The 72,089-nt window shown below is 35.7% G+C and overlaps 6 protein-coding genes across 6 annotated transcripts; 3 read left to right on the top strand and 3 right to left on the bottom strand.

Annotated features, from left to right (window-relative positions):
- Window positions 1–6,867: 6,867 nt before the first annotated feature.
- Window positions 6,868–19,266, top strand: LOC125075323 (zinc finger protein 287-like). The gene is made up of 15 exons (XM_047687052.1): window positions 6,868–7,054; window positions 10,186–10,299; window positions 10,840–11,055; window positions 11,606–11,765; window positions 12,799–12,935; window positions 13,840–13,968; window positions 14,113–14,201; window positions 14,575–14,697; window positions 14,919–15,026; window positions 15,368–15,488; window positions 16,148–16,230; window positions 17,450–17,567; window positions 17,682–17,786; window positions 18,125–18,259; window positions 19,135–19,266. The coding sequence occupies exons 1-15, from the start codon at window positions 6,956–6,958 to the stop codon at window positions 19,210–19,212; spliced, it is 1,815 nt and encodes a 604-aa protein (XP_047543008.1). The 5' UTR covers window positions 6,868–6,955; the 3' UTR covers window positions 19,213–19,266.
- A 780-nt stretch (window positions 19,267–20,046) lies between these two features.
- On the top strand, window positions 20,047–24,782 carry LOC125075213 (mitochondrial ribosome-associated GTPase 2). Its single transcript, XM_047686903.1, has 6 exons — window positions 20,047–20,389; window positions 20,723–20,849; window positions 21,815–21,942; window positions 22,785–22,971; window positions 24,084–24,170; window positions 24,428–24,782. Exons 1-6 carry the CDS (start codon window positions 20,120–20,122, stop codon window positions 24,736–24,738), a joined length of 1,110 nt encoding a protein of 369 aa, XP_047542859.1. The 5' UTR covers window positions 20,047–20,119; the 3' UTR covers window positions 24,739–24,782.
- A 544-nt stretch (window positions 24,783–25,326) lies between these two features.
- On the bottom strand, window positions 25,327–31,623 carry LOC125075238 (zinc finger protein 709-like). Its single transcript, XM_047686935.1, has 11 exons — window positions 31,394–31,623; window positions 30,967–31,086; window positions 30,044–30,262; window positions 29,505–29,735; window positions 27,990–28,108; window positions 27,774–27,870; window positions 27,219–27,334; window positions 26,599–26,710; window positions 26,185–26,286; window positions 25,635–25,766; window positions 25,327–25,435 (listed from the first exon to the last, which is right to left on the bottom strand). The coding sequence occupies exons 1-11, from the start codon at window positions 31,496–31,498 to the stop codon at window positions 25,361–25,363; spliced, it is 1,428 nt and encodes a 475-aa protein (XP_047542891.1). The 5' UTR covers window positions 31,499–31,623; the 3' UTR covers window positions 25,327–25,360.
- Window positions 31,624–32,843: 1,220 nt separating this feature from the next.
- LOC125075223 (RNA pseudouridylate synthase domain-containing protein 1-like) lies at window positions 32,844–36,829 on the top strand. Its single transcript, XM_047686916.1, has 5 exons — window positions 32,844–33,217; window positions 34,387–34,624; window positions 35,708–35,866; window positions 36,381–36,498; window positions 36,610–36,829. Exons 1-5 carry the CDS (start codon window positions 33,125–33,127, stop codon window positions 36,812–36,814), a joined length of 813 nt encoding a protein of 270 aa, XP_047542872.1. The 5' UTR covers window positions 32,844–33,124; the 3' UTR covers window positions 36,815–36,829.
- A 1,203-nt stretch (window positions 36,830–38,032) lies between these two features.
- LOC125075356 (U1 small nuclear ribonucleoprotein 70 kDa) lies at window positions 38,033–48,584 on the bottom strand. Its single transcript, XM_047687088.1, has 9 exons — window positions 48,230–48,584; window positions 47,730–47,912; window positions 46,394–46,456; window positions 46,048–46,129; window positions 41,737–41,838; window positions 40,994–41,134; window positions 40,587–40,686; window positions 39,992–40,179; window positions 38,033–39,759 (listed from the first exon to the last, which is right to left on the bottom strand). The coding sequence occupies exons 1-9, from the start codon at window positions 48,371–48,373 to the stop codon at window positions 39,647–39,649; spliced, it is 1,116 nt and encodes a 371-aa protein (XP_047543044.1). The 5' UTR covers window positions 48,374–48,584; the 3' UTR covers window positions 38,033–39,646.
- Window positions 48,585–57,602: 9,018 nt separating this feature from the next.
- On the bottom strand, window positions 57,603–66,780 carry LOC125075355 (serine/threonine-protein kinase ULK3-like). The gene is made up of 13 exons (XM_047687087.1): window positions 66,613–66,780; window positions 65,240–65,397; window positions 64,361–64,445; window positions 63,681–63,735; window positions 62,288–62,375; window positions 61,622–61,737; window positions 61,328–61,425; window positions 60,610–60,762; window positions 60,108–60,265; window positions 59,343–59,488; window positions 58,864–58,964; window positions 58,593–58,691; window positions 57,603–57,810 (listed from the first exon to the last, which is right to left on the bottom strand). Exons 1-13 carry the CDS (start codon window positions 66,697–66,699, stop codon window positions 57,751–57,753), a joined length of 1,404 nt encoding a protein of 467 aa, XP_047543043.1. The 5' UTR covers window positions 66,700–66,780; the 3' UTR covers window positions 57,603–57,750.
- Window positions 66,781–72,089: the final 5,309 nt, after the last annotated feature.

Here is a 72,089-nt window from a genome sequence, read left to right as displayed (position 1 = left end):
CAATAAACTTATAACCCCGGCTTTCCGTTTGCATACGGTACAGATAACGTTTTTGGTCAATGGTATACGCATATATAATAAGATACCGGGAAATGTAATCAATTTACCATTAACTAGATTTAAAAAGTTTATTAAGACTAAATAAATAAATAAATCTTATTATTCATTAAAAGATTAGTTTTTAGGAAGAAACGCCTGAATTTAGACTCGGGTTTAGAGACATAACATCTTAGTTCCCAAGGTTGGTGGCGCATTGGTGATGTAAGACCACTTACCATCATGGCCCATATGCTAGCCCGCCACCAATAGTCATAAAAAAATATTACTTTTTTTTTAAAAGTTGATGTAATTAGCCAGTTTGTTCTTAAAATACAACAAATGAGTTTACATTGTGCTCCTTCTAAATAAACACATTTAGATCAATGTGGCCTTTTACAGCATGGAGTTTAAATGAAAATTTTCAAAGATATTACAGATTTAAAACGCAGTTACATTGCGGTTTGTATTGTCTAATGACTGAAAAACTGTGAACGTTGTAAGACATTCTGTAATATATTTAGTATACGCATTGCACCCGTGCGAAGCCAAGGCGGATCGCTAGTTTAGTAATAAAGAAAAAAACTGCTCTTGATATAATTCTGCTATCCGACTGTGTCACTAAGCTCCTTTGCAACTGGACCGATTTTGATGCAGTTATTGTGTGCACGAGTGGGAGGATTAGATCGGACCGGGTACGTCATGCTGCGATCGAAATCCAAAATCTCATTTCACCCGTTCGAAGTCGTGACAGCTGAAACAAAATACAATATTATTTGTTAAGTTAACTAACTTAGAAAAAAATATTCCTTTAAAAATAATTGGTCGAGTCTGAAATTTTTCGCAAGCAAGAAAACATTCGCATTATATTCGACCTAGTTTTGATTGCATTAGAATTATCAATGTCCAAAAATTTGAAATTACTAACAAAACCCAAGGCCGTGCCAGCATGGAATACACTTTTAAAAATCCCGTAGATTCCTTAGAGGGGGTCATTTTTCTATAACTTTATATCAGCCCAAACAATAATCATTTTCCAAATCGATCCATAAATGACGGAGATAAGGGATAACCAAGGTGTCATATCGAACGAAGAATATAACCACACGCATGCGCGTTATGAGGCGTGCAGTACAACCTTATTGAAAACCGCCTTCTTAATTTGAATCTGGTTAAAAAAGTATCATCTGTCAAGTAATCGACAATTATATCTTTAACAAACGTTTTGTAAATTCCAGGTGCGCAGGCGCAGAAACGAGAAGGGGGTTTATCAAATTCCTACGGAGAGCCTTTGCCCCCGGATGCGTATGGACCACCATTGAACATACCTAGTGGTGGGTAGTTAAATAATTCCTTACATTTTGTTAAATAAATAATTATGATAATTAGTATTGTTGTGTTCCGGTTTCAACGATTAGTGACCCAGTGTAATTATAGGCACACAGTACGCACATCTTAGGCACAACGGACGTAACATCTTAGTTCCCCTATCATTTCTTAAAGCGTCCACGTCTATGAACGATCTGGACCATTGACCACCAAATGGGGCAAATTGTGCCCGTACAGGTGTACACTTAACTGTAATTAAAAATATAAAGAAACTACTTCCTAATTATATCTATAAGTTTGGCATACCCGGTAGTATTTCCTTTGAACTGTTGTTACAAACCTACCGGATGTGTACTGTCGGTGACATGTCTTCGTTATTCTCACTAGACGCGAGTACCAAACCAAAGTAATACCAAACAATAGCGCGATTCAGGATACAACTATCGCCATCTAGTAAAGAAAAATAACAGTCGATATAATAATGAGAGTTGTATGAAAGTTAATAACATATATATTTTTCAGATTTACCGCATCCTGCTCCCGTTTATGGAGTACCAGATACACCATCATTTTTAGAAACACCTCCAGGTGCATACGGCCCACCATCTCCAGTCGTATTCCCGAACCAGAACTATGAAGGGCCTCCACCACCTATCGGTAAACCCAAGCCAGTTTACGGGCCACCAAAATACCATTCAAACAAACCAAAACAAACATATGGGCCACCGAAACCGATTTATGGCCCACCTAAGAAGAACTATGGTCCTCCAAAGCAAACCCTTCCAAAACCAACATATGGGGTACCTTTTAAGCCACCGAAGCTATCTTTCCCGAAGCCTGTGTACGGAGTACCAAAACCAGTATACGGAGCACCTAAACCTGTGTATGGACCACCAAAGGTCAGCTATGGGCCGCCCTTACTAAATGTGCAAAGTTTCCCTGAATTACCAGTGTCTTTACCGCAAAATCTAGGCACAGTTACTGCAAGTATTGGTAACATTGGAACGGGTGTGGGAAGTATAAGCACAATTGGAACCAACTTTGGAAGTCTAGAAACAAGTGTTGGAACAAGCATTGGAACCAATTATGATGTAGGATTAAATCTTCCAGCTCCAATATACGGGACTCCAATCACTAGCTTACCAGGAAACTTAAAACCTAATTTCCCCATACCAGCAGACACTTATGGACCTCCAGGACACCCTCTTGGCCCTATTGGACCCAATGACCAATTAGTGGTACAAGACTTTGGTAGCATCGGCCATTATGGACCACCACAGCCAGACCCCAACCCAAGACCACCCCATCCAGGTATACCAGCACCACCAACACCTCCCCACGTCCTATACGACGGATGGAAACCAATTCCTGGTATCTCAAAACCATTGTTCGATAATGTTCAAAATGTACACACGATACAATCAATTCAAAATATTGGACACAGCAATGGACATATTGAAATTTTAGACCAATACGGACCCCCACCACCATTAGTCCAAGAAGTGAGCATCAACTTAGACGGACATTCCCTACCGGATATCAACCAAGACGCACACTTTTCCGGTGCACAAATATCATCTGGCTATTCGACGGTACATCAAGATGCTTTAGCAAACATCGATTTGAATGCAATCGTCGGTGGAGACTCTAATCACATTGACCAATCGAAGACGGTCTTCGAAGCACATTACACTGAAAATAATAACCCACAATCCGATTTCACATTCATACAATCCTCTATACCTGAAAAGGCAATTGTTGACTCATACGGTGCTCCACCTCTAGACTCACTGTCCAATGGTCCCTATCCTCCATCACATAGACAACAAGGAGCCAAAGGCCTCATACCACCATCAGGTATATATGGAGTTCCACCAGGTAACCAATACGGCGCTCCACCGAAACCGTTACCAGCTAATCTACCTATACCCTATGGATCATTTTCAGGTGGTGGTCACGCTATTCATACCGGTGGTCATTCACCAAGACATCCTATTAAGTTCAGAGATTCAGTACCCGAAGGTTTAATTCAGCAGATCGGCCAAATATCCCACCATAAAGACTCTCATGGAATCGATCATGTGAAACAGGGCCCCGCGTATTTACCACCACCTATTCGTGAGGTTAAAGATTCAAATCATCACTCTGGAAACCATGGATTTAATGGCGTCTCATTTTCTATCGAACCATCGAATCTGTACAGTCTACCACACTCAGAGCAACCGATAAATTTCCAATCCCAGCAACCGAGTAACTTGTATGGTTCACCAATTGATTCTTATTCAGCGCCACTTTTGACCGTCGGAGATCATACAGCTTCTGGGTCTACCAGCAACGCTGTAGCAGCGACAATCGATGGTACTCTATTGGCTAATTTATCTAACTTAGAAGCGGCTGCTATTTTAAAGCACTGCCCCTACCACGAAGCTATTTTAAAAGCCGCTAAATATGGTGAGAAAATACCTTCAGAATTAGCATCAAGCTATGTCGCAAGCTTGAGCTCACTGGGCTCTGCATTCCACAAGCACCATCAAGAATTATTGTCTTCCCAAAATGTTTTCAACACTCCAGCTGAAGGTAGTGAATCCGTATCTTACAACACGAAAGATTTATCGACAGCGTCCCATACATTAGTCCAAACGATCTTACCGAATCAAATCGATGACGGAAAAACAGCGAAAACAACTCAAAAAGGAAAATCCATAAAAGATGGCAACAAAAATATTTACAAGCAAAATTCTCTATCAGACCAAATTTATCACACATCGGAAAAGATCAAGAATTTGAGCGAAGAAACGAAGCAATTACAACAGAAGATCGTGTCGTCGAGTCAACATTTACATCAAGTAAATGAGCAAATTGGTCAATCAGAAATACCAATTAAAGACAATCAGGCAACGTATTCTGTTCAAATTCAATCCGCTGATGACGGCCGGGGCAAAGGAACATCACCGTCGATACCTCACGAACAGCTTCTATCAGAAGGATTACTTCAGAGCATATTACAAGCTATAGAACAACCGTCTCAAGTTAAAAACGAACACCAAAGCCAAACAAAGAATGTTTTTAAGCAATCAACAAATCATCATCAATCAAATCAGAACTCATATCAAACAAATGTAAATTTCGATAGCCTCAACCAAGGATTGGTCCTTCCAGCCGGATATGAACCAATAGACAGGTCTAAACAACAAAAAGATCAAGAAATACAAAGTACTAACGATATAAAGCATTTATTGCAAAAGGAATCTCATCACCACTTCAACGACTTCAGTCACGGTGACTGCGACCAGCGAGCAGACAATTCCGTCACTCACACGATAGTTGTCCCACCACCGAACGTTGAAAACGTCCAACCTGTACAAGAAGTCGAAGATAATGATGTAGCTATTTACTTCGGAGAATCAGCAAAAGATAATAGTGAGGAGAAAAATCAAGAACCGATTACGGAAATATCGGTAGCGACAAGTATAAGTGAGAACGTAGAAAAATATGCCAAAACGCCGGAGTTTGGAGAGAAGATTAAAAAGACGTGAAATTCGTTATTTATGTTTTAATCTAGTCTTTATTGAACCAGTGAGCTGACAGTTTAAAAACGGAACAAAATTAAAGCCAAGTCATATTTTTTGTCAACTTTGTTTCTTTGCGTCCGATTTCATCCGAATCATTCTTTCAACGTGGCTGATAAATATGTAAAAAAATCAATAAGTGACAAATTAATAAAAAAGCAAGTCCGCTTTTCGAATTATATTCAAAGTTTAACATGACTCTTTTAAATGTCAAAAGTAATGTTGCTAGTTGAACTAACTAAATTGTAAATAATAATATGACTCTTACGACTGTTTGATAAATATCGGTAATATTATTTTCATGCAAATGACGCCACAAAAGAAATGCACTCATTGTTATTTACTGTTACTATGAACTAAACAGCCTTGCCTTACAATTGATATTTTTTTTCTTTTCAGTTAGAAATTCATGTCAATATAATATAGTTTAAAGCTAGTAGGTATATTATTGACATATATGAGCTCACTGGGGCCATTTAAAATAATTAATAGAGGCTCTTATTTAAATTATTTCATTAAGTTATTATTTAACAGCGCCATCTGTCGACAATTTAAAACTCGTCCCAGTTTTATCGATCTGTTTAATTATAAATCTTTCGAAACTACGGACGCGTTTTAAATGTATTAATTTTAATTATATTTATACAAATAATCTTAGTTTTAAGAATATTTTTTGGGTATTCTTTCGGTAATTTATTATTAAATTATTTTTGTAACTAGTAATTACTAGTGTGAATCGATTTATTTATTTATAATCGTATTGACTGTCATTTTATTTAATTCGTTTTTAAGCATGTGAAAGCGATTAATAAAAAATACATTTATAAACATTTTTTTAATTTCTGTCTTTACTCGTGGAATGATTTGATGACGCTCGCGCCTTTCTAAACAAAGGTATATTTTAGTAAAAATTAATTAAAACAGTAAAGTTTTACATTAGATTAAAATAAATAGAAATTTCAATTTTTTACATAATTATCTGTGTCTTGGGATAATTTATTTAATTGACAACGTGTCAACAGTTATTGTTTTTGTTTCTTTTTTTATATTCAAGAGATAGTCAAATTTGGAGCTATGAATTTATTACCTCTTTTTGGGTGAAATAACTAAAACCCCGAAATATTTTTTTGTTTGTTCGAAATGAAGGTACTCAATAGTCATAATTAATTGATGCTGTTTGACCCCTTGTCAACCCCTTGCCAACCACTCAATTCATAACTAAATGGTGGATGAAAATTTCAGTCTCAGACGTCAGTCACGATACGTAATTATTTAAATATAACCAGTCTTCCTGTACTACCTGAACCTAATGTAAAATCCTTACAAATTTAAATTTTTAATGGAGATGGAAAACATTGAGTTACCTAATTATGAGATTTATTTACATCATTTAAGTCAAACCTCATTAGGCACGTCAAGAAAAAAACATAGGAGTATTTTTTTTTATAATGCGCTTGCACATGAACTTTGCACGACGAAGTTAGTCACTGAGCAGCCAATTTAGTGTGTCTGTGTAGCCACTCAACTTTATACCATATATTTCCATCTCACTTACTCATGAAAATAAAAACTTTATAAGCCATATGGGCTAAATATTATTGTAATAAATAATTTACATGCAAAAACGTAAATAAGTGCACTAACTTTTTTTTATTATATTCGTATCTGAACTCGAACTTTGAGATGCCACAGATAAACACAGTCACACATAAAATAAGTAAATCGATGAAGTTAGTAGTTATATAGTATCCATATTCCATAGTTGTCAAGCAAAGTGGATAGTCTTGTATTCATCTCGCAATTTAAGCAAATATGTGGAGTTCGCTTTATGAATAGTATTTTATTATACCCATAATGCAAATTGCAAAGTTGACATTTGAAATTATGGCAACTTTGAAAGGATTGAATTTTCATCTGTCATAAAATTTTATTGATGCAATTGAAAATAAACAAAAAAAATTAAGTGATATTTGAAATATTATTTAACTAAAACTTAATAGAAATAAGTATATAAATTTATAATGAATTTCAACGTCTGTGAGGGTTGCTTAAGCAAAAATAGAAACTTGAAGACAGTGGATGAGAGCGACAGAAAATTATTTTACAGTTTTATCAATATTGTAAGTAAATTAAAGTTTTTTTTAACTTAAACTATAATATCGACATTCATTTGTAAATATAATACTTTACTATACAGCATCGTAGAACGAAGAAAGGACGACAAAATTGTTTTCTTAGCGCTAAATAAAAAAAAAAGATTGTATTAATTTAATATATTATGCTTCTAGTGATTCTAACTTGGTCAAAATATCGCTTTTAATAATATAAGGCAATAGCGAGAGCAATTTACTTATAAGTTAGGATATATAATATTATTCAGATTATAACTTGTACTTATTTATTGAATTTTAATGTCATCAAATTATTTACGTTAAGTTTAGTAAGAGCATGTGTTAATCGTTCAGAAATTAATTCTTTTAATTCCAAAAAGTATTTATTATATAAATATTACTAAAATAAAAGTAATTGGAATATATTAAGAACTTATTTATAATAAAATAATAGAACTGCTTTGTATAATTTATTAAAGAGTTTATAATATTTCGAATCATAAATCTATCCAAGTGTAAAAAGCTTGTAGTTTAAATCAATCAATAATAATTGCTACTAAATCTATTAGATCAAACTTTGTACCTCTTTTTGAGTATATTCCATGCACATATGGCATATTTAAAGTATCTATAGTATATACAAACTCAAGAGGACAAAAGCAAAATAAACAATATTTAATATCAAATTGACGATATATAATGACAACATTGACGGAGATGCTATCAGAACTTTCTTAAATGGAATAAACATAATAAGGATTAAATGGAATAGTGTTGTATTATAACTAATGACAAATTAATCAAGAACTATTAACATAGCATATATAAGCAGATTGCATGAAATAAATCTAAGTTTTGTTCATCTTTATTCCTCCTTCGATTGACCCTGACTTTGCTTGGGTGTAATGCTGATATTAAATTAATGTTTTTTATGTTCAAAGGTTTTTTGTCATTAGACAATACAAACCGCTATATCCCTGTATTTTAAATCTGTAATATATTCAAAAATATTTATTAAAATTACATGCTGTAAATGGCTATATTGATCTATATTAGATCTGGGTATATTGATATAGACAAGGATTATTGCTGTATTGCTTAAAATCGCCTCAAAAATAAGCCCTTATTTCTCATAAAAAATAAAGGAAAAAAAATGGTTATTGTGGGTTATCCCTAAGAGACAGACATATACCATTAAAAACTTTTTGTAAATCTTTTTAAAGTGTACAATACTGTCGTACATTATTTTGTTCTGTCTCGTAGGGTTCAGCCAGCATTTGCAATGTAAGCGCAAAAAATGTGTTTATTGATGACATCACTTCAGAAACCTCTAAAATGATTAGTGATTCTCTGCTATATTGTGCATTTATTATACATATAAACCTTCCTCTTGAATCAATCTATCTATTGATGAAACCGCATCAAAATCTGTTGTGTAATTTTATTTTGTTACGCATTATCCTCTTAACTACTCAATCATTCATCAGAAAAAACGGTCACCTCACCAAGCTAGGGAGGAAACTTATAAACTTTGTGGTCATCTTGAGTATTAAGTACTAAATATTAGAAAATGTTATTAGTGCAATGAGTTTTGTTATCATACTTATATTTATATGTAATAATTACAAATATTTTAACTTTAAATATAAACATCAGGCCAAAAGTTATAAGTAGCCTTACGAATACAGGACGTATAAAATTGTTTTTTAACTATCAATAATTGCATAAAAAATTTGAATAAATGTGTACAGAACCAGACAACAAAATATAGTAACGCTCCTCTATAAAGAGAACAATGCAGACCAACTAGAACACATGTATGCTAAATTTCAAGAACACATGATGGACAAAATGGTGTATTGAATGTGTGTTACCGATTAGTCACTTGGAACACCAACAATGTCAAGAAATCAAAACATTTTAAAATTTTATAAGAAAATAGACATAGCACGTGTTTCTGAAACAAGATTTACTGCCAAATCTTACATTACTTTCAAAAATTACACAATGGGCGGCGGTAATTGTTATAAATAACATAAAACACTATACTCTTAAGGGATATAAAGTTGCTATGCCACAAGCAACTTTAAAGCATGCTCAAATACAAAATTGAGACAACCGTACCTACAGTGCACCTAAGCACACAATAGGCTATTCGTCAATGCGAAAAATAAAGTGTCAATTATTGTAATCAGTATATACTGTGAGTTTAAAAATGGTTATTTATTAATGAAGGTTGAATATAATAATTAATTTATTCAAAAATAAAATGCATTTTTTAAACGTTTGTCACGTGACACAAAACGCTCCCGATTGGTCGGGCTTATGATGACGTCTCTTGCTTGTAAACCTTGTTTGACTAGTGTACGTGGATTATATGTGCCACGGATTACAATACAGGCAAGTGACGTCACCGACTCCATTGCAGCGTCATATTGTCAAAGTAGCGTTTTCGCGTGCCATTTAAATATTCAATTCTTAATTTGATATTTTTCAACAAATATGTACTAGAATTTAAAAACACAACTTTCACTGAGTTCCTTAACCTCTACTAATTAATATAAAATGGATTTTAAAAACAAATACCAGTCAAATAGCCCATTGCTGAAGACCATACTACCGCTTACTTTGCATCATTTCGGCCAAGATTCATAAGTGGTGGCGATTAGCATGCACGAGACACATTACTACACACGAACCAACGCTTTGTCCAACAGAGAAATAAGATTCCTGACTACCTCTCTAGATACAATATTGATAGGACGATATTTCACCATTAAGTGATGTCGAAAATAAACACATTTTTTGCGCTTACATTGCAAACGCTGGCTGAACCCTACGAGATCGATCAAAATAACGTACTACAGTATTGTACACCTTAAAAAGGTCTTCAAAAAAGTCCGCGATGGTATATGTCTATCTCTACAACAACCTTTTTTTTTATCCTTTACTTTTTACGAGAAATAATGGCTTATTTTCGAATCGATTTTAAGCAATACAGCATTAATCCTTATCCAATTAACTACTTTAAATACATTGTGCATTTAATATAGATCGATATGGCCATTTACATCATGTAATTTAAATAAATATTGTCGAAGAAGATATTACAGATGATTTTGGAAATGATTGATTTTCAGAATTATAGCAAAAATCAATTGGAGCTGTGCTGGGAGTGTAGGGCACTCTTGAAGAAGTTTACGAGGTTCAAGACTCAAATCAGAAACGCGCACGACATTCTCGTGAGTTACATGGTGAGTATCAACTTTGACTAAATTTTTAATCTATAGATTGAGAAATAAACCAAAGAAACGTTGGATAGATTGTGTGAAAGACGATATTGGACAATTAATTGGACAAAATCACATACATTACTCTGATCCCAATGTAAGTAGCTAAAGCACATGTGTTATGGAAAATCATAAGAAACGACGGTGCCACAAACATCCAGACCCAAGACAACATAGAAAACTAATGAACATTTTCTATGTCGACTTGCCCGGGATTCGAACCCAGGACCTCGGAGTAGCGTACCCATGAAAATCGGTGCACATACTACTTGACCACGGAGGTCGTCTAGTTTGTAATGTGGTTAGGAAGAATGTTACTTGTGAGTTGACGTCCGATAGAGAAGTATGGAAGAAGAAGACATGCTGCGCCGAGAATATAAATGTCTCTAATCGTAAGTTTCACTGTTTGGCGGTATAAAATCTGATGAGTGGTTTGTACTGAGACGGGCTGGCACGACGCCCTACCGCCAAATGGTCACCTAATAAATACAATTTTAATTTAAGCTCCATCATTCAACAATATCGTCGCTGTCCAGTCTCTCGACGAGTGTGTGTAACAATGAAATTATATACAATACGAACTGCGCTCGTAGTTCAGAAACACCATCGCTGACCTTCGTGAAAATCGAAGACGACGGTAATGATTATCACAGTAACGTGACCGAGGAAGTCGGTGACGTCAATGACGACGACGACGATGACAAGGAAGGCGCTTTGATGGTAAGTCTTGCAGCCTGAAGTACGCTCCGTGTACGAATTTCACTGTAATCGTTTGAAAATAATTGTGAAAACATTTTATTATAAATTGAATTTAAAGTTCTTGTCAAAAAAACATTAATAAATAAGACATATCACTCAATACAAGATGATATTCATGATAAAAAAGCGTGAAGCTGGTATTTATTGATTTCTAGACAGGATAATCTTGTCTTAAAAGGATCTTGTACTATAACTAGTGGCCATTTATTTAAAGATAAATTCTTTTTTCAAAACGCCACCTTAAAATTAAATGTGGCTAACCCCATAGAGTCTTGTCGGGTAACTAAAACAGAGACCACGAAACGAGCTCCCAAAGGAAAGTAACTCTCTCAGTACTATCGATATTGTCGTGTTGTTACAGTAAACGAAACAAAAAAAATGATTTAATTGTGTAATTACTGTGAAGTTATTTGAAAAATAAACCGTCTGGCAGTAGATATAGGGCTTAAATTGTAATAGCAACTCACGGAAAACGTAAATTTACAATATGAATGCATAAATTAAATTTCAGATCGATCTTAAATTCGATCCAATTGAACACGATTCGTCGCACGAGTCGAGAACTACGAAATCCGGTGTAAACGACGAAAAGTTTAATGATTCGGACGACGAACCGCTGCAGATCGTCAAAGAGGAGAAGAATAAGGAAATGAGGAAGTTCTTTACCAACGGTGAGCTTTTGATATTGATTTCAGTTTCGATCGACCCACCTAAGGTACACCCGATACATTAGCAGCCTGTAAATTTCCCACTGCTGGGCTAAGACCTCCTCTCCCTTTGAGGAGAAGGTTTGGCGCGAATTCCACCACGCTGCTCCAGTGCGGGTTGGTGGAATACAAATGTGGCAGAATTAGGTTGAAAATAGACACATGCAGGTCTCCTCACGATGTTTTCTTTCACCGCCGAGCACGAGATGAATTATAAACACAAATTAAACACATGAAAAGTCAGTGGTGGCTGCCTGGGTTTGAACCCGAGACACACACACACACGCGCGCGCGTTAGTAGTAACGCTACGCTTAATGCTACCATTAAGTATTATTGTAATTCTTAGCTTGTTTCACCTTATAACTTTGAATTAAAGTATGAGTGTGTTAAGGAAGAGCTACTTCTTCTGGCACGGAAGCTCATGGCACTCAAAAGAAGAAGTCAACCTTTGTGATGTTATTATTATTATTACTTTTATGATTCTACTTGAATAGAGAATATTTTGAATTTTGGTTTACGTGACATGAAAATTCAGTGGTGTCTGCCTGGGTTTGAATCCGAAATCTTCGGTTAAGACGCACGCGTTCTAACCACTGAGCCATCTCGTTTCATAAACTACTGCTGTTGACTTCTTCGTTGGTCTAGGAGCTGGATAAAATACCACAGATCCTGAGGTTCTGGGTACTAACTCCCGATTAAATATTATTGGGTTTTTCCGTCGAAATATTCTCAGTACCCTGGTGCCGGTATACTTACTGGCTCACTCACGCTTTATATTGAATTTGACGACACTAAGTTTTGCTGTTTGGAGGTAGAACACATGCTGAGTGGGCGGTACCTAACCGGATGGGTTTGGTCATGGGCATAAGTTGAAAGAGTCTGATAATTCTTTATCAAAACTTTGTTAAGGTTCCTTTTGCTCGAGAACTGTCGTATTCGATACTTTGACAAGGTTGCCGTCCCTCCATTTATAGCATTCGGTGATTTTGGCCACAGATAAACTAAACCCAACAAAGGATCCGAAACGCGAGACTTCCCCCGGCGTGGTGCGGAACGCGCGGGTCAGCAAGAAGTTGCAGCAGTTGAACGTCAGTAGCGACCAGCTGGAAATGGTGGTGCTGACTTGGGAGGAGGTGAGCTGTCGTCTGTTGATTTAAGGCTCATATCAATTAATTACTATTGACTAATGGGGGATACTAGTAGTAATGAATTATTCTGATGTTTTCCTGAACGATTTAGGTCATGGTCATACTCAACGTAGACTTTGTGCGTACGCTGATTTTCCATTTTGCAGCTAGCCCAGAACTTTTGCAGTATTTTAAGCTAGCTGCTAGAGAAACTTGGCATCTAATTTCAATATAGATAAAATATCTACTATTGCAGAATGCCAATTACAAATATCATGTACTATGTGCCGTGTGGTGATGACGACGAATATTAACACTCTATCTTAATCCGTGAGGCATAGGTTGGCTCGAGGGTATATCTACGAGAGAAGGGGGTCGGCATGTAGTGAGTACTAAGAACAGCTCATTGCGATCGCCAACTGGTCTGCCAAGCGTGACCTTTATGGCAAATTTAGGCAGACCGAAAAACGACGGTCTGTAGTCCTTGGCAAGCCTGCTATTCCCAACCTTGGTTATAGCTGTGTTAATTATGGGACAAAAAGTATTACTAAACTACATTGCCAGTGGAAAGGGCACATCTTCCTTAGAATCGATGGTTGCTATGGCAGAAAACCACAACCCGGAGGATGTAGCGTAAGCAGGCCCCTGCAAGATGGAAAAATCTTATAAGGGTTTGAAGCCGCTCGTTTCGGAGATCTTAAGAAGAGCCATGATGGAGATCCTTAGAGGAAACGGTTGTCTGTAAACAGCAAGAAGGTCTTAGATATCGCTATGGTTTCTGGCAGTTCTTCTCGTTTTTCCAAACTGTCACGTCGGTAATTTTAAATACAATTTACATTTAGTGCAATTTAGGGCTTACTCGACTGAAGTGTATATACTTATATACTTACTAAAGTAATACCCCCCGCAGGTGGAGGCGGAACGTCAGCGCGCATTGCAGAGCGAGTCGTTCACACGTCACGAGTACCGCTGCTACGACTGCGCGCTCGGGTTCAACCATCGCTGCAAGCTGGAGGACCACATGAAGAAACACGATCCGGTGCGTGACACAACAGCCATATATATATAAAGTCAGGCGAGAAAATGTCCCGCTGCTCGGCAATGAAAGTTTCTACCCACTTACCAGCCCACTTCGCCTACGTTCTGTAAGTAAATAAAAAATGTCATTGTTCCATGTCGGCAGTCGTCCGGCAGCGCCGAGTGCTCCGTGTGCCGCGTGCGGTGCCGCGACAAGCACGCGCTGGCCGCGCACCGCCGCCGCCACCGCGTGCGGTGAGTCCGGCGCACAGCCGCGCGCTCTGCGTGTGCGCGCGCACAGCTGGCTGTGGGCGTGCACTCTGTGACCAGTTTGTGTGCGCGCGCTCAGCCGGCTGCGTGTGTGCACTCTGACCGGTTCGCGTGGGCGCGCAAAGCCGGCTGCGTGTGTACACCGTGAGACCGGCGCGGGCGCGCGTGTACAGCTGGCTCCGTGTGTGCACCCTGTGACCAGTCCTTGTGCGCGTGTACAGCTGGCTGTGTGTGTGCGCTCTGTGACCAGTTTGTGTGCGCGCGCATAGCTGGCTGCGTGTGTGCACTCTGACCCCTGTCTGTTTCCGCGCCCAGCCGACTACGCGTTGGTACTCCCCGTGACCGAGTGTGTGCACAGGTGGCGCTGCTCGTGGTGCGGCTGCGACTGGTCGCGCGCGGCGGTGTGCGCCGACCACGTGGCGCGCGAGCACGGAGGGGAGACGCCCACGCACACCTGCTCCGTGTGCGGCCGGGTCGAGACGTGAGTCGGCGTCCTGCCCTATACACAGCTATGCCACAGTACACTAAGCTACACTAAACACAACTATGCCACAGTGCACTACACTACATTAGACACAATTGTGCCACAGTGTACTACACTACACTAGACACAACTATACCAAAGTACACTTTACTATACTATACCATACAATAGTATGTCTGCCAGTGTAAATATTGTTTAATATATCGATCTCTCGACAGATCTCTAGGAAAATTACGCAATCACATTAAGAATCACTCGGAGCGACAGAAGTGCGAGCTGTGCGGGAAGACGTTCCGCGACCGGACGTCCCTGAGGACGCACCTGTTGTGAGTATTACTTATGTGATACCCATCTCGGTCTGTCGATGGTAGGGCTGTGTGGTATAGGGACTGCATTAATTTTATTTTTAATATTGAGGTTGATTTATTCGGCCACCTCGTAGTGTGTAGTCACCACCGCCCATAGACAAGGACTTTGTAAGAAATGGTAACCATTCCTTGCAACACCAATGCCCTGCTAACCTTGGGAACTAACATGTTATGACCCTTGTGCCTGTAGTTACACTGGCTCACTCAAACTTCAACTTGAAACAGAAAAATATTAAAGTTTGTTTTATGATCGAATTATTGTTATGTATATTACTTTAAAGAAAAAAATGTTTTTTTAGCATTCACAAAGGTGAGAAGGAATACGAATGTCCTCGGTGTGGAAAGAAGTTCCTCTTCAAGAAGGCGATGGAGATTCATCTCGTGACGCATGACGAGTCCGCGCACCTGTACTGTCATCAGGTGAGTACATTCGTTATGTTCGGTGACCCCTTCTTCATCACTATTCATGATCTCCTGGTACATGAGACACTCGCTTCATAACCAAGATTGGTGTCACCCACGTTTGGTGAGACCTTCTCATTCACTATTCATGATCTCCTGGTACATGAGATTCGCTATAAAACCAAGATTAGTGTCACCCACATTGCCTGAGACCTACTCACTGTGTCTCAGTAGAGTATCTGGTGTATGGCAGTAGAATATCTGGTGTGCTTTTAGCATTAAGCCACTGAATTATTAACACATACAAATTTACTGTAAAATTGCCTTTTTTTTTAGCATTAGCAGCCCGTAAATGTCCCACTGCTGGGAGAAAGGCCTCCTCTCCCTTTGAGGAGAAGGTTTGGAGCATATTCCACCACGCTGCTCCAATGCGGGTTGGCGGAATACACATGTGGCAGAATTTCGTTGAAATTAGACACATCCAGGTTTCCTCACGATGTTTTCCTTCACCGCCGACCACGAGATGAATTATAAACACAAATTAAGCACATGAAATTTCAGTGGTGCCTGCCTGGGTTTGAACCCGAAATCATCGGTTAAGATGCACGCGTTCTAGCCACTGGACCATCTCGGCTCATAAAAAAAATTGCCTTGCCTTTCAATAACTTTTGTTTCAGTGTGACATGAACTTCAAGAACCGCATGTCGTACAACCAACACTTGAAGTACAATCTCAAACACATCGACCCGGCGAAACTCAAGTACGTAACAATTCTCCCTCTCACTCTATCTATCATTCCATCTCCTTCTCTCGTATGCTTTAAATTTTTTTTCAGTCGAAAGTTGGATTCTACCCACTAGTTATTCAGCCACAGATTTAAAAAACTTAATTTTACACGTTTTCAACTTAAAAACTGACTGACTCTCATAAAAACTTTCAACCCTTATTTCACCCCCTTAGTGGTAGATTATCTAGAAACGCTTAAATACGTATCAATTCTGTTCTAGAATGTTCATAAATGTTACTGTACTTTAGTATATTCTAATGGCAGGAGGGGTAAAGATAAATAAATTACTTTGACGTTGAATATTAATTTGGGTTCACTTTTGAAAGCAATATTAAAGTGTATATAAGTAGTTAAGTGGAATAGTGTTTTATTATAAACTAGCTGTGCCCGCGACTTCGTGCGCGTTGGTTGAATTTAAGTTATTTGGATATTGTAGCGTGATTTTATTTTTATTCTATATATAATTCTAAATAAAAGTATTATGCCTAAGTTACTACTTATTACATTCGCTATCTGCCAGTGAAAGTCCCGTCGAAATCGGTTCAGCCGTTCCAGAGATTAGCCGGAACAAACAGACAGACAGACAAAAATTCTAATAAATGTTATTTTGGTATATGTACCGTGTATACATATGCATTTAGTAAAAATGGGTATATTTTAATATTACAAACAGACACTCCAATTTTATTATATGTATAGATAAAGATATATTAATCCAGGACAGTTTCCAAAATCAAAAGTTTACCCCACCTAACAGCATACTATGGTTACTTAAATAATGTTGCCAGTCTTTTTGGTATGGAGTTAATAACATTTATTCCAGAGTCTTGTAAAAATACTATAAGAAGCCGCTGAATGTTTTTTTTTTTGAGATAAATAGGAAGACAGACCTAATATTAAGTGGTCACCATTTCCCATAGATATTAACACTGTTTGTGACACAATCCATGTTTACATCGCTAATGACAAGGTCTTTATGACTAACATCTCACTTACCAAAGATAGTGCGTGGTCGTGGAAATGGAGACCTTGTGCCTTTAGTTCGCTTTGCTTAAGCAAACCGGGAGACAACAATGCTAAGTATTGCTATTTGGTGGTAAAATATGGTGAGTGGGGGGTACCCACAGGGGGCTTGCAGAGTCCTACCATCACGTATTATTATAATCTTGTGTTTGTCTGTGTTCGTATGTAGATACGCTTGTCAGTTGTGTGACAAGAAGTTCGTGAAGGCGACTCGCCTGGAGGAGCACAAGCTCGCCGTGCATCTGAAGGTCACTCCCATCACCTGCTCCGTTGCCGGCTGTCACTTCGTGAGTACACTGGGGGGGGGGGGTTGTTCGTAAAATAAGAAATTCAATACTTACATTTTGAAATATTTGGACATCAATCTGAGATATTTGTTAATATCGCTACATGCCCGTCAGAGCTGCTCGTCACGTCCTGTGCTGCGGACACACATGCGAATGTTGCACCGCAACGCACGCCTCACGCGTAACCACGTGTGTGACGTCTGTGGGAAGACTTATACCGTGAGTACACACCACACGCCACCACACACCACACACCACACGCCACCACACACCACTCGCCACTACACACCACACGCCACCACACACCACACGCCAACACACACCACACGCCAACACACACCACACGCCACCACACACTACACGCCACCACACACCACACGCCACCACACCCCACACCAAGTTCAATCACGAGAATTAGACGTATCTCGATGAGATTGCTCAGTTAATCTTAACTGACATACAGACAATTACTCGAGTTTCATGTGTTAATGTGCAATCATCTGGTTTGGTGATGGATAAAAATCTAAATCTTACATGCGTATCATTTATATGGACAGACCAAGAAGAGCCTGGAGGGGCACCTGCGCACACACACAGGCGAGCGTCCGTTCCGCTGCGACAAGTGCCCGGCCGCCTTCGGCTACGAGGCCGCGCTCTACAACCACAACAAGCTCGTGCACTTGAAGCCCAAGGTGAGTTCTGTTCAGCTCGTGGTCACCAATGGTGATCATATCTTTTAACTAGTTTAACTACACATGTATACTAGCTGCCCGTCCCGACTATGCCCAGGTATGCCAAGAAACATATATAAGAATTATATATGTTTCTTGAACCCAGCGCCATCTGCCAGGTCAAATCTAAATCATCCAGGAACCAACTCAAATATACTCAGAACATTTAATAGAAAACGATCCAATCATTCGGGAGTTCCGTTACGTACTAAATACTAATACATGAATACCTTGTCGCGTTTTACATTAAAAAAAAAAAACGCGCGCGATCATCTGTCATCTGTGACTAAGGCGAAGTTTTGAGTGCTTCGGACATATTTTTGCTGAATCATCGAACATTGGACGTTTTATTTGTTTTTTTTTTTATTAATTTAAAGTAATTAATACTATTGTTGATTGTTTTTCGTTATTATAAAGTTCGATAATTTTCACTTTTGATCGATAAGAATATATATATAATGTTTTTTTTTCTTGATGCGTCAATTACCTGAATACTTTAACACTATCTATAGACCAATATAAATCCTCCTTATATGTAGTATGTATGTAGGCCTTATTTTTTTCCGTTGGCCCCATTTTTAATACCCAACGACGCTTGGTTCAAGCCTGGGTAGATTACATACTTTCCATATTCTAATTCCGCCAAACAGCATTGGTATTATTGTGTTCCGCTTTGAAAGGTGAGTGAGTCAGTGTAACTGCATTGATATGAGGAATCAATGCAGAGGTGACTTACCATCAGATGTCAATTTTCCAATCCGCCTACGTTAAATCATCGTTGAGAAAAGATCTGTGTTCGAATACAGTACGATACAATGTGTTTTTGATTTATCTAGTGTGGCCGCAGCCGTATGGCAATGGACTGGACCATCAACGTGCCCGTCCCGCCGCAGACTTCCAACGAACTGACTTAATAATATATTATTTTATTTGATGTTGTGTTTCATTTAAATATAATATTAATAACATACCTAGTTTTATTTCAAATATAAAAAAAAAATTGTTTATTAATAATACATTGTTAGTAGTTGTCTATGATTTTATTTGGTGAATAAAATTGTCTCAAGAGTAGTTTTTATAGTATAGTCTATTCATAAAAATCGTTTACTAACTATCAGAATGCAGAGAGTAAAAAAAGGATCGCAAAGAATGTCACACGTGTGTCTAAGATCATCAATCAAGAATCGCTTTAGGCTAGCGGTTGTAATTGATAAAAAAACAAATGTTTAGTACTGAGTGAAAAAGGTATCTAGGTAAACGGTGTGTACAAATGTTTATACAAAATAAAAACGGCAACATTTAAATAAAAAATAGTACCATATATTCACAAAATCAAATTTATTGGAAGAAATTAGTCTTTAATAACTTTTCTATGGATAAATAAATTTATTAACATAAGAATTAATAACATTAAGTGCTTAAATATATACAAATATGAATTAAAAATAGTTACTGTATAAATTTTAACCGCGTGGAATAGTGGTAAGAATCCTAGCAGCAATTTCCCATTGAATCGCAATTCCGATCCTCTGGGCTAAAAACGAACGCCTGACTACAGTGGAGGCAATAAGGCGAGGTGTTATACTTTTGATGAAGCTTTTTGCACCACTACTCCAAGCGCTAAGTGTTTTAACAGCAAATGGGACAAAACATATGTAGTTGACAATATTGTAATTATTCGAATGTAGTTTCCGAACAATATATTAAAATTTTCTACGTCAGTGTCAATGTCAACCTAAAATCTTTCAATCGATGAATGTCAAATAGAAATTATAGAAAAACAATACACAATAACCTAAATTTATAAATGTATATCCAAATATGAGGCTTGCCATATTGTATCGCGGCCCTAAATTAGCATTTTCACAAATAGCTCGTAACCTATCGAATGATAACGTACCCAAAGCGTTGCGTAGTCTCAAGTCAAAATCTACTCGTAATAACCCACAATATTATGTAGATTCTTGTAGAGTTCGAACTGTTGGAGGTAATGGGGGTGATGGATGTGTGTCATTCCTCAGCGCTTGGTGCAAGGAACACGCCGGGCCAGATGGAGGCGATGGAGGACATGGCGGTCACGTTATTTTTCAGGTATCGTTTGGTTTTTATTTATTTATTTAGAGCTGATAAGCTTAACATTCAAGGGTTTTGAATCAAAATAAAAATATTCTTTATCCAAGTACGCTCATACAAGCACTTTTGAATCGTCATGTTGTAGTGTAGAATTAAAAAAAAAAACTCAACATAGAGGAACTGGCAAGAAACTCAGTAGTTACCCCTTTAAAGAATTAAAAAAAAAAAAAAATTATGTGCTTAAAAATCACCTCAACACCCCCATACAAGATGAGCTTGCACAAAACTTACCACCAGGAACCAAGATTATATGTATTTGAAACTAATGTAGATATCATATTATCTTTCCAGGCTACGCACTCGAAAAAGAGTTTAAACCATTGCAATTCAGTGATTCAAGCAAAACACGGCGACAAAGGCACACGAAAGGACTGCAATGGAAAAAATGCTCAGCACATTGTTGTACAAGTGCCACTAGGTATGTTTATACATCTGCCTATGTAGCTAGGTTGTATGGCAGATCCAGGTGACCAGTTCAAATCCTGACACGGAAGATTTCTTAGTAGCAATTAAAATAATTTATTAGTATTTGTGATTTCATGTCTCAATGTGTACATACAGCAGTTAACCTGTGCCAGTACTCTCAAGTACTGTTAGATGATAATGAGTGCATCTATGTTTTTGCACACACTCAATTTTTTTTTTATGTTATGGGTAGACAAATTGATAATTTGGCCACATGATGGTAACGTAAACACTGCCATTGCTATTGACACTGTAAAGAATATTAACCATTCCTTAAATCGTCAATGCTCCACCAATCTTGGGAACTAAGATGAAAACATTTAATTAGTTGCCCTTGGTTCATTCACCCTTCAAAACTGTTGGTGTTGTTTGACAGTAGAATATTTGATGAGTATGTGGTATCTACCCAGCAAGCTTGCACAAAACCCTAACATCAAGTGGTAATTCTCTGTGACCAAAATTGGTCAAAAAGTAATCATTGTATCTTTAAATTCTATATGGCTGTGTATAAATATCATATATGTGAGCCCTTAAACTCTAGCTCTATAAGAAATTTAAACTACTTTATTTATAGTTAATGCAACACTAAGTATGTGGAACTGTTGGTCAATTTTAGTTACTCAACATTTAAAAATGATTTGAACCGCTCCTCTAGTATATTTTGGTTATTTAAACAGTTTTATGTCAAAATCAAATAAAAGAGAGTCTCTAGCTCCAAGATTATAAATGGACCGGATTGGATTGACCCAAAGTTATAACTTTGGGGTAATGTTGCCAATAATGAATCTGCTTTTATATTACAAAAGAGAGCAATCCGGTCTATTTATAATCTTGGAGCTAGAGACTCTCCTTTATTTCGATTTTGAATCGAACTGGCTTAAATGAAATTCTTTCACTATGTTGCATAATGTTTTTCAGGTACTATAATCAAGGATAGTACCGGCCGTGTTGTTGGAGACTTAGAGGAGGAAGGCACAATGTTTGTGGCAGCGAGGGGGGGAGCTGGAGGGCGGGGGAATAAATTCTTCCTAACAGATACAGAACAGGTATGTTTTTATTACTGATATATATACATATATTAAGTCAGTCAATTGTTTTATATCAATACAAATAAATAAAAGTACAAATGGACCGTTTTTTTAAATTATTGAAGATCAAGCAGATCAAGAAGATCGCTCACACCATTTTGTATTGTTTAAACTCGAAACCGAGAGACAAAGCTACTTTCCCATTTATAATATTCCTAGCTGATAATATCTATAATAGCCGCTATGGCTACTAATTTAGAACCTACGGCTTAACCAGCGCGAAATTTATAAAACTTTACCTATACCACATAAACCGGCACCCCCATTTTACCTCTTCCAAGAGTGAACTAAAAAAGTAGGCTACTTTTTGTGACCAAACCAAATTTAATCTAAATCTGTTCAGTTGCTTGGCCGTGAAAAAGAAAAAGACAGACAGAGTTACTATCACATTTATATAGTATAATATATATCAGCACAGATAGTATACTTTATATGAGTTAACATTCCTCTATGTATAAACTTGCAATTTTCATGTTTATAAATTTTCAAAAATAAAAGAGGAGATAAGAGCCGAGATGGTACAGTGGTTAGAACGCATGCATCTTAACATATGATTGCGGGTTCAAACCCAGGCAAACCACTGAATTTTCATGTGCTTAATTTGTATTTATAATTCATCTCGTGCTCGGCGGTAAAGGAAAACATCGTGAGGAAACCTGCATGTGTCTAAATTCGAGGAAATTCTGCCACATGTGTATCCACCAACCCACATTGAAGCAGCGGGGTGTAACATACCTTAGCCCAGCAGTGGGAAATTTACAGGCTGTTAATGTTATGTTAATGTTGGAGGAATATCCCAGGCTCCGATGGTGGCAGAGTTCGGTGCGATAGGGGAGACCTATCAGTACACATTGGAAGTGCGGTCCATGGCCCACCTCGGTCTAATCGGGTTCCCCAACGCTGGGAAGAGCACCCTTCTGCGGGCGATCACTCGCGCCAGGCCGACCGTCGCCCCTTACCCCTTCACCACGCTCCGACCACACATCGGTATAAACGACCTACCTAAACATACATATTGTTTTAAATATATATGTATATATTAAATTATATTCTTTATTGCACTAAAATATGTTACAATGATGGTACAGTAATATATGTACAGGCAAAGGTGGACTTATCTCTAAAAGAGATTTCTTCCAGTCAACCTATGGAGGTGAGTGACAGGGTGATGTAGCGGGCAAAATAGTGTAGACTGTAGTATAAAAAATATGAAAATATAAATACTTACATAAATAAAAATATAATACATAAAAATACAATACACAAAATACATATACTACGTATATTATTTATATATACTATATAAATACATATACATACATATTTACAGTACAGTATATTACAGTAGTACATAATTATTTAAATATTTAAATGGATGTCACGGCAGTTGAACAGTGTAGATATCAATGTCCTGCAGCGACATCTAGCAACATCAAATCAAAAATATATATGTTAAAGCTTACAGATTAACATCTACGTATATGATCTATTCAACAGTTGTGTATATTTCAACGGAAGGAGGAGTAAAGATAAACAAATCTTAGATTTACGTAGTCCATGTTATTTGCTAATAGTTCCGCAATATTATGCCCAAACAGTTCCCATTTCATATATCTTGCTATTCTACTTTACTTATATGAACTTAAAATTACTAGTTCCAATAATAACTTCGCTTAACTATTTTTTTATGAATACACAGTTATTATGATATCGGTATATCGGACGAGCAAATGGGCCACCTGATGGTAAGTGGTCACCACCGCCGATAGACAATGGCGTTGTAAGAAATATTAAGCAATCCTTACATCACCAATGCGCCACCAACCTCGGGAACTAAGATGTTACGTTCCTTGTGCCTGTAGTTACACTGGCTCACTCACCCTTCACGCCGGAACACAACAATACTGTGGACTGCTGTTTGGCGGTAGAATATCTGATGAGTGGGTGGTACCTACCCAGACGGGCTTGCACAAAGCCCTACCAACAAGTAATTAACAATTAACACCACAGATTATAGATCTTGGTCTATAACGGCATGTATTTTCTCTCTTTCACTCTCTATGACGTAACGACTGTGTATCACAATGTTCTGTCGGTAGGGATGGTGCCGTACGATGATTACGAACAAGTGGCGATAGCTGACTTGCCCGGTTTGATTCCTGGGTCGCACAAGAATTACGGATTGGGTGAGAATTGCACTTACAACAGATGTTATTGTTTTGGGTATTTTTTTATTTGTAACGTCAAATGTTAGTTAAGAATATTTTGTAAGGGTTTAAAAAGCACCTGGGATTTTCCGTGAAAATACCATTACCATTATTCTGTAACTTACAGAAAGTTTGGGCCTCGAATGGCCTTTTTCTCAATATACACGTAACAGAGTATCAGATTTCGTTTCCTCGCGATGAATCATAACTTTGCGTGACCGCGCTGTCCGCCGCAGGGATCCAGTTCCTGCAGCACGTGGAGCGCTGCCGCGGGCTGGTGTTCCTGCTGGACGGCAGCGCGCAGCCGGCGGAGCAGTACGCGACGCTGACGCGCGAGCTGGCGCTCTACAGCAGCGCACTGGCCGCCCGCCCGCGCGCCGTCGTCGTCAACAAGGTGGACCTGCCGGGGGGGAGGGGGGCGTTCGAGCGCATGAGCAGGCAGGGCGAGCCGGTCATCGGCATCTCCGCCAAGACCGGCGCCAACCTGGAGGAGTTCCTGAGGGTCGTACGACGCATGTACGACGCGGACGCGGACGCAAATCACTAGATTAAATATTTATAAATAGTTTATTGATTAAATATTTTAATTGACAGACTTTTTCCTTATTTACCCCCCTTGCTGTGAGTATTGCTTTATCCTTACGAGCTTGCGCAAAGCGCTACCGACAAGAACTCTAGGATTTTTTATCTTTACTGTTCCATCCCGAACTACTGAAATTACACTGAGTAGTAATAAATTTGATAAATTTAGTGTTTTTACTATTTAACACTAAAACTAATGTACTATTTCCGAGAGCATTGTTTACGTCGTGAGATATAGCTTGACTAAATATTGTGAGAAAAAAAAATTCTATGTCAAGTCATTTAAAAGGTAGGTCATTTGTATAAACGAGGAAGAGAAATGGACCAAGAATTGATTCTCGAGGGACACTCCGATGCGAAACTAGAAGATTGAGTTCAGCCTCTCTAATATTTATAAAAATTCTATACTAATATTATAAATGAGAACGCTGTCTGTCTGTTACGCTTTCTCGGCCAAATCACTGATCCGTTTTTGATGAAATTCGGTACGGAAATAGTACTAAAACCCTTTATCAGGTAGGAAGACTGACTGGTATTAGTGAAACGACCAAAACATTATAGTATATTATTTATTATAAAGCGCTGCGCTAGACGGGCCCCGGGGACGGCAGCTCGGCCGACGTCTTCTTGTTCTTCTTGGTCTTCTTCGGTTGAATTTTCATCTGAAAAACATAAATAACAATTTTCAAGCACTTCCTCATAATCCAAACCAAATATACGTTATTAGATAAAGTATAAATTAAAATACAATTATACTAATATTTTTATTTTATCTATTCTATAGTATTTTGGATTTCTTGCATAATGTAGACGTTATGTGTGTATATTGGGAGGGGGGGGGGGTGTTTGTTGTCTAGTTACCTTGTAGTGCACCTCCCGCACGTGTCGGTAGAGCGAGGAGTACCAGCCGAAGGCGGCGCTGCACTGCTCGCACGAGTACGGCGTCTCGCTCGTGTGCATCGCCACTATGTGGTACTTTAGCTTAGCTGCGTTCTGCGTACAGACATATTTACACGCTTAGCATATATATACATCGTATTGGGTGTAGTAACTTAGCGATGATTGTCCGCACCGTTTTAATTGTGCAAGTCCGTTTGGGTAGGTACCACCTTTAATCACGTATTCTACCACCAAACGGCAATACTTAGCTTAGTATTATTGTGTTCCGGTTTGAAAGGGTTATCTTTAGTTATCTTAGTCCCCAAGGTTGGTGGCGCATTGGTGACGTAAGAAATGATAAATATATTTCTTACAGCGCCATTGTCTATGGGCGGCGGTGACCACTTACCATCAGGTGGCCCATTTGCTCGTGCGGGTACCCATATCATAAAAAAAGAAACAAAAAGCTTTAGACTTGATTGAAAACCAACAACGAGGACGTCATTATTATATTGAGAAAATGATTACTCACCTGATAGGACTTCCCGCAGACGTGGCACAGGTTGTCTTTCTTCTCCTTGTTCCTGTGAACGTTCTGCATGTGCACGTACAGCGACGTGTGGCACTTGAACGGCTGCAACGGACACGCAAAGGAGACGTCAACTCATTTCAAATTCGTGAATGTGTTAGACTATATTTTTCTTGGGCAGGTACCAATTATTCATCAGATATTCTACCGTCAAACAGAAACACTTCGTATAGTCCAGTGTTCCAGTTTGATGTGTGTTAGACAATGTAACAACAGGCAAAAGGGACATGACATCTTAGCTCCTAAAGTTGGCGGCACATAGGCAATACTAGGAACGGCTAAGGTTTCTTACAACCCTCAATAGGCGGTGGTTCCGAATTGCATCATACCTCCCTACCTCGCAACGCCCCCCCTCACCTTGTCGCAGAGCTGACAGCGGAACTTGATCTTGTTGAGATGTTCCCAGTCGACGTGGTCGCGCAGGCGGGTCTTGTTCACGAACCGCTTGCCGCACTCGTTGCACATGAAACTGAACGCGACGATCATAAATGGGGGGTCCAAATCGAAACGTACGTAAACGTTTATGTATTAATATTATTGTTTACATTTATTAAATGTAAACAACGACCTCCGTGGTCGAGTACTGTGTACACCGGTTTTCATGGGTACGCCACTCCGAGGTCCCGGGTTCGATCCCCGGCCGAGTCGATGTAGAAAAAGTTCATTAGTTTTCTATGTTGTCTTGGGTCTGGGTGTACCGTCGTTACTTCTGATTTCCATAACACAAGTGCTTTAGCTACTTACATTGGGGTCAGAGTAATGTATGTGATGTTGTCCAATATTTATTTATTTATTTACTATGTTTATTATATAGTAGTAAGTCTTACGGACGTTAAGAAAGAGGAGGGGGAAGGTCGTACAAAACAACATAATTGGAATTTGATGGATATTCATTATTTGACCATCAAGATGCGTTCTAGTCACTTGGACATTAAGCTCTGTGCTCCTGCACAGGGGAGGTGTGTGTGTGCACTCACGTGAAGTCGGTCTCGGCCACGTGTCGGCGCGACACTCGCAGGTGCTGGCGGTAGGTGGCGACGGACGCGAAGCGCTTGTCGCACGTGCGGCAGTGCAGCTCGCCCGAGTCGCGCGCCTGCGTCAGGGATCAGAGATATGGGTCACGTATGTGTCTGTCTGAGCGCGATAAACCCATAAACTATCCAAGGGATTTCCATACAGTTTACACCAATGGATGGATTAATTCACAAAGAAGGTTTAGGTGTATAATTAATTAAAGTTTTGTGTAAATTAGTTGAACTATGACGAGAATTGTTGAAGATGTCCAAAAAATCAAGTAGACTGTGAGTTTTTCTGGTGCCGAGAAAACCATTAGAGTTATATGTACTATATAATCGTTGTATGTGCCAAGCGAAGCTTTGAAGCTACAGCATAAATTGTTTTTTTAACAATATTTGACATGTCTCATACCCCCCACTCGAAGAGAGGTGACCACGCGCCCCCAAGTTGACAATTCCCTCATTCATTAAAATATCCCATAGCTGAGTAAACTCCTATTAAAGTTCCACATTTACCTTATGACTCCTCATATGCCGTCCCAGGTTCGATTTCCACTGGTAAACTTTCCCGCACCTCGGACACGGATAACGGTTCTGTCCTTTGTGAAGTACACTGTAACAAAAAAACGTTTATCAGTGACCGAGTGTAGCGACTGTTGTTGCAAAAGGTCGTATGTGAGTGCACTAGTATTTGCACAAATCAGTCAGGTGATCATAATAAACCGGACTTACTTGAGATGATATCTATAAGTCTTTCTGGAGCTGAAGATTTTCCCACACTCGACGCACTGCGGCTTGTCCGGCAGCTGTTCCTTACTGCGCGGCCTCACGCCGTTCTTCTGAACGGCTTCCTGAACATCGGAAATATTATATACAGAGAACCCGACCCAAGCATTGGCACCAAATTATTTAAACTTGGCCTGTTTTTCTATGGAGTAGTTTGTCTTAGGGCAAATTTAAAGAATCGAATCGAAAACAGAAGCAATACCGAACCTCTATGACAGTGTTTATAATCTCGACGGTGAAGGAAAATTTTGTGTGGAAACACACATAAGTCTATTTTAATTAAATTCTGTCACATGTGTATCAATTATGCATGGGCGATATCCGATTTTTGTGACATCGGTTGTGTAACGGATATTTGGATTGAATATCGGTGATGACATCCGATTTCAGATGTCGCCCTGTCTCTGTTTGACTTAAATTATTCTTCGTGTAGTTTTCATGTCACCCGAGCGCGCGGATCATAAACACACATATTTTTTTTAGCATTAGCAGCCTGTAAATTTTCCCACTGCTGGGCTAAAGGCCTCCTCTCCCTTTGAGGAGAAGGTTACATAAACATACACTCTCATCATTTTATCATAAAGCGCGAAAAAACGAAAAACCGCGTGCAAAATACTTCTTAATTTGATAAATATCAAAACAATGATGTTATCAAACCAATTACTGACACTAGCGTTGAGTTCAAATTATTCTTATATCGCCTGTGAAGACACAAAGTATTCTAGTGATATTTTGTGACTTATCTAAGCCTTTTGATTGTAATTAACATGAATCACTGGTAACAAATTTTATCAAGGCAAAATCTTCCCATTTCGTAGTCGAAAAATCGAATTAATTGGAATAAATGTATTATTAAGACACTACCCGGGGCTCCAGTACATATGAGAGTCCCACAGGGACCTATTATTGGTCTATATTTTTTCCTCGTTTACATTAACGACTTGCCTTATCCGGTAATTAAGCACGGAATAATACCGTTCTGTGGATCAGATTTCTTATATTATAGAAATACTTGTTAAATGTTATATGTAACGACTTATGACGATGCAATCAATGCAACGAAATTACATAAATTAACGACCTCGCTTTCTGCACCACGCGGCTCTAATTACTTATTATTACAAGTTATAGCAATACTTAGTACTGCTGTGTTTCAGTTTGAAGGGTGAGTGAGCCAGTATTACAGGTACAAGTTCCCAATGTTAGTACCGTATCAGTCACTTAAAGAAAGTTTAATATATCTTACAGTACAAATGTCTATGAGCAGCGATGACCTGTGATGACCAGTGATGACCTTTGCTATTTTAATACCTATTACAAAAAAACAGATTACCTCACAATGATTTCCTTCACTGAACATATAATTAATTATGAACCATTAATCTTTGGATGATATATACATCAACTAGTTGTCACCTTAGCTTATAAACACAGTTTAGTATTAAACAGTAGGGTTCCTACCTCAACAGCATGTTCACTATCAATATGACTCTGTAACTCCATCTCATCTTTGAACACCGTCCCACAGTCCTTACACTTAAATGCATCAGTCTCATTATCAAACCACTTCTTGTTTTCCGTCTCACTCTCAAGGCACTCCGGTTCAACGTCACTCGCTACTTTTATTATCTTCTTCACTTCTATTTTCTTCTTTTTTAACTTGACTTTTTGTTTTGTTTTCTTTTTTGTTATCTATAAAGATAAATCTATTTTTAAGCAAGTTACAAATTGGAATTTTTTGTTACAAATTTGATGTAACACTAAGGATTTTGCTGTTCTTTGCCGATGTAATATTTAGTATTGATCAGAGAAATAATTTTCCAAATTGAACCAGTAGTTCCTGATATCAGTGCGTGCAAACCAACTCATCAGCTTTACAATATTACTATAGACTATGTACTAAAACCTTCTCCGAAACACGCTACATCTTCTTGTACAAGTTTAATGCATATTGGTCTAAGAATTTTACTAATTACGCATTACAAAAATCAACGACTTACCTTTTTTACTTTCTTATCTTTGATGTCATCATCAACGACTAAATCGTTAACAAATGTCTCCGGCTCATAGTGAGTGTCGTCATCATCTGTTACCTCGTCTTTCACATTAAGATCTTCAATTTCAACTTTAACTTCAAACTCTGGATAACTAATATTGTGTACGGAATGTATTTGTATCTTCGGAGCCGTTTTTAGTACATGTTTGAGGTCTGTTGTGTTCTGAAATTATTAATTATTACATATTTAATGACCTAGCATACTGAGTTATTTTTCAACCGGATGAGGAAAATAGTCAAATAAATAACAAAAGTATAACACCTCGCGTTATTACCTCCACTGGTGGTTCGTTTTTAGCCCAGAGGATCAGAATTGTGATTCAACCGGGAAATGCTGCTAGCATTCTTGCCAACATTCCATGCGGTCAAGATTTATACAGTAACTATTTTTTATTCATATTTGTATATAACATTTGTACATTTCATTGATTTCATTAGATCAATTACGCAAATTTACTGGTCGAGAGCTTGAATAATCTATGACAACTTAATGGTATTTCGAAATAATGGCATTTTAAATGTTGATGAAGTTGTTATCAAAACATTGGAAGAAAAACTAAAGTGTATATAAGTAGTAGAGTGGAATATTATCATATTATAAATAGAGATATATTAATTAAGAACTTTCAGTATATAGCTTAGCTTTTAGCAAATTGCATGGACTATGTATATTAAGGTGCTTTAGCTAAATTATATTATGTATTAAATTAAAAACTACTGAGTTCAAATGATTTTTTATTAAGGCAAATAAATAGAAAGAGAAAGAGCGGGAATGGTCCTATGGAGGGGGATAGCGCTTTTTCCTTTCGACAATTTCTGCCAGTTCACACTGTAACTTTTTTCCAATAAAAAAAATATAAGACTCACATAATCCAGTAGTTCTTTGTAGCAGTATTGTGCTTGCCTCTTGAATTTTATGTAGCGATGTAGCATTGCTTTACACTCCCAACAGAGTCGGATGCAAAAGGACAACATGTCTTCTGAAATCTATTACATAAAACCTTAATAAAAACTCTTAACGTGCAATATGATATACGCAAAAAATTGTGACATTTAGAAAAAAAACTAAAATATTTAGACGAAATGTGTTGTTAAATTAATCATAGATGTTTTTATTATTTGGAGGATTAATTCATTAATAAAAAATTAAATATTATAAACCGCTCAAATATTACAAACAATCTACAAAGAGCTTAAAACTTACACAATCATTAAAATGTAATAAATAACAAATGAAGTTATTCAAATACATATTCTTAATACATCATTTTAGTTAACTTGAAAATTTACTTACAGAAATTTCGTTTAATATTTGGATATAAGCCTGTTGTAAATCTGTTCCTGCGATGTAAGACAAATATCGCCCTGAACATAAACAAGCCGTACACAATTCCTCCATTTTTATGTTTTAATATCTTCCTAAATGTTCTCGAAGTGTCATTTATTCATTTTTAAAAAAATATTGATTGTATTGTTTTTTTCTGAAATAGTTTAGCGTCCTCTTGCATTCAAGAATTCCCTTTGTCATAAACTTGACATTTGGCGTTTGTTAAATGTTGCCAACAGGCAACGTCGCTTTGTTTTTTAATTGTTATTAATACAATACGTTTATAGATCACTACATACTATAAAAAAGTCGCTTCCCGCTATCTGCCCCTGTGGATGCTTAGATCTTTAAAAATACTCAACGGATTTTGACGCAGTTTTTTTTTATAGATAGAGTGATTCAAGAGGAAGGTTTATATGTATTATTCATGCATAATATAGTAAAGAAACACTGATCATTTCAGAGGTTTCTAATGTGATGACCTAAATAAACACATTTTTTTGTGCTTACGTGGCAAACGTTGGCTGAACCTTACGAGTTAGATCAAAATAATGTCCTACAGTATTATACACCTTATAATTCTTTTTTTCTTAGCATTAGCAGCCTGTAAATTTTTCCACTGCTGGGCTAAAGGCCTCCTCTCCCTTTGAGAAGAAGGTTTGGAGCATATTCCACCACGCTGCTCCAATGCGGGTTGGCGGAATACACATGTGGCAGAATTTCATTGAAATTAGACACATGCAGGTTTCCTCACGATGTTTTCTTTCACCGCCGAGCACGAGATGAATTATAAACACAAATTAAGCACATGAAAATTCAGTGGTGCCTGCCTGGGCTTGAACCCGAAATCATCGGTTAAGATGCACGCGTTCTAACCACTGGGCTATCTCGTAACTCACACCTTATAAACATCTACAAAAAAGTCCTTAATAGTATACATATGTCTATCTCATTGGAATAACCCACAACCATTTTTTATCCTTTACTTTTTACGAAATAATGGCTTATATACGAAGCGATTTTAAGCAGTACAGCATTAATCCTTATTAAGTACCTTAAGCAAATTCATGAATAATTAAAAATAATAAGAAGTGGCTAGTCTTATTACAATTTGACTTCAATAATATTTCCAGACGTTAGAAAGACGAGCATTTTTAATTTTTTTGTCAGTTAACCTTAAATTGGGTATTAACTAAATTGAAGACATGATAATAATATTTTTTAATGGTTTATATACCATGCTCATATGATATGTTTTTTTTCGTTTTCATTTAAAATACAATAAATTACAAAATAATTTGAATACTTAACTAACGAAGGCTACCGAAATTTTAATTTTAGTTACTATATTGACGTTTGACGTTCAAAAATATATAACAACTATTTGAAACAATTTACTTGTTATTAAAAAAAAGAAAACGTCTCTCAACAATTTTTAAAGAATTGCGAGAAGAAAAATCTATTCAAATGTGAAATCTTAAAAAAATATTATTATAAGCCCAGGACAAAATGCATTTGGAGGAACTACTGAACGCCACTCTTGATAGAGCTATCCAGACGGCGTTTCAAACTCTCCTTTTGCATTTATGTCCGAGGGTATCACACTTTGTAACAAGCATAAAAATTGAACAGCTAAATCCCAAGAGTTCGACATTTTTACATTTTTAACTTTTTTCTTTGGATTTGTGAGTAATCAATATGGCCGTCACAAAGATACACGAAGATGACGATTATGTTATTGTCAATAAACCATTTGATATGTTCATTAACGCAAACGATGAGAATGAAAAGGTAAGCAAACTAAATTTCTAAACAGGTACATAAACATAAATTCAATTTGTATAAAAAGCAAACAAGTAAATTTGAGGTTATATTTTTGTTGTTATTGCTTGCAGTTTGACGTTGACAATGTTTTTTTTACATATCTTGATAAAAGTCTTATTGTCTATATAAACAATAAGGTATTTTCGGTAGTGAAAAATAAATTATGAATTTTGGTAAACATTAAAATATATAGAAATATACTTAAATAGTTTAATATTGACTCATAAAAACGCATTATTAATTTATATTGAAATGAAAAGTTGTAATTTTTAGTCTGTATATCACGTGACCTAAAGGCTAAAGCACGAGCCGCCATGGTGTGGCGTCAGATAGGCAGAAAACTGTCATTTCAATATCATCTGACATTTTGATAAACAACTTTTCTGGAGTTCTAATGCTAGTATTTGTACATTACACTTCAACGATAGCGATTGTAATCTATTAAATCTATTTCCCCAAAAAACACTAAATATTTATAGCTGTTAACGTTGAATGAGTACCGGTCGTATATACCTGACTGTTGTTTTTAACCATTTGACATCATCAAAATGACTGACAGCGTTTTAGCGGGGATAAAAAAGTTTTAAAATTTAATTTAATTTTATGGCAAGAATGCGTGCTTATTTTGGCGAAAAATATTGTTTTGTGGCTTTTTATTAGAAAAATCAACGTTTTGAAGTACTTTTTCAAACATAGTACAATACCCTATTATTAAATTACTTTAGGTCAGACTATGATTAAATCACTTTAGGTCAGTTTATGCCAAACACGATCAAGTGATCGAATTGAGTTTATCGTTCAATAAAATAGTTTTTATGTAAACCCTATGTGCGAAGACGAGACGAGTAGCTAGTTATAACATTTATAATTATTACATGGTAGTAACGCTTCGTGCATACCCTTCTGGGTAGAAGCCACCATTACGTATTCCACCGTCATTTGTCAAACAGCAATACTTGATATTATTGTGTTCCGGTACATCATACATCTTAGTTCCCAAGCTCGGTGTGGATTGGCACTGTAAGGGATTGCCATTATTTCTTACAAAGCCAATAACTATGGTAGGTGGTGACTAATGATCTGTTTATCAATCTGCGAAACTCTATGAAATAAAATAAAGTATTTTGTATTTCCAGAACACAGTAGCTTGCCACATCGCATCACACGACTCCCATCTCTCAACATCATTGAATCCTTTACATTTCGTCCAACGTCTTGATTACTCAACCAGCGGTGTTCTATGTATAGCCAAGAATAAAAAGGCTGCTGCCAGAGTTGGCAGACTGTTTGAGAAGAGGCTGACGAGGAAATATTACATGGCTGTCTTACGACGGCACCTTCAGTTTGATGTGGCGGATATTAAATACGCAATCGGTGAGTGGTAGTTGGAGCCACTAAGGCGTGGATTTTAAATTACATTAAATTTTGTCGGAATTGTCTCCTCTCTTATGAGTAAAAGATGTGAAAATAATAAAAAGATGTATGGTAACCTCTGATTATAATAATAATACAAAACCAAGAGAGCCTTGGGCTCATTTTAACAGTATGTATTTTTTTTTTAGTGTATTAATTTGCGTAAGTTTTGAACAGACCTGTGACACTTGTCTCCCCAAACACAGAGCACAGTAATGCCCAATCGAACAAGGTCGACGAAATAATATATCTACTTCTCAAAGTAAACGCGGAAGTTTAGACTTTTCACTTTGTTCTACGAAATTTAGCAATAAATGCGTTGTGACGTCACGATAGCGTAACTTAAGAGATCATGACGTGAATATCTGACTATCCAAGCTATCCTGGGCTCGGGGCCGCATCATAGATAGTAATCTATAGATTTACGGTATGGCTAATTTAAGAATCAATTCAAAATATACTTTATTTATTATTATATTAAATCTATAGCTATCATTTATGGATGTTTGTTGACACGTCACGTATGACGTCGTGATGTTTTCGTGTGTGGCAACCCTAAAACCTATACTACGGCTTGTAATGCACAGCACAATATAAAATGTCACTTCTTACTGACATTTCATAAAATAATGTTGCCACATTATCTCTAGGAGTTGTGGTTGAAACATAGTTTTAGGTTTTAATCAAACGATATTTGCATTGATCGGATTTTTTTGTAGTTTTATTCACAATCACACATACATTCACATATATATCAAAACATGAAATTTCCAACTTAACTTAATCATTAAAAATTATGAAGGCAGTTAGATTTTTTTATCGTTTTCCTTGTCGTACTAGATTTTTTCAAAAATTTACTCACATAAATCATGTCAAAGTAAAAGCAATGAATGGCATGTATTTAAGACTGACCCCCCAACCAATGCGAGTTGAACCCTATCGAACCATACCGAGCTGATTGGTTATATACGTTTATAGGATTATTTGCAAAATATCACAAATCTGAACAAATTAAAAATATACCATACTGTAATCATCCTTAAGACGTGGATGAGTCGGCGGACGGCGCGCACCGGATGCGTGCGGTGCGCGCGGCGTCGTCCACGTGTGCAGCGCGCGCGGCGCACACGCGCGTGCTGGCGCTGGAGTCGGGCGCCTATTGCGGGGAGCCCGCCAGCGTGGTGCTGCTCAAACCCATCACAGGTCAGATCATCAGACTCGCTTGTCCCGCCGCGCTGTGCTGTTATTTAAAGACGTCTCGTTGTTCTAGTAGCCTGTAAGGCTAGTGGTCTGTGAGGCCGCAGATCCAAAACACACTGGCCATTACGTTATTGAGTTTATCTGTAGAAAAATTTTCAGTAACGGCTCGTGCCTCGAAAATTATATATAGTCTTCGAAGAAGGAAAAAAGTTAAACAAACCTTAGATTTAAATATTTCATGCGATTTCTAATAGCTCAGTTATATAGTAGACTACTAACGGTTCTTGATTAATATTTGTTTATTCATGATACAACGCTATTCTACTAAACTACTTATATCAACTTAATTTTTCGCAAATCCATAATGAATATAATTCATTCAAGCTCGACCAATGATATCGCATCAATTCAATCCTCTTGTGGTTGGAATATACTAAAGAGCCGTTGACCTCTTTCCGATTCGATTGAATCTTATCATATCTCGAATCTCATCGATGTTCCCTGGTCTCCGGTTCAGGTCGCACTCACCAGTTGCGGGTGCACTGCATGACGATCGGTCACACGATCCTCGGCGACTACACGTACAGCAACAGGGAAGACACCGCGCCGCATAGAATGTTCCTACACGCTACTAGGTAAAATTATAACAAAATGCCCGTTACGTTGGAGATTAAAGTTGTCTGTACAAACATCTCAATTCCCAAATAATTGGTATAACTTACCTATTTTAGTCTGTAATTTTCCAGGTTAGTGTTACCATTCCAAAGTAACACGTTGGACATCCAGACGGAGGAACCGTTTTTCACGGACCGACAGTTCGCGTCCAAATGGGAGTCTGAGAAAGTTTTCTTTAAGTACAGAGGTAAAGAAGATTTCGTGTCTGTCTGTGACGTCATCGATGAAAACCGAATCGACGGGCTGCGGTACCAAGAATTCTGTTTTCAAGAATAATAGTGATCGAGTAATGTGTGTCGTTTTATTTTCATATATTCGTAATTCCGCAAGGTGATTGATACTCAATACTCATTCTATTCGATTGCAATGTGTTTTAAAGATTCGTTCTTTATTATCAACTAGCCGCCCGTGCCTTTTCACCCCCGTTAAATATTCCTGCTCACATCTATTACATGTGGGTCGTTGCGTGATGTTATGGAGTTGAAGATGTTGTAAGCGGAGCGCAGTCTTGAGGTGAGGTGAGAAGCGAGGTTTTGATGGATTGTCAAAATATATTGGAATTGTAATCGTGTTAGCAGAGGTGGCAGGTGCTTGGAATATAGTCAAAGTCAAAAATCTTTATTCAATATAGAAGTGTTTACACTTGCTTATTGATAGTCAAAAATCTACCACCGGTTCGGAATTTAGCAAATGAAAAGTTTTTTTGACGATGTTGTATGTACAATAATAATTATATTTTAGTTATTTGAAACAGCCTGGAGGCGATTATTTCATTCCCAAGGTGTGCAGTAAACTGTCAGTCAGTAAAATGTGAGAAATACAATAATGAGTAATTTAAATCGTACGGCATTCATACTTTATGGTAGGGCTTTGTAAAAGGCTGTCTGTAGTAGGTACCACTCACTCAAACAAATATTTTTTTACTTCGAATTATATAGAAATATTCGAATTTCTAGAAATTAGCTTTGTTTAACATTATACATACATACATAATATTAGTCAGTCCCATCTTAAGTGCAAGCCTAAAAAAAATTAAGAACTCCGTACCAACTTTGAGTTTAGAAGCTGGCAGTTTCACTCCTGTGTCTTGGTAATCAATTTCCGTCTCATCGGATTGTTTTTTTACTGAGAAAAGGTAGGCAGACCAGCAAGTTGTGGTCACCACCACCCAGACATTGACACTTTTAGTAATATTTGTTAATAGATCATATTAGTAAAAAACTAATAATTTTGTCTTTGTAATCAATACAGACCACGAACGACATGCACGAAATTATTAATACAGAAGTGTGCCATTCTTTAATTGCCATTTTTAATTAAATTAGTGCCATAATTAAAAAAAGTTTTTAATCAACTATTTCCTAAGCATTTTTAATTGTATCATTTGGTATTGGCATTATAACTTTATACCTTTGACAAAGAGATTATTTAATAAACTCCTAAAGTGTTATTAAAACTAGGGTTTGTGAGGATAATAAATAAAAATGCTTTATATATTATTAATCTTTATCGCCTTATCTAGAACACAGGACATTTTAAAATTAAGAACTAAAAGTTCATCTTACAAAATGAATCAATTGTGTTGTATACAAATCTCAACTAAACTGATTGAAAAGACTATCTCTTTCTAACATAGCATAGCATAGCATTGTAAAGGGAAAGCTATATTAAATAAAGAACAGAAAAGTAAATACATGTCTTTAAGCGCAGTCCTTTAATTCAAACCTGGATAAACAGTTCTGAATCCGTTACAGAACATTGTGAGGTAACCTGCATGTCTCGGTTAAAAATCTTCAACTTGAGTATCCACCAAAAAAACATTGGAGAAGAGATTTATATAAGATATATCTTTTGAATCCAAAGCGTAATTTCCGAGCCGATAATTGCAATTGTCCTTACAAGCATGAGACGAATTACAAAAGCAAATTAAAATTCATCAATACTTGTCCGGTTTGAACTCATAATCATCAGCTAAGTATCACATGTAACCACTGGACTCTCCGGCTATAATAATAAAGATCAAGATTGTATACAACACAATCAAAGATAACGAACATGTGTTTATTGCTTCGAACACATACGGCTTTATTTATAAATGCCATTAAGGAGACAAACATTTATAAGTGAAGTCGTATGCTTATAAAAAAAAACCACTATTTCTCAATCGTCTAAAACTCGGGGATTCCCATACTCACCGTGACGTCTGAACGTCCCTCCGCTTCTTCATATAACTTATAACATAACACATATACTATGTCGGACCGTGAATTATCTTTGAAACGTCAATATAAACTTGGAGGGGGAAACTATGGAGTATAAACATTGGAAACGATAATTTATATGACATATTTGGACAAATATGTCGGAAAACAAACACTTGTGTGTGTCAACTTGTCAAGGAAATAAGGGTAATGTTTGTGTTGACTGTACACGTTTAACACGCTCAGTATAATATGAGCTATTCCCACGTGAAGTTTGTGTGCTTGCGGTAATATTCGATAAAAACTTAAATAAAACATGACGCGTATGTACACGATACAATCGTATATAAATGACAAAGGGAGTGACTACTGAGTTTCGTAGAATCGGACGAATTCACATTCAGAACCGGTGATAACTTCACTTTCAATTGAACACGCTAGATTAGTATCGCTTCGTCTCTTTCTAAGTTACTTTAAATCAAAACATATTGCCGAATTATAAAATATTTACATATATATATATATATATATATATATATAATATATATATTGGAAAGAGATCTATCACCAAAAAGCTAGCATCTAAAGTTTGTGTGTGTTACTGTGTAAATTTATGAATGTGTGAATGCGTGCGATGTCATAGAACGATCAGCTCAGTCTAACCATGTCGGCTATTTGAACCAAGTTAAGTCAGACGTAACACACATGTGATACAGACACGAATGTCAACAACTTGTTACACACTAGAAAAGTACGGTTAGCAAAACAAAAAAAAAATGTCATTAAATTTATGAATTTTAGCTGTTGGACCGATTTCAAGTGGATGTTACGGACAGCTGATAGTCCAGCATCTCTGTTGCGTGAAGTCGAAGCTACCGGACGTGTCGTGCGGGTGTGTGTGTGTAGTTTAATAGTTATAATCGTCCCCGTTGGCGTCCTCAGGATTATATTTATTTTCGTCCTCGCTCGGTTCCTGTTTGATCTGAACGTCGAGGGCAGGCAGGCTGAACTCTGGATAATCTGTGAATTGCAATACAAATTCGTTAATAAGGAGAAAACGTTAATTTTGAATACTGTGCCTTGAAGTTAAAAAAAGGGGCCATCATTAATCACCCTCACTTATCTAATCAGAACAGAAACAAAGAGTCCAGAGTCTGTTCTTTGTTTCTGTACTGATTTCGGTTGTTTTCTATAAGCTGCCGCCCCCTCCCACTCCCCCCAAAGAAAATGACACGATATAAATGTAACTCACCGTCCTGCGGCTCTTCCTTGATCTTGATGTCCTCGGGCTTGACCTTGGGCTCCTTCCGCTCCTTGTCCCGCCGCCGCCTCTTGTCGCGGTCCTTGTCGCGGTCCTTATCGCGCTCCTTGTCGCGCTCTTTGTCGCGGTCGCGGCGCTCGCGGCGACGCTCCGAACGCGAGCGCGACCGCCGCCGACGTCTGCGGGGAGACGCGATTCATTGCAACGTGTTATTGTATGTGTTTAATGGAAGTAAACTGGTATTCCTTATGGAACGGACATGAACACCAGGAAAATATTTTACGAAAATCTTCTCCTGAGGGGTTCAATAGGAGGTGATATATGGAAATTTATATTAAGGCATGCGTTTAAGAGAAAAGGTCAGTCGTCGTACTAAAATATTCATGCTTAAGCTACTATTAACTTTTTAAATCCAATTAGAAATATTAACCATTCCATACATAACATTTGTTTATGTTTATTGTTCTTTAGCGGTGGAATGTCTGATGAGTGGACAGCACCTACCCACACGGGCTTTCATATAGCCCTACCATCAAGTAATCTCAAGTGTCAACGGCTCAAAAACATCACATATTAAAGCACTCACCTCTCGGTATCGTCGTCTCGCTTTTCCCTCTCACGTTCCCGTCTGCGCGAGCGAGACGCGGAACGTCGCCGGGAACGAGACCGACTGCGACGTCGACCGCCTTCAAAATACACACATATTTAATACTGACTGCTTATTTGTAAACAGACAGAAAGACATACACAAACACAAACATATACAAACATTCGAATTGAAAATCTGTATATTTTGTTGATTGTGCTATGTCACTTTCAGTGTATAAAAGCTAAAATGGTGGTTGTCGTGAATAAAAAATGAAGCTATAACGACGGCATATTTAAATTAAAAAAAAAAACTTGTGTCAGACTGGATGATGTGATGATGCTAACCGTACCCCATGCATACAAATATGGTCAGCATTCAAGTGATGGTGCGATGGTGGTACTCACGGTCGCGCTCGCGGCGCTCGTCGCGGTCGCGCTCGCGCTGCTCGAGGCGGTACCGCTCCCGCTCGCGCTCGTTGTCCTCGCGGCCCGAGTGCTTGATGTTGACGTCCGCGCCGCCGCGCCGCGTGCCGCCCAGCCCGCCGCCTGCGCGCCATATATTATTACACGCGCACACCGAACCGATTCGTACTCGTACTCGAGTACTGTATGTTTAAAGGTATCAATTTAAAGATATCAAGATATTAACCGTTGCTTCTCAATATGTATTCTGTGATGTTTTCTATGTACGGAAAAATATTAATGATTTTATGAGATAATGTGATTTTCATAAACTTGTTACTACAGTTACTCGACTGCATAGAGTCGGAGACTCTTTTGTGGAACAATGTATATGGTTTTACAAAAGGATCCCAGAAAGCGTACAAAATGCTTCTGTTGCCAAATTTAAAAAATTGTTAATGAACGCTTGTGTTGCGAAAGGGTACTTACTATACAATTAGCGAATTTATTATCGATAGCACATATAGCCTTGGGAATGAAACGATCGCCTCCTGGCTATTTCTACTCATATTCAATATATGTACTTAATTAGACTGACGCAAAAAAAAGAACCACTGAGTTTCTTTCGCCGGTTTTCCTTTTTCTAACCGGTGGTAGTGTTTAGTTTGACTATCAATAAGCAAGTGTAATGCATCTTTATTGAATAAAGGAATTTGAGTTTGAGTTAAAAGATCACTCTTGCTCACCGAGTCTCCGCGGCAGCCACCCCTTGACCGTCCTCGCTCGCTCCACGTCGACCAACACGCGTTTCCCGTCGATCTTCTTGCCGTCGGCGTGCTTGTACGCGGCTGGAACACATCGCACGGAACCATGTAACACTCCATCGACTTGCTTCCGGACGAGCGACATTTATATATTTTGGAATTAGCAACTGTAGGCCAGTGGGGGGGGGGGGTTATAAACATTTCAAATCGTCAACAATTCTAGTATATTGAATATTAGCTCCTCTTTCAAATACTGAAACGTCTTTGAATGTCTTTTAGATGGAAGGGAGGGATGTATCTACTTTTCGAACAAACGTCGCCCGCGCGGAATATTTCTAAACAGTAATGAATAGATTTACATGGACATTATACAAATACGGGTTATTATTAATTTAGACAAAGTTCAAAAGAAATCCATGTAAATCCATTAACATTCAACGTTGCTGATATTAAATACGGAATTAGCAACATCAAACGTTCTATGTGACAACATTTAAAGTTACGAAAAAGTTTTTTTTTTAAATTGTGTCAACAAAAAAAAAAAAAACAATTTCACGACATTTACACATATACCTACTGTGATACCTACCGACCGAGCCGAGACGTGATTTGACATGACTATATACCTACCATCGGCGATCACTTCGTATTCCGAATTATATACTTCTTAATATTTTACTTACATATAGATATTTTTTAAATCGCAGCGAAGCGACGCGGCGTTAACATTACCATTACCTGGTGCGCTTTACTTACGTTCCTTGCGCATATTTAAACAAAAAAAAACTTAATATTCCAAATTAAAAAAAAGAAACGACTTTAACTTTGTCTGAGAAAATAAATGTCTAAATAAACTTCCATACTTATCTTACGTGTGAAGTTTTATAATCCAACACTTTGTAACACTTTAAAAAAAACTTATCGAAACAAATAAAAAATAGCATCGTTATTTCCTTTATAACGGTTATTTTCGTAACGTTATATCGTTACTCGTTAAACATTATAATCGTTACTCGTTACGTTAAACATTAATATAATATCAATAAGCTATTTCCGGTATATATATCTTGTATGCTGGTATCGAATCTTACCACATACAAACCTATACTATAACGCCGGTTATCTCGACATTGTGTTGTGTCAATACGGCTGGGTCTGTGGTGTGAATAGAAAAAGCCACTTATTAATCACAGTACATACTATTCAACCGACTTACGTACGTGGGCGCGTTGTTACAAACTGCTCGGAGGGTTTTATAAAATAACGTTATTTTATAATCCGTTACTAGTTATACGACATTAAAAGTAGAGTATACAAAATAATATTAGTTTTTTTTTTTTAAATATTATTAAATTCCACTGCAACGTTACTGACGTAAATAAGTTTCACCTCTCCAGACCTAAGTTATATTGATAATTACTTTAAGTTGTAACGCTAGAATTGTAATTTTATTTTATATGACGGGAATATTTTACTAATGCACAAAAATAAAGATCCGCTGGTAGCTGAGTGAGTGGTACCATTAGGTAAGCATGTAAGACTACAATGAACTAAACTTTTTTTTGTAGACTGTACCCTAAATTTTCACTTTAATGAGATAAAAATAGCAAATATTATGATTAAAAAAAAAGAGAACAAAAAGTATATATTTCAGTATATTTTAAATTTATAAAAAAAAAAAAAAACCTTCCAAGCAGTTTATATAAACCTAACTTTGTTAAAAATTTATAGAATATATTATATAAAAAAAAATATGTCATAATATATTTAGATAGTTAAATCTGTCTGAATTCAAACTACTGGAAAAACTAAAATCTCCCTTCGTACCCTTTGAAATATCTAATCAGTTTTTTATTCACAGAGTGTCCTTGGGGTAGAGCCAAGGATGCCTCTAAGCACGTGGCACTCGGTAAAAAAAAAAAAAAACGACTGGTGTCGTGGGACACTTGTAACGTTATGTATAAAATAACAGACACATTAATATAAATTACCAACTTTGAGAATATATAACTATTGACGATTTTTTTATTAATAATAATCACTTGTCACTTAAAACAATAATAAAAAATAAATTTAAATAATTTTATATTAAGCCGTATACAATAAAAAGAGACAGAGCGAAAGAGAAAGCGATCGAAAGTTCGCATGGAGGAGGCATAGCTTAAACCATTGCTGTAATTTTGTAACTGTTTATCTAACGCTACACTGAGCGTGTTTGTTTAACGTTACGTAACGTACACAGAAATAATATATAACAGAATAAACTGGATAAGGTCATGTTTATCTATACTAATATTATAAATGTGTGAGTTTGGATGGATGTTTTTACTCAATCACTGCAGAACGGCTGAACGGATCTTAATGATATTTGGCATATAGTTTTGAATAGCACATAGGGTACTTTTAGCTAAGCAAGCCGAAACTAGTATTCAATAAACAATAATTTTAAGACATTTATGATATGAAATGATTGTTGTATTTTTGAGGAATCGATAAGCAAGTTGAACGCTATAATTAATAAAACATTTGACTTGAATTTTGTCTAGATTAGGACAAATTTATGTATTTTAAAATATACCTTAAATAACAGTTAGGTAATTCTTTAAAAAATGTATTGTTATTTTTATAATTTATTATAGGGTGCTTTGACCAAAATATTTTAGAATATTGACATAGTCAGTGTAAACAATTCTGAGGGCCTGCTTAAAGATACCATATTATCGATAAATTCCAACAATATAAAGATATTACATATTCAAAGCTTCGTTAATATCGGATTTACTTGTTCCAAGAAGTTATAAGACCTTATTGCCATAAATAAAATAATTCTTCTTTTATTTCAAAACATTCACTAGAAAAAAAAAATACTTAAAAATAACCATTGAATAGATTGACATACAATTAAAATATTCAATGTTGCCGTTGACAATTCAGCTTGTGTAAAAATAAGTTTACAGACCCCCACTAGACTTCTGTCAAGGATTTTACCTTTGAATTAAATTGTAGCAGATTAATACTTTTCTAAATGAGCTTACAATACAATAATTAAGAATCCGATAATTTGATCTTGACATAGCTAGGCAAACTTTGCTGAGTTACGCTTAGCTTAACATTAGAATCTATACTAATATTTTAAAGGGGAAAGATTTGTTTGTTTGTAATGGATAAACTCTGATACTATTGCACTGATAAAAATCCTGATGTAGCATCTACTACTATTATTAATGCAATGTAGCTCTGTCTGTCTGTTGCCTACACGCCCGCTACTGAACCGAATTTGATGAAATTTGGTTTGAAGCTAGCTGGAATCTCAAGCAAGGTTATAACCTATTTTTTATTTATTTATACCTTAAACCTGACGACCAACACATACAAAGCGAGCAAAGTCACGCGCAACAAATACTAGGTTATATTTTATTTCAGTTACAAGATTACAGGTTTTTATACTTCTGAATTTCTGCATGCTATTATTAATTGATGTTAAACTTTTTATGCGGAGAATCAGACATTAGTTTAAAGCGTCACCACATCAGTCGAAATAGTTTTGCTTATTTGATAAGTAACAAGAAAACTTGTATCGGTTGTGATAATTTGCAAATTGAAAATAAAGGAAATTAATATTTTATCCTTTCAAAAGTTTATATAGATGATAAAAAAGCGTGGTGATAGTATTTTTTTTTATTTCAGACAGGATAGATTTAACTGTATATTGTAATAAAAATGGTAGAAAATATTAACTAGCTGTTCTGTTCTGTTCTGAAGATTCAAAATTACTTTTAAAAGCTTCCTCATGTATATTTTAATTTTGATACAATTTGATGATTCTCAAATACTGGAATACATTTATATTCATTACTAGTAAATTGAATGGTAGGTCAGCTTTTGATATACATTGAACGTATTTGTCTGTATGTTTGAACGGATCTAGAAAAACGAGACATACAAGCCCGGGGAGAATTCTTCATTATAAATATCTAAATATATTACGATTCGACATATTTATGATAAGGACTCACAAATATGAACATTATCAAGTGATACGGATCAACAAAGAAGTATGGCTGGTAGTTAATGACATCGCAACTAGCGATAAACGCGACAGGGAGTTCGTTAGTCGACTACTCAACCTATAACATTTGAATATTTCCTTATATATGATCAGGGGTACAAAAGGACATAACTCCTGCCCCTACTAACACGCGAGCGGAAACGAGTAGATAAAAATAATTAAAATACCAGCGATATTTCTTCTCTTGTTATGTTTACGAGTTAAATATTAACCGATCAACTTACAGTGCATGTCTCTCTCATGTTCGTACTCAATGAAAGCATATCCTCTTGGTTTGCCATTGTCTTTATTATATATCATATGAATCTGGAACAAATTAGAGCAGTTTCAAAAATTGGTCCTTCTAGCCGGATACCGGTCATGCCTGTTATTATTAACTTAAAACTAGTTAACTGAATTATAAGCTACTATATATACCACCGAATGGAGACACGCTCCATTGTTTAAAAGTGATATAGGATATATTAAGAAATTCAAATCAATTTAAATTCAAAAGTGGCCAAGTGCCTTAGACATTATTATATATCGATAAATAAATATAGAGATAATGATTGATAAATTGATACATACTTTCTTTATTACTCCGTACCCTTCAAACTCTCTCCGAAGCTTGGATTCGGATGTGTCATAGTTCTGTAAATAAAAAAACATCATTAAAAAATCATTTCTATAACCAGAGAAGGTAAATTGTTGAACAGATTGAAATTCACAAGAGAGATAGTTCATAAGAGGTTTAATCTTAATAAACATCGCTTTCAGATATTCCTAACATTGTCATAGTAACTAAGATGTTACATCCCTTGTGTCTGGACATATACATTTTCACAAATAAATTAAAATATCACCTATATTTTGCTGTACTGTAGGTAACAGATATAAAAGATCAATAAATACTATTTACCTACATATGCTAATATTACAAATGCAAAAGTAATTTGTATGTCTGTCTATTGCTCTTTCAAGGCCAAACCTCAGGACCAAATTTGATAAAATTTTGTATGAACCAAGCTTGAACCCTAAAGAAGGACATAGGATACTTTTTATGCCTAACACTTGACAACCAACCCATAAAACGCGAGCAAAGCCTCGGGCGACAACTAGTAATTAATATAGTTCTTTCGTAACATCTACATAGTTAGCAGATATTCTTATCACAGAATATAGGAGGACAAATTAGATAGCATACAATGTATATTAATATTATTTAGAGGTGAAAGTTATTTGTATGTAGGGAGTAATCACCGGAACTAATGATCTATATGTTTAAAATTCATCAGTAAAAAGTTACATCACTTCAGAGTTATATAGGATCTAAAACACATTTAAATCATAACATTTTCTTCATTAGTAAATGACATCTATGCAAGTCAGGGTGGGTCGTTAGTTTTTATTATTGTTATATTAGATTTTTAGAACTTTAACAAAGTAAAACTTTGGAAGCAAATAAATTTGTTATTATTTACTTATTGGACCTATATTTACTTATAAATGAGTACACATTTTTATGTAAAAAGTAAAGCTAACAATTTGCTAATTAAGAGATTTTTGAGTTTATTCCAAGACCGCTCATTGGAGTGTAGGAATAAACTCAAGTTTATAAACTAAACATTGGTGGGTGTTGGATTTTGTAATGCCTGACTAAAAAACCTTTCTTATATAATATTTTAGCCTATTCCAATTGAAGTATTTCATATAATTTGCTAATAATTCAGCTAAATTGTGCACTACAAAGTGTTTATGATTAATATATTTTTATTTATAACACAACACTATAACACTTTACTACTGAATTCCACTTTAATTTTACTACAAAAACTCCCTTATATTTGGAATAGAGTATAAATGATTAATCCATATAAATTTGTAACAATTGGTAAAATATTTTAATTAATTTATATATACTTACTATCCTAGCAACAAACAATGTCTTGAAAGGATCGCCTGTGGCCGGTGCATTGGTTGTGGGATCCCATAATGCTATTTCTTGCTCCAATTTGTATGCCGTCTGCTCAGCACGCTCTCGTCTTCGTCTTTCAAGTCTTTCTTCTCTTGTCTCCACTCGTGTAGGTGGAGGTGTTTCAGACGGGTGCTATGGTAACAAAAATACATTTTTTTATATAACTTTTAACTTTTTATATTCTAATTTTCATATAAAAACGCATTCAAACTATTAAATGTATAATTATATATAAGCTTAAGCATGTATTTCAATCTCGTTATAAATCGTCAAAAGCATCAGTATAAATACAATATTCATGTATCCATACACAATATTTTAAATCTTAAAAGAAGACTTTCAATTAATATTAAGAAATTGTGTAGTATTTAACGTACTTTTCGACATTTATTTATTCAAAAATCGATTATACGGCATAATGAACACATCGGCACGGCATTTTAACTAACCTCGAAAATATGGAGAAAAGCGCCGACTCCATCGTAGCCTTTTTGTTTCTTTTCATGGGGAAGTTTTGCTGCTGGCGGCAGATAGGGAATTGGATCCCGTGCCGCAAATAGAGCAAGAAGATTTGGTGGTAGAAACTGCGTCATCGCCACGCCATATAATTATCATAAATACATTTATTTAATAACTTTCACAATTCCAACCACTAACACATTCACAAATGTACCCCGATCTCCTCGCGGCGCTTAATTAGTTAAACGAGTGTTTATTAATTTATTGAAATTCTTCAATGTCACACACAAATATAGTATTGTGCTTGTCACAATGTGAACGCCAACGCCATTTTTAGTTTGACGATTGCGACGCCATATTGTTATTTGTAGCGTTGTATTTTTAAGCATTTCTGCTGTGGCTTCTTGCTCTTTGAATCATAGCATAACTTATATTATAATATAAAATAATATACTATACTACTACACCTATTAAAAGTATTTTAGTACACAACAGGATTAATTTTTAAAATAGGAGCCAAGTATCTAATTACAAATAGCGAAAAATACTTATAGTAATTTTGGGACCGATAACTTAAAATTATTTAACTCTTAGAAAAGGCTTACTATTCTGAAGCTTAATTTTACAATAACTTTTGACAGCGTTTTATAATAATAGCATTACGAAATAATTATCCTATTTTTGGTTAAATTGTTGCTACTAACAATAAAGTTTACCAACAAAGAAAAGTAAATAAATACTAACTTATTTAATATTCTAAATAATATATTTAAAGTTTTTAAATTTTTGTATAAAAAGATAACGATTATTAAATAAGAAAACTTAATAATACAATAATTAGTCGATTAGGTGTATGTAAAACCTACCCATTTTAAATGGGATAATGTCTTGTGTGTATTTTGTCAATAATTGAAAGCGTTACCTTATATAAACAAAAACACACGTTAAGTACATGACAATTCAGAGTTTGGGTTTGAACCCGCTTTCTTCATTTAAAATTCACGTGTTCCACAGCACCAAATCAGCTTTATCATGTAGTTGTACCAAGTTTTTTCAAAAAAGTATAGGTTCAGACCATTTATGAGATGGAATTGGTCGTTTATCTTGCGTATGAAAGAGACATGTATAATCCAACTCAGGTTACGGAGAAACGTTTGTCATAAATAAAATAAAATAAAAATAATAAAATATATATTAAAAAAAAAAACAAAGACATTAATTTTAAAACGAACACAAAAAATTCAAGTTATATATGCAAAATCAACCATATTCTCGAATCAATAGAATGGTTATAGTTACCAATAAGCCAAGAACTGCTATTGAAATACCAAAGAAAACAATACAACGAAAATTTCGCCCAAGGCATGTGTTTTCGCCGTGTATGGGAGCATTCACCCTTAAAGCGTTAAAAGCCGCCGGTCCTTGGACTTTCTTCTTGATACTCATCGTCTTATCACAGTGTGCTGAAATTATAAAAGGCTTTATCAAACTGTTACCTAGGTTATATATACTGGACCTAGTATTTATTGATTTCTAGGCAGGTTACTAACACACAATGTATTCTCGAATCTACTTCTCGAACCGATTGTAGCTTTACATATAATTAAACACTGTATCGTGATAATTCAAAAGTGCTTTTATGAGGAACACAACTGAGCATCTGTTCAAAACGAGCTTATGTTTCAGAATCCATCTTGAAATCTAACGATTATTGTCTTTACAATGAAATATTGATTTAGTTCGATTGATTAGTAAAGAAAATGTTTAAAGTCAGCTAAAGTAAAAACAAGAAATACAGTAATAAGATATGAGAGATATATAAATAAAGTTATAACCATCTGTGCCCGTGACTTCGTGCGCGTTTGAATTTGACAATAACTCTAAAATAAAAGTAACTTAAGTTACTCCTTATCATATCAGCTATCTGCCATTGAAAGTCCCATTAAAATCGGCCCAGCCGTTCCAGAGATTAACCGGAATAAACAGACAAAGATGGTAACAAATGTTATTTTGTTGTATTTACCGTGTATACATACATATGCATTTAGTAATAAGCAGTATTTTAATGTTACAAACAGACAGTCCAATTTTATTATATGTATAGATATAAAAAAATAAAATAAAAAATAAATATTGGACAACATCACATACATTACTCTGATGCCAATGTAAGTAGCTAAAGCACTTGTGTTATGGAAATCAGAAGTAACGACGGTACTACAAACACCCAGACCCAAGACAACGTAGAAAATTAATGAACTTTTTCTACATCGACTCGGCCGGGAATCGAACACGGGAACTCAGAGTGGCGTACCCATGAAAACCGGTGTACATACTACTCGACCACGGAGGTCGTCTAATATAGATATATAGAAGATTAAGTAAAACTAAAGTCATTATTATTATTTTTTGTTTTAGTTGTTACAGACTTGAAATAATAGCTGTTTATAAATTGATAGTTTCGCAAAGCCTAACTTACTTTCAAAATTGACCGAAAACCTTTGAATCGAAGTGCAACGGATATCCCTGCGACTACAATGGAAGTGTAGACCTCTTACAACGACCAATTTAGTATATCGAAATACCGCACGTAAAATATAAATACTTAATTTGACATACATGTTTCTGTACTTGTAGTAAAAATTTAACGATCAGCACACTGAACGCCAGCGCCGTACTGCTCAGTCCGATTATAACGAGCCATGTGACACCATCTTTTATGCGAATGGACCGAATTCCTTCTAATACTTCTGTTTGTGTACTTCTTACTACATCTATCAGACAAATGAAAAATTAAAAAAAAAAGTTATCTTCAAATAAGATAAATACTTGGTGGTAAGGCTTTGTGCAACTAGGTACGTCTGAGTAAGTATAACCCACTCATTATACATTGTACTGCCAAACAGCAAAGGATTGTGTGTTCCAGCTTGAAGGCTGAGTGATCCAGTGTAACTTTACTTGTGTAATAAGCACAAGGGATATAACATCTTAGTTCCCAAGGTTAGTGGCATATTGATGATGTAAGTAATAGTGAACATTTCCCACAGTATCAATGTCTATTGGAAGTAGTGACCATTTACGATCAGGGCGCACTTTTTCCATCCTCCTGTATAATAAAGGCGTTTACAAACACTGTCACATCTATGAAATCTGACATTTCAATTCTACGCTATAGTATAAAAAGTAGGAACTCATTAATTCCTCCTTTGATTTATTTCAGCGCATAAATTACGTTCTCTTGACTGATTTCCATCAGCTACGAAGTACGCAGAAGATATTAAAATATCAAGCCTTATAGTGCGCAAAAGAGTGTGTAATTGCACTGTTTATTCATATGCTCTCATCAGATGTTCTCGTCATCTGGTAATCGGTCTCGATCAAAATAGGTTCACCATAGGACAGCTTTAAACATAGTTTGAAAACACCGGTCTGTCATTTCGAATTTCTTGAAAAGAAATCCGAATTCAAATAATATAAGAAAAAGTTGTATGGTGTATGTATGGACCAGTGGTTGGAACGCGTGTATTTTAACTGATGATTTCGGGTACAAACCCATGCAAGCACCACTGAATTTCATGTGCTTAATTTGTGTTTATAATTCACCTCGTGCTCGGCGGTGAAGGAAAACATCGCGAGGAAACCTGCATGTGTCTAATTTCAACGAAATTCTGCCACATGTGTACCGCAACCCGAATTGGAGCAGCGTGGTCGAATATGCTCCAAACATTTTCCTTAAAGGGAGGCCTTAGCCCAGCAGTGGGAAATTTACAGGCTGCTGATGATGACGATGAAGAAAAAGTTTGTACTTACAAATGTTATTACTGGTTGCAATTGAAATAGCTCTAAAAAGAAGAAAAAAACATATTAGAAGTGTTGTTTAAATTGTGTGTCAAAATGATCGGCGTTCATTAATTCATGCCTACCTTAAAAATAATTGTGCATAGGCAATTGAATACAAGTTTTTGGCATAAATGTCCATTGAACCCTACGTAACCTTACTCTATGCTAACTGTATTACCGTTCGCAATAAGCAATCTTTTTTTTTTAAAACAATGCTTATTTAGCATGAATCCAATGCTTTTAATGAACAGGCCATAGATAATAATTACTTTTAAATGCGGCAAATGAGAGCAGTTTTAAAATTTAAATGTTATTTAATTTAACATAACATATTAAATAGTTGGGTTGTGAGTCTTATGAAACTGCGAAGCTACGTAAATAAGACAGAGCAAAAATTGACTCTTATAAGTAATTTTTAAAAATATTATCTACTGAATTTTTGTCCACAACATATATAATGTAAATTTAAAGAAGAAACGTACTTGTTATCGGTGTTCACGCTGTCTATCATTAATTTATTATTGAATTTTGTAAAGCAATGTTCATTGTCACCAGATTTTTATTTGCCTCAAAATCATAAACACGTAATGACAATGTCATTTATGTTCTGACAAAAAATGTAATTTAACCTTCTTTGTGACTTATTCACAACCTAAGCTGAACCCTAGCACGCATAAAGGTTCAATTTGTCACGGAAATTATCCTAAATTTTATAGTTTTGAAAAATTTTGAGTTATACTTCTTTTGGCATCACACCTGATGAGGCCTGACCGATTTTACTAATTATTTTGTTTGTTATTGTCAGAAGGTTCTTATGAAAGAAAGAAATAAGTAAATCGCGCGGAAAATTAGAAAATTTAAGAATACTTTACCGCCATATTAAATTATATCTAACTGACCAAGTCGAAATAAATATTCATAACAAGCTGTGCCCGCGACTATGTGCGCTTTTAAATTTAACAAATAAGCTATTGTTGTAGCCTAAGTTACTCCTTATTACATCAGGTATCTGCCAGAGAAAGTCCCATCAAAATCCAGCCGTTGCAGAGATTAGCCGGAACAAACAGACAGACACAGCCTTAAGACATCTATACATAAACGCGACATCAGAGTTGCCGAGGCTGTGCTCTCTCTGATCGAGCACGGAGCAGGGCCCGCTGAATTACAGTAATTAGGATTTAAAAAAAAAACTGCTATATACAGTATTTTTATATATTACCATATATTATTTATATATTATTTTAAACTGAAAAAAAAATGTCAGTGTGGGCCACGTCTTCCAAGAAGACGACAAGCTCAAAGTCCAGCGAAGATCTTCTGATGTTTAGTAAAAATATAAAATAACGCCACAATTTATAAAAATAAAATGTAAAAAATGGCACGGGCAACTGTGAGCCCGTGGATGTTGTATATTAAATAAAAAAAAACCAGACAGACAGACCGAAGAAAATTAAAAAAAAAAAATGTTGTTTTGGTATATGTACTATGCATACATACATGCATATGGGCGCTCGGCCGTGCTGCCATCTAGTTTCAATGTATGTAACAAATCAAAACTATCCATGGGCGTTTGCCGTGCTGCCATCTGTTGTCAATATATGTAACAAATCGAATAAAACTTATAATCTAAAAAGCGACATCTATCAGCTAATTTGGGACTTAATAATACAGGAAATATTATTATCTACTCTTAGCAATAAAGTAAGTAAAATGAAGAATAATAAATTGTAATTTATATTTTAGAATCAATCTTAGATAATACTAAGTTATATTTCTTATTTTGGAATGTAGAATGTATCAAGCAAATCATTAACATTTGTTTTGTACCTATGGCGTTGAGTCTATGATTTCCGGACAGATTTATTATAATAAGTAAGGAATTAAATAAATTAAGATTTAATTGAAGTTTTGGTTAAGGCAATTATTAACTAATACTGTTTAAATAATTTAGAAATATAAATATGATCTATTTTTGTCATAAAATTTGTTTTAATAATTTTGAAATATAAATATGATTTCTTTTTATCAAGAAATGTGTAAATTTGATTAGTCCGGTATATTTTTAATACAGATAGTGATAAATAATTAAGCTAATTACAATATATTTCGATTTTTAATTAAGATCAAAAATAATTTTATATTATTTTTTTATTATTATAAGCCATTAATAGTTATTATGTTTGTAACAAAATAAATATGGTCTTATTGTTGATATTAAAAAAAGGATGTAATAGTTTTAGTTAGTAAAAAAGTATGTTCAGGCGGGCATTCTTAGGACAATTGTATAACTATCCACTATTGATCTTATTAAATCTGTTAATGAAAAGGTGTTTCTCTGCATTTTCCAAATGAATCCCGGGGAGAATTCTGGCGAAACGCCGACATGCATTTAGTTAAAAGCGATTATTTTAATATTACACTTCACAGACACTTCAATTTTACTGTAGTTATAGATTAGGGCAGGTCAGTCGGTTCCGCTAGTTAATAATAAAAGCACAGTCTAAAAAACCAGACAGTCGTCCAACGAAGACGTTTAGACAGGGCAATCGTGCGGGGTGTGAGTAGCGAGAGGCGAGCCCGAACTGCAAACAAAATAATGTTAGTAGTTCGACACATCATTGAGGGCTGACGCGTGTCTGTTTTTTTATTTTTTCACTTTTAATCAAAAATATAGGGTGTATTCCGTTTTATACATGCTGATTTATATTACTATATTATATCAGTATGCTGGCCAGTGATCATTACGTCATAAATCAGACGCCATATTCTACCGATGAGATGATAAAAATGACATCGATTTTTTGATATAACCACTGGCCAGTATACTGATGTAAGTACAGAATTCGAAATTGTTTTTATTGTTATATTAAGTTATAATATTGCTGACGATGTTGATTAGCAATAAAAAATAATTTTATAAATACTGTTTACTTGTGACAACCCTGGCATCCTAACGCCGTCTAGAAGTTGTCGGCATTTTCTACGAGATCAAAGGCGTCGTCCTACTTTATTATTTTTTATATTGTGATAAAAGTATCCGTTTAAAAATAAAACCACTGACTATATAGAAAAATATTTAATATGCATATACACATACAACAAGCTACGTATTGTGCACTTCAACACAGTTCAAATGGTGGCAATGGTGACCAATAAAACTATTACAACATCATAAACTCGTAATAACAATCTAAGCCAAAAAAAAAAAAACATAAGAAATAACAATTTTGGCTCTAAAATTTACGTCTTTGTCTTTACTTAATTAAAAAAAAATAACAACCTGAAGACTGACAAAAGCTTTTACGTGTTAACGACTCAAACGATCCAAAAATATTGCATAAGCTTTGTCAAGTATATTTAAGATAGAGACACAGCTTGGAAAAACATTCTCCATGAGAAACCATGAATCCTTGTTCACGTACACTTTGTTCCCCCCCTAAAACATAGTATCGTAACACACACCTCGAAATACATCGATACACTATTAAAGGACTTTTTGGGATTCTCTAAACTAAAATCTTATTTAACAAGTATTCTTTGAAATCTTGAGCAAATTATTACGTTTCTGTAGTTTGGTTGGACATCACAACAGATATAAATATAAAAATGTTACATTCGAGTCCACTGGGCTTTACTTTCAAATTTATAATATTATATTCGCTTAGATGCAACTCAATATGTTTGATGGTAACATTATTATGGAACCAAAATTAATACGTGAACACACATAAAAGCTTACATTATTAACAAAAAAAAATAATCAACAAATAAAATATTTTCCTAGAAAATATTTCAAAACTGGCAACACAATGTCTTTTAAACAGCAACACTAATTATAATTGTTGGCGGTAGAATATAAAATTAAAAAGCTACATTATTTATGTATCAATAAAACTAAAAAAGTAGAACATCTATGGCTTAAGTTCATATTTAAGCAAACAGGCAAGTACTTATCAAATTATATATAATGCTCTGTAGTTCTGCTACAACCACACCTGTGGTACAATTCTGAAGCATAGTTGCGGCAGAAGCATTACATTTCAACAACATTAACATGAGATCTCTTAAAACTATTAAATAAAATCTCCAAATATAGAAAAGGCAATAATTATTATGCAATACATTTATTTAAATCTTTTGTGAATAAATTTTAACGCCCCCCCCCCTCTCTACTCTCTCTTATTATCATTATTGTTCATTCATAGTATGAAAGCATCTTATCATACACTTATCAATTCTACTTAGACTATGTACATTTTAAATAGTCAGTGAGCCAGTGGTTTATACACCTGGCAAAAATAAGACTCCATACTTGGCAGCAAACAGTGTAAGAGATATTTAATAATACTAGTAATGTTGACCACAGACCTACCATCCACCGTTTCCAAACACTAGCCTACACCTTCTCTCTCTCTACTCTGGAAAATCTCAAGAATGGAGAGTTTTGATTGTATGATAAGTGATAACATAATCTTGGAACCCTGACTTGACCAACTATCACTAGTCATATTGATATACATATCTGTTAAGTGGGCAACCACATGGCCAAGCGCTCCACCACCTTAATATATATAACGGGGCGAGATTACTTTGATTGTTGATTTGGATAATTAATGAATAGTTGGCAATAATGTTTGATGGCTGATTTACTTATAAGAGCGGGTCACCCCGAATGGAGTTGTAAGTGTCATGGCAACGCGAGCCATTATGTTTTGACAAGCGACTCGAATGCGATGGTTGCTTGCAAACCCATTTGCTCTTAATCGAGATAAATTATTGTAATCCTTTGATATTATTATGATTCTTCCAAAATGTCGGATCAATCCCCGAACCCAACTGTTCGGCATTCTGCTCCTCCGACACATATATGTGTCGAAGCATTAAAAAGTTTTATTAGGATTTATTTATATTTTATCGTACACGCTGGCAACGTCAGTATGACGTAGAAGAACACGTGGCAGCCGAAAGGTGTCATAGTTGACGGGGATATATATATTGGAACGAAGTTCCTTATCGCGCGTTGTGACAGGGGTCGGGGGAAGACGGAAAATATTCTCACGAAAAGTTGTAACGACACTTTTTGCTATTGTAAACTGTGCGGCGTGCGCATGTTTCTCTCTCTCTCTCTCTTATAGAAAGCAAGCCAGATATTTTCATTTCTATTTCGCATTGAACAGTATGGTGTCACGACGATTATTTTTCTTGAGTGTATACAGGTTTTTTGTACATAATTAATCGAAAGGAACTTCGTTCCATCCGGGTGTCCCTTGACACCTCTCAACTTTCTTTTATTTATGTATAGCATATAAAAGCTAATAAAGGCACTCTTTGGACATTATTATTATTATTCATACATATATGGACTAGTGAAAAACATATGATACCCATTGTGACTATTCAACATTCTATTCCAATAACAGGAATAAAGGTAAACAAATCTTAATTAATATATCTCTATTTATAACAAAACAGTAATCTACTTAACTATATATATATATTTAGATCTCGACCAATGATATCGCTTCAATTCAAGGTTAAATTTAATTATATATCTTAATGACTCCTGCCATTGGAATGGAACGTACTATAAGTTTAAAATATATTAAGACATTTAATCTTCAATAAAACTTTCCCCAGCAAATCCCACAGCTGGGTCTGATTCTATTTAAATTCATGTAATCCTGCAAAGATCGTTCGTTTCATCAGGCTTTTGAGTTTTATCTTCATCAGCCTGAAATAAAGCAAATTGATTGGATGATTCAACTCTAACTTTTCTAAAATTAATAAATACTGAATCCTGATTGGTCAAAAGGGCAAGTTCAAAGTTAATATGTCTCGGTCAAGTCATTAGAAAATCATAAGAAAACCAGGTGTTACAAATCCTTACTTATATTATTTATTTGCATGATAATAATAATTAACTGTCATTATATTATATACATTATGAGTTATAAAAAGTATTTAGAAAATAAGACATGAGGTGAAACAGTTACGAGTTAGGAAATTATTAAAAATATACATTATTTTTATAAAATCGATTACACGCGTCACATAAGATTCAAGATTATCCAACGCTGTGATGTAATAGTTACGAGTTAGGAAATTTCATAAAAAAATTGTTTTTCTTTAAAAATGAAGCACAATTTTACTTGGTGGTTGGGTTTTGTCAAGTCCGCCTGGTGTGTGAGTGGGTGACTCATCAGATATTCTACCACCAAATAGCAATACAAAGTATTGTCGTGTTCAGGCATGAAGGGTGAGTGTGCCAGTGTAAATACAGGCATAAGGGACATAACACCTTAGTTCCCCAGCTTGCATGGTGCATTGCTTGGTGCATTGGCGATGTAAGGAATATTTCTCATAGCGCCAATGTCCATGGGCAGTGGTGACCGCTTACCATCTGGTGGAACACTAGCCCGTCCGCCTACCAATGACAAAACAAAGCACTATCGTCTTTGCACTTTTTGCAATGTTTATCGGATTTACGACTGAATTTCGCAAATAAATACTCACAATGGATGAATCTTTGTCGTTGAGATAAGGGACCGGCCGTCGCAGGAACCTCGACAGCGCTCCGCGAGGTTTCTCTTTCTTATTCTTAGGTTCTTCTAACTGGAAAATATAACAAAAACGCAGTCAATATCGGGTCACTGGCAACCATCAAATATTAATGTATTTAATTTGTTCTCATAAATGCATCTTGATACTTATGCCGTTCTGCCATCAAACTCACATTTTTAAGATTACTACGACTAATTTGCTTAACAATTAAATAATATCTCACCTCATCCTTTCCGTTCGTTTCTTGCACGTCTTTGGTGTCGTTTGAATGTTTATTTACAGCTGGGTCAACTATTGTTATGTCTTGTTGAACTTTTGCGTCATCTAGAACAGTACATTGAGTTAAACTATTAATAAATAAATATTGAACAACATCACATACATTACTCTGATCCCAATGTAAGTAGCTAAAGCACTTGTGTTTTAGAAAATCAGAAGTAACGACGGTACCACAAACCAGACCCAAGACAACATAGAAAACTAATGTTTTTTTTCTCTATCGTCTATTTTTGACTTTGATTTGACTTAGCTGGGGGGCCTTGAATCCACGGGGCCCTGAGCTGAAGCCCAAAAAGCCATACGGTAGATCCGGTCCTGTCTTTGGGCGGTGGTAATACCATCAGGCGGCATATTTGTTAGTTCACCAATCTATTTGAAATAAAAAAATTCCTAATTATGGCAATGATATAAAGAATAACTCACTATGTTCAAAACTGTATCCAAGCGTCTGTCCGCTGCAGGCGGGCTCCTGCGGCCGGAGCGCTGCTCGGACGCGTTCTTGTGAGTTCGTGCATTGGTTGCTTTGGCCTTTGATGAGGCGTTTGATTTCTTCAGCCCTCTCCATGTATCTAACGCAACGACGAATATTTCGGATTAGTTTACAGTACAGTGTAATTCCGCTGCAAAACAAAGGACTTTCGTCTGGTGAGCAGATCTTTTGGACTTTTTAATCAGGCTTGAGTTCTTTTTGGATACATACTTGTCGTGTAGTGGCGTCGGACCAATAGAAATAGATTGGCTCAAAAGTTGGCAATGTTTGCCGGTGTTTTTAAAAGTACGTAAAGACTTTGATCCCCAACAAACTCCAAGAGTGTCAGTTTGTTGTGCCATTGGAATAAGTGTCGTTTTGTAGTTAAAATTGTGAAATAAGGGTTTTGGTTATCATTTCGTTAGTGAGTGAATATGGACACATATTTTTCGATATCTATCCCACTCTCACTTTACGGCTCCTTGATTTCACCTGATTTCACAAACAACTAAACCTCATCGGTGCTTGTCTGAATTTTATCAAGCAATAAGCGAATTAGACACATATGTTAGTCTGAGAGAATCAAACAGCGGTTGGCAATGCACCGGTTTGTTTAGACATAGATTAAAAACAGTAAATATTACGTCACCCTATACACATGCATATTAACATTTTGATCTGAAATGATATAATCTTGCATACAAAAAAATTTTACTCACCTCGTTAATTTAGCTGCTAAAGCGCTTCTTCTATCAGCGTCAGTTTCAATTCCAACAGCCGGCACTAAGTACCTGAGACTCTCGCTGTAGGCCTCGAGGGCTTCGGTCAGGCGACCTGAACAGTCTAGTTCGATAGCGTGCTTGATCAGGATGACTGCCTACCGATAAAATAACACGTTGAAAAGAAACTAAAAATGGATTTAAGAATAACAAAAGTTACTTAAGTTTGTATGGACAGCATGAATAGTATTGTTTAAAGGGTGAGTGAGCCAGTGTAACTAAACACAACTTCACAAGGAACATGACATTTTATTTTTTAATCTTGCTGGCGCATTGGCCGTATCAGAGATGGTTAATATTTCTCAGTGTCAAAGGTAGTGGTGACCACTAACCATCAGATCACCAATATACCAGACAGCCTACCCATTTGTTTAATATTGTGAATTAGACTTAGCACAAAGTCTAAAATTTACATAGATTAGTTTATTTAAAAAATACCTACCTTATTATAATTCTCCTTCGACGGCATGTGATCTAAATCCAAATACTCGTGGCTGAAGAAATCATCATACGATATCCTCTTGTCAGGGTCGTGCTGGAGCAGACGCGTCAAGAGATCCAAGCAGCCGGCCGAGATGGAGGAATTGGAGGGAATCTAGAATGGGAGTAATTGTGATGTACCTCATAGACTCGGTCACGGCGGACTGACTTCAAAGAGACTAACCTACTGCGCGGGATATATTGTAGCAAGTGTCTGTGTGCAAACACAAACATAATCTGATGTGACTGCAATTCGACGCAAACAGAGAGTTTAGGCTTAGGAAAAACGGTTTTACGTGCTTTCCGAGGTACAAGAGTGCAGTCCATTGGTAACTTCTAATCTTCTACTTTGATTTTATAAAAATATTTTTTAAAATTAGAATGTAGGTAATAAATTAAATCTGTTATGTTAGAACTTCAAAAAATATTAAAACTTTAACATTCAGAATATTTGTATTGTAAGTAAAAGTAAACATTTCCGAATCGAGTGTTCAAATTATATTTTATAAAATGATAACTTTGTTGAATAAAATGTTTGTCATCTGAATAGCTTTTGAAGCGTTTGGAAAGTGTTCATTTAACATATGATTCTTGGCAAACATTATTTAATGTCAAATATAACAAAAGTTGTAGAAGTTACTTATTTTGAACGTAATCGTTTTCGAATAATATTCACTTACTGCGATAGGTGCTTGCCTTTGAATCTTGTCGAGTAATTCTTTAAATGTCGCTGAGGAGTACGGAGCTTTACCGAACAGACATTCGTACATGATTACACCTGAAAGGATTTCACACTTCCTTACTACTATACTGACATTTCAGTCAATAAAATTTCACATTTCTATTAAATTTCTTAACTCGTAACTTTTCATCTCATAATCAAGATTAATTAATTTAAAAAGGTTATTTATTAGTGGATCGTTTTCTCGAATTACCACTTTACACATTTGAAGATTTCCCAACCCGTAACTAACCTACACTCCAGAGGTCGACTCTCGCGTCGTAGTCCCCGAGGATCATTTCGGGCGCCATGTACAGCGGCGACCCTCGGACGCTCTTCGTACTATCCTCTGATAGATATTGAGCGAAACTTTTAACAAAATAAAATAAGTTACTTCATGTGTGTGTCGCAATGTTGCAGAATTTCACTTGATTTCAATAACACAAATTATAAGAATTAAACCTCATTAGTGCTTGTCTGAATTTACACCTTCAATCGCCCTTTAAGAATCACGTTTGTTAAAATTAACTAATAATAATTAAATTAATTACAATTTTTTTTAATTTAAAGTTCAAAAAGTTAGAAAGTGTTTTAAAACATAAACACAGATAGAATTTAAATATTATAAGTGTCCCAAAATTTATGCAAGATTCAAATTGGACGCCATTTGTCCATTAAAGAGCTGCTCACAAGAAAAAAAGAAAGCGCATCAGCGACAGTTTGGGGTTATTAGAGCTTTAAACGAAAGAACTATACGCTATTAAGCAAAAAAAATTTGCAAAACCGCACAGAATATGAAGCAATCTAGAACTCCAAGGAACAAAATAGGCAATTTATACCCAAAAACTGACAATTTTGATTACAATAAAAATCATATCTTGCGTAAATTTCGGGACATGCTTTAATATTGATGTCTCACCCAAAATCGGCGACCTTAAGCATGAATTTTCCCTCAGATCCCTTGTGCAACAACATGTTATGGGGCTTTAGATCCATGTGAACGACACCTACAAACATATACATACACATTATTGAATTAAATACGATGCTAGAAAATTAACCGAATATTTCATAATATCACAATACCATTGAAATTGACTAGACTTCAATTCCAATTTATAAAAAAATATAGTTGTAATTCTGTAAAATGATGATTCAAAAGTACTTCTAACAGCCTACTTGAATAGAGTATATTTTCATTGAATTGGCATTTTGAAAACACTTGATTGAGTTTGTAAGAAATAAAGACTACAATAAGAAATATACATTTCGATAGTTTTAAGAATAATTAATTAAATTTTAATTTATCATAGTTTCCAATTTTAATAATTTCTCAAATTTGAATACATTAACTAGTTTTAATTCCGTACTCGTAACTTTTCATCACAAACATTTTATTTAATATAATTATTATTTTTAAGTAAGGGATTTATTGAATATGAGTAAAAGTAAAGAGCCTTTAAATATCCCACTGCTGGGCAAGGCCTCCTTTTTGTTCAATGTGGCACACATGTGGCAGAATTTCAATGGAATTAGACACATGCTGGTTTCATTTTTTATGTCATGGGTAGGCGGAAAACATGCCACCTGGTGGTAAGTCAGGTGACTTACCACAATAGACATTACTGTAAGAAATGTTAATCATTCCTCATATCAACGATGCACCATCAATATTAAGATGTTATGTCGCTTGTGTCTGTAGTTACACTGACTCTCTGTTCAAACCGACACAACAATAAGCCTAGTTGCGGTAGAATGTTATTAATGGTACCTACTTTACTTTATACTTTATTGTACACCACAGAGAGAAAATAAATAAATCCAGCCTAAATAAACGAGACATACAATTTTGGTGACCTTATCGCTACAAAGCGATCTCTTCCTGGCAACCAACAGTGTAGGTTAGGTTAGTGGTGCTGTAATAATAAATATGTACCTACCAGGGCTTGCACAAAGCCCCACCAAGTTAACAATGTTATCAGGAGATGAGTTATATATACAATCTACATTTGTAATGATAAAAAAAAATGTCTAAATGATAAATAAATAAATAAATATTGGACAACATCACATACATTACTCTGATCCCAATGTAAGTAGCTAAAGCACTTGTGTTATGGAAATCAGAAGTAACGACGGTACCACAAACACCCAGACCCAAGACAACATAGAAAACTAATGAACTTTTTCTACATCGACTCGGCCGGGAATCGAACCCGGGACCTCAGAGTGGCGTACCCATGAAAATCGGTGTACACACTACTCGACCACGGAGGTCGACAAAAAATTAAATTGATATATGCAACTAGTACCTTTTTCTCTGAGGAACTTTAACGCCGATGCAAGTTGCTGCAGGAAATATAATACCTGAAACGTCATCATCAATGTCAACTATATATTCTTAAGTATCCCCCACCCAAAGACACATCTAGATTGAAGCGAATGGGGGGGGGGGGGGCTGTCTCGTAGGTTATGAATGGCAAAAAAAACTACCTCGATTAATTATTAATGTAAACAGCACATTTTTTTTAAAATAGCTACCACTTCTGGTCCCTGAGAATATACTAACTATCCGACCTGACTTCTTTCTGAATTTGTCATAATTCCGATTTTTGTGACATCGTTTGTAAAACGGATATTTGGATTCAATAAAATAATATCAATTTTGACATCCGATTCTAGGTATCGCCCTGTCTTTGTTCAACTTTACATTTTACGGTTTGTGAGAAAGAGATGAAACGATTGTTATATCGAAATCGGTTTCACATTCGCTTCATCTCTTTCTCACAAACCCTACAATGTAAAGTTAAAGAGAGACAGGACGAATGTTTCATGCGTTTAATGTAATTGTACTTTGATGATATTGACGTACCCGAACGATACTCAGTTTTTTTTTGATGTGGTAAAGTCAGTTAGCCGTCAACATCAAATCGATGACATCTGACATGTGACCTTGTCATAATAATAGTGATATGTATGTGTGTTTACTCACCCGTTTCTCAGGAACTCTTCCATATTTGTGAATGTACTTGGACAGATCACCTCCGCAGCAATATTCCATAATGATATAGATGTTTCTGAAATATGTATTAAACTAATTTTAAAAATGCGAAAGTTTTTTGCTAGCGGATATATGGGGTATGTGCTGCCGACTGATCATGTATTCTAATGCTGAACAGCAGTTCTTTCTTTGGATGTGTTCCAGTTTAACATTGAGTGTGACTACAGGCACAAGAGGCATAACAGCTTAGTTTCCAGTTTTTTCTCTTTTATCCAGAAGGCACAGGTTAGGCTCCCGGTACCAATTTTAGCAAAAAATCCAAATATTTATCTCTTAGTCAAAATTATATCTTTGTCCCATTTGTAGAAATGTTTGAACCTTCGAGTAGTTGTGCAAACCTCACCTTAGTGCCTCCGCTGGTAACCATTCCAGACAGTCATGATTTGTACAGTAAGTTAAGACTTTGTTAATAGATAACAGGAAAAAAGCGAAATAAACAACATTTGACAGCAAATTGATGATGGATATCATTGGTCGAGAGCTTGATTAATCTATGATATTCACTATGGATTTGCGAAAAAATTTTGCTTTGAACGTCGCTGAAAATGTACTCAGAATTTTGGAAGTAAAAGTAAAGTAGAAATAAGAGGTTAAGTGCTTTAGACTTAAATTATAAATAAAGATATATTAATCATAAACTCTTAGTAGTGCACAACATAGCTAAGTTATTAACAAATGGCATGAAACACATAAATCTAAGGTTTGTTTATCTTTTTTCCTACTTCCATTGGAATAGGCAATACAGGCAGTTCTGACTACTCATAAATAACCTAAACCTAATAAACCTTATAATATATAAGTTTTTCTCACTTGTCGTCCCAAGTGAAGTGTTTCATATGTACTATGTGCGGATGTGTGAGCGTCTTTAACAGCCTTATTTCTGTTATTAAATTATCTATTGCTGCTCCTGAATGCTTCACTCTCGCCTTGTCTACGCATTTTATAGCAACGATCGACCGAGCTCCAACCTGTAAATATTAATATCAAAGTTTTATTAGTTGTAAGATTTTGATAGATGTGTATCGTAAAATTGCTGTATATTTTGCACTATATGTAAAAAAATTGCAAACTATTTAAGTTGTTCTTCTATTATAAAAAATTATTATTAGTAACTTAGTTTGATTTTTACTGGATCAATTAATGTTTCCATTATTAGATGTTAGAGGAGCCGAGATGGTCCAATGGTTAGAACACATGCATCTTAACAAATGATTTCGGGTTCAAACCCATGCAAGCACCACTGAATTTACATGAGCTTAATTTGTGTTGGAAAACATCATGAGGAAACCTGCATGTGTCTAATTTAATGAAATTCTGCTACATGTGTATATGCTCCAAACTTTCTCCTCAAAGCGAGAGGAGGCTGTAGCCCAGCAGTGGCAAATTTACAGGTTGTTAATGTAAAAATGTAAATATTAGATGATAATAATTTGACTAAGTCTGCGATAACCAATCAGAAGCCTTGCCCAATGACAGCAGCTACTACGTCATGGTTGAGCCTGGCTGGTTGAATGCTCAGGCCAGAGTGCTTGCCACACTGGCCTGGGCATTTGATTGGTTTATTTTCAGACAAAATTAAATCAAATATTATTAATGAAAAAGTAACTCTGGTTGTTACTCTCTCATGGCCAAACCACTGAACTGAATTTGATGAAATTTGGTATGAAGGAAGCCTATAAAAATTAGTCTTTAATAGCCTCCCTTGAAGTTCAACTTCAACGGTACACTTCAACAGGGTACATTTTTATGCCTATCATCTGACGACAAACTCCTAAAATGCAAGTATAAAATAACTCCTTAATGCAGTATTTAATATTTGTACTTTAAATTTAAAATGTTAAAATCACTTAACTTAAAAAACTCTCAAAATCAAACAAAACTTCGTGAAATCACTTTCGCAGCTAGAGGTTTTACCAAAAATAAATGAGACTCCCAATTTAAAGTAACTACGAAACAGTCGAGGTGTTTTTTCTTTTGTTTCTGTTAAATAATTCGTTATAAAACAATAAAGATACGACAATTAAATTACTTTAAGCTTTGTGACAGAGATCTTCGTTAAGAGATTAGTTACCTTCGTACATGTTTTTCATTTTAAGTGTATAACATACATGTTATGTAGTACATACATAAATAAATACAACATTTCAATAAGATAACAATGTAAATATATAAAGATTGTTCACCTTCGTATATGCTTTGTATACTGTTGAATAACTCCCTGAACCTAACTTTTCAGTCACAACATACCCTTCGATCTTCGGGAAAGACATTTTAGTCTATTTCATGTTTCATTAATAATATTTCAAATTAATAAATCACGATTTACACTGATTATTTTCTGTCAACAAACGATAAATTTTGATTCAATCTTTGACTGATGAATTGACATTAAGCAATTGACAGTTTATTCATTTTTGAAGTGTTATAAATATTTTATATTATTAATATAAATAAGTTCAATAAGTTCGGTTTTTATAAGAAAACAATGACAATTTAATAAAAAAATAATAAAGGCATCTCAATCATTATTCACTAATAATTATTAGCATGTTAGTTCTTTAGCTAGTTCATAGATGGCGCTTTGTTCCACAAAGAAGGCAGAGAGAGAAATATACAGTTAGGAGAGAGAGAGAGTATGACAGTTTGCTGAAAAATTAGATACCTACTTATATTCATTTTGAGTGTAAGTGTTAATAGATAGATTGATTCAAGAGGAAGGTTTATATGTATAATACATGCACGATATAGTAGAGAAATACTGGTAATTTTAGAGGTTTCTAAAGTGATGTCGTAAATAAACACATTTTATTGCGCTCACATTGCTAAAGCTAGCTGAACCTTACGAGATATATCAAAATAATGTACTACAGTATTGTACACCTTAAAAAGGCCTTCAAAAAAGAACGGCATGCTATCTCTTAGGAATAGCCCCAAATAACCATTTTTTATCCTTTACTTTTACGAGAAATAAAGCGATTTTAAGCAATACAGCATTAATCCTTATCCCATTAAGTACTTTAAATACATTGTGCATTTAATATTAATCAATCCCATCAAAAACATAAATGTAAAAATCAGAGCCAAGTCCAATATTATGATATATACCTTGGTTGTTGACTTCCAACGACAAAAGAAGTGAGATCTAAATGGGTGCCAAGTACAATGGTCCTTCCTGAAATTTATTTATAACTACATAAAATATCATTTCTTCTTATAACTTAGGATAATATATTGTTGCCTAAGGTCTGACTTGGCTTAAAATGACGATTTTTAGACGTTAATATCTAAATAACCGTTTGAGATGCGTTTATGAAATTTAGAACACACATGTATCTCGCGAGTCTTAATATATGAGCCAATTTTGACACGTTTATGTCAAATAGTTTTTGAGTTATTAGGAGGTCAAAAGTGGCTCTAAATGGTTCGTGTAATATTACACACGGTGCTGCTCGCCAGTTCTTTTACTTGTACTTGGCTGACACGCTACCGTGTGTCTAGATATGGTCCTTTGCAGCATTAAATTTAAATGAATATTTTCCAAAAGATTACAGATTTTAAACGCAGGGACATAGCCTTTTGTATTGTCTAACGACTGAAAAACTGTGAACGTTGTAAGAAATTCTGTTGTATATTTTGTATCAGCATACCCGTGCGAAGCCGGGGCGGGTCGCTATTGTATAATAAATTCAAATATCAAAAAGTTTTTTTTTTTAGTATTAGCAGCCCGTAAATGTCCCACTGCTGGGATAAAGGCCTCCTCTCCCTTTGAGGAGAAGGTTTGGAGCATATTCCACCACGCTGCTCCAATGCGGGTTGGCGGAATACACATGTGGCAGAATTTCGTTGAAATTAGACACATGCAGGTTTCTTCACGATGTTTTCCTTCACCGCCGAGCACGAGATGAATTTTAAACACAAATTAAGCACATGAAATTTCAGTGCTGCCTGCCCGAAATCATCGGTTAAGATGCACGCGTTCTAGCCACTGGGCCATCTCGGTTCTCAAAAAAGTTTTATTAGGATTTATTTATATTTTATCGTACACGCTGGCAACGTCATTATGACGTAGAAGAACACTTGGCCGCCGAAAGGTGTTATAGTTGACGATATATATATTGGAACGAAGTTCCTTATCGCGCGTTGTGACAGACGGAAAAAATTCTCACGAAAAGTTGTAACGACACTTTTTGCTATTGTAAGCTGTGCGGCGTGCGCATGTTTCTCTCTCTCTCTCACTCTCTCTTATAAAAAGCAAGCCAGATATTTTCATTTATATTTCGCATTGAACAGTGTGGTGTCGCGACGATTACTTTTGTTGAGTGTATACAGATTTTTTGTACATAATAAAAAATAATAATAATATTTTTTTATAATAATAAGAACTTTGTTCCATCCGGGTGTCCCTTGACACCTCTCAACTTTTTTTCTTCAATAAAATGTACCAAATTTTTTTTAGAATCTATTGTGGAGGTCCCAGGACATTTCTCCCGGTTTTCCCAACGACAGGACATTTAGTGTATCTTCCTCATATTTGGTGGAGTTTGGATTCTCTCTCCCCCACAAAGAGAAAAAGTTTTTTAAGAGACCTTCTGTGGCGACAAACCGATCGCTCAAGACTTATCACCAAGGTCCTTTATTTGCACCCTTTGCACACTGGGTTAAGACAGGCTAGGCACGACAATGTCGCCATCAAAAGTTTTGGATTGCAGGTATAATTTGTCATGTACCTCTACTGGTTTACGCGGCGCCAGTAAAGCTCCCAATCGGCAGTTATTCAGACATCTTCAACAATCATGGTCGTATTTCAGCCAATTCACATAAAATCATAATTAATTACCCTTTTTTAATCCATATTATCTATCGATACATCTTCTTTATAAAGATCTTGTTAACACGAGATTTAAACATATTAACAAGCAAAGTTAATAGTAGCTGTCAAACAAGTTCAACTTGTTAGTGTAGTTAGACATGCCTTACTCATAGCTCGCAATAAACTAGCTCCGATTATTTTTTAAAAGTATTTTGATTTCGATATTGGTGTTTCGAATGTGATCTGTGATATTTTGTAAGTGTGTCGTCCACTCATTTATTCTTTCAAGGACAATGCCGAATTTAAAGGTTTAGAGATTCTTCAAGCCCGGAAACAGGAGAGTCTAAAGACAATGCCTGAATGTCAGTTAGGAAGCTAGTTGAACGGCGCCGTTTAGTAAACTAGGTTGTTAAAGGAAAGGCAAATTAGGCAAGTAGCCTACCATATATCCAACGACTACTTGAATAGTTTTGATATTTTTTAGGAATATATTAATCAGTAAAAAGTAGTAAAATTGTCTATGTCTAAATCTGATTATCTTCGATTAGTAAAGATAAACTTGTAAACACCGGGATTTTGACTTCACAAAGTTAGATCATCCTTCCTGGGAATTAAATACCCGAATATGAGTATTTGGTTCTATGTTAAAAGTCCGCAGAACATTTCACATTTGCCCAACCAATCCTGCCCTCACAAACAAAAAAAAAATATACAAATGATGGACTTCTGTAAAACTTATAAACTAACTTTTATACTACTAACGAAAAATGTATAAGCCTATGTTTTGGTTATGTACTAACAAAATTCGGCTGCATTATTATTTATGTAGACAAACCGTTAATAATGACTTTTGTCTCATAAATTAAATGTTTCGCTTTGTGAGTTCAACATGCATGCGAAAACGCGCATCACACAAAACAAGTGTATTTGCGTTTATTTTGCTATAAACGAGTCGTATTCCTTTGTAATATACGCCATTTTAACAATAACGATTGCTAGATTGAATTTTGTTTTACAGAATGTGCTGTGCTGTTATTAGTAATATAATTTCTATTCAATAGATTATATAAGTATTTTGCGCCTTATTAATATAAATAGCATATGTAGCAATAGCAATGATTAACGCAAATTATTGCTATTAACAATTTATAAGGCGCTAAGAAAATAATCTAGTTTTTGTACCACGGGTAAAGTAACTGTTTTTAAATATCCCACAGGTGGATTATGGTCTCCTTTTGAGGAGATTGGAGCTTACTTAAAGCTGTTCCAATGCAGCAGGGTGAATACGAGATGAGTTTTAAGTATCAATTATTCGTGTGAGAATCAGTGTTGCTTGCCTGGGTTTGATTCGAGTTTGATTCTGGGTTCTAACTCCTGACTGACACTCAAATAACAATTCAGAACCTTGACTATTACTTTCACGAATAGATCATTTCATTAATTAAATGTCAAAAAAGTTTATTCAATATATAGTTATTGATAGTCAAATTAAACGGTTTCGGAAAAAATAATCTTTTCGAGAACAAAATATCGAGAGAAAATTTTCTTTTTTTTTAAATTGTATTTCCAATGAATTTAATTATAATTTTATTTGAAACTGTCTGAAAACCGGGGAGGAGACCTTTACATAATAATAATTTCAATTTAACCATCATCATGCAATTCTTCTAAATTGGTCCTTATTTTATTATTAAATACTCAATTATGTACTAGCAGGATATCAGAGCCGAGATGGCCCAGTGGTTAGAACGCGTGTTTCTTAACCGATGATTTGGGGTTTAAGGTTACAGTTGACTAATTGACAGAGGAAAAAAATACTGAACAGTTTTGTCTTTGGCTCTCTATATACATATATCTAATCTTAAAAAAATATTAATATGTATAATTTTTATTTTAATTAAATTTATATTGGCTCCAAATAATACGCATCCTAGTTGAAGTTCAAGGGCAGTTTTCACGCGATCCTTGCGGTGGCCGGTCGTGAGTCGTGAGCGTGACGCAGGACGGCAGGACTGCATCGCGGTTACGTTAAAATAATAATAGCTCGTTCATCTGTCCTATTTTCAAAATAAAACATTTTAATTATCAGCATAATTTCTAAGTAATATTATAAATGGGAAAGGTATTTAGTTTATTTAATTAATTGTTAATCTTCCGTGACTTAATTACTGCACCGATTCTATCATTAAATTTTTCATACGTGTTTCGACAAGATTTCACTTCGTATCTCACTTGTGTAATGTTAACAACAGACTAACAGTGATGCGCCATTTTGATTCGAGTATACCATAAATTTTATAATTATTAAAATAAAATCAAAATATTCTTTATTCCAATTTAATAAATACCTTTATATAGTCCACGCTTTTCTATCCTAATCTTGTATTGTGTAATACGCCTTATTTATTAATGTTTTTTAATAGGCAAAGTTAAAAATATATTATGGTCAATATTGCATACCATCGTGTTTTGCGGTGAGTTCCGAGTTTTTCTCGCGGAATAGTTCTACTGAAACTAATAACTGAATATTTTAAGCGCGAAGTTTGTTTAATAGCAATTTCTTTAATTATTAATACAATGCATCACGGTGATATAAATAAGTGAAGGAATAAATAATAAATAAATAAATAAATATTGGACAACATCACATACATTACTCTGATCCCAATCTAAGTAGCTAAAGCACTTGTGTTATGGAAAATCAGAAGTAACAACCACATACACCCAGACCCGAGACAACATAGAAAACTAATGAACTTTTTCTATATCGACTCGGACGGGAATCGAACCCGAGACCTCGGAGTGGCGTACCCATGAAAACTGGTGCACACACTACTCGACCACGGAGGT

This window comes from Vanessa atalanta, chromosome 30 (genome assembly GCF_905147765.1).
Source record: "Vanessa atalanta chromosome 30, ilVanAtal1.2, whole genome shotgun sequence".
Taxonomy (NCBI): Eukaryota; Metazoa; Arthropoda; class Insecta; order Lepidoptera; family Nymphalidae; genus Vanessa; species Vanessa atalanta.
The sequence above is the reverse complement of the archived record's forward strand: the minus strand, read 5'-3'. Positions and strand labels throughout refer to the sequence as shown.

Coding starts and splice junctions, on each gene's coding strand:
- LOC125075323 (XM_047687052.1), top strand. CDS start 6,956: ATGAATTTCAACGTCTGTGAGGGTTGCTTAAGCAAAAATAGAAACTTG. Junction 15,489..16,147: donor CGCACCTGTACTGTCATCAG/GTGAGTACATTC, acceptor CTTTTGTTTCAG/TGTGACATGAACTTCAAGAA. Junction 16,231..17,449: donor ATCGACCCGGCGAAACTCAA/GTACGTAACAAT, acceptor GTTCGTATGTAG/ATACGCTTGTCAGTTGTGTG.
- LOC125075213 (XM_047686903.1), top strand. CDS start 20,120: ATGAGGCTTGCCATATTGTATCGCGGCCCTAAATTAGCATTTTCACAA. Junction 20,850..21,814: donor TGTTGTACAAGTGCCACTAG/GTATGTTTATAC, acceptor AATGTTTTTCAG/GTACTATAATCAAGGATAGT. Junction 24,171..24,427: donor GCACAAGAATTACGGATTGG/GTGAGAATTGCA, acceptor TGTCCGCCGCAG/GGATCCAGTTCCTGCAGCAC.
- LOC125075238 (XM_047686935.1), bottom strand. CDS start 31,498: ATGGAGGAATTGTGTACGGCTTGTTTATGTTCAGGGCGATATTTGTCT. Junction 26,711..27,218: donor GTGGCCGAGACCGACTTCAC/GTGAGTGCACAC, acceptor CGTCGCGTTCAG/TTTCATGTGCAACGAGTGCG. Junction 25,436..25,634: donor TGCGGGAGGTGCACTACAAG/GTAACTAGACAA, acceptor TATGTTTTTCAG/ATGAAAATTCAACCGAAGAA.
- LOC125075223 (XM_047686916.1), top strand. CDS start 33,125: ATGGCCGTCACAAAGATACACGAAGATGACGATTATGTTATTGTCAAT. Junction 34,625..35,707: donor GGATATTAAATACGCAATCG/GTGAGTGGTAGT, acceptor ATCATCCTTAAG/ACGTGGATGAGTCGGCGGAC. Junction 36,499..36,609: donor ATGTTCCTACACGCTACTAG/GTAAAATTATAA, acceptor GTAATTTTCCAG/GTTAGTGTTACCATTCCAAA.
- LOC125075356 (XM_047687088.1), bottom strand. CDS start 48,373: ATGACGCAGTTTCTACCACCAAATCTTCTTGCTCTATTTGCGGCACGG. Junction 46,130..46,393: donor GGTACGGAGTAATAAAGAAA/GTATGTATCAAT, acceptor AATTTGTTCCAG/ATTCATATGATATATAATAA. Junction 40,687..40,993: donor CGAGCGCCGCGAGCGCGACC/GTGAGTACCACC, acceptor TGTATTTTGAAG/GCGGTCGACGTCGCAGTCGG.
- LOC125075355 (XM_047687087.1), bottom strand. CDS start 66,699: ATGTCTTTCCCGAAGATCGAAGGGTATGTTGTGACTGAAAAGTTAGGT. Junction 63,736..64,360: donor GAAGAGTTCCTGAGAAACGG/GTGAGTAAACAC, acceptor ATGACGTTTCAG/GTATTATATTTCCTGCAGCA. Junction 59,489..60,107: donor TTAGCAGCTAAATTAACGAG/GTGAGTAAAATT, acceptor TCGTTGCGTTAG/ATACATGGAGAGGGCTGAAG.